General features: G+C 38.2%; 2 protein-coding genes across 2 annotated transcripts; one reads left to right on the forward strand and one right to left on the reverse strand.

Annotated features, from left to right (window-relative positions):
* Positions 1 to 3,855: 3,855 nt before the first annotated feature.
* Positions 3,856 to 27,126, reverse strand: HOATZ (HOATZ cilia and flagella associated protein; the record flags this gene model as incomplete). The annotated part of the gene is made up of 6 exons (XM_082844415.1): positions 3,856 to 3,913; positions 6,099 to 6,151; positions 6,763 to 6,822; positions 25,825 to 25,891; positions 26,374 to 26,416; positions 26,901 to 27,126. 6 exons carry the CDS (start codon positions 27,124 to 27,126, stop codon positions 3,856 to 3,858), a joined length of 507 nt encoding a protein of 168 aa, XP_082700541.1.
* A 16,122-nt stretch (positions 27,127 to 43,248) lies between these two features.
* BTG4 (BTG anti-proliferation factor 4) lies at positions 43,249 to 60,102 on the forward strand (the record flags this gene model as incomplete). Its single annotated transcript, XM_082845402.1, has 4 exons — positions 43,249 to 43,421; positions 43,882 to 44,019; positions 58,326 to 58,524; positions 59,920 to 60,102. The coding sequence occupies 4 exons, from the start codon at positions 43,249 to 43,251 to the stop codon at positions 60,100 to 60,102; spliced, it is 693 nt and encodes a 230-aa protein (XP_082701528.1).
* Between the last annotated feature and the right edge of the window lie 11,987 nt (positions 60,103 to 72,089).

The following is a 72,089-nucleotide window of genomic DNA, read 5'->3' on the forward strand; positions in this document are numbered from 1 at the left end:
GGCTGGGGGATCTGTTTCAGTATCAGCTGGTAATACTGGGAAGCTCTGCTACTGCAGAAAGCAGCAGCATTGGCAGGAAGAGGGCTGATGTTTATGGCAAGTTCATTTACAGCCCGTCTTTATGTCTGAATTAGAACATTTCACATCCAAAATACATTCTTTTTAGAAATTCCTGATAATCAAAACAACCAAAGAGGGAGCTGATATGGTGAATAGAAGCACCTGAGTTGGCATCAGATATTCTGTTTCCAGTCCTGCTTTTCTTCACTTAATGTCTGTGTGGATTTCAGCAAGTTTCTTTGCCTAAATCAATTAACTCTTGGCAACAATAAAAGTTACCTTAACTTGTGAAGGTTTGATAAGGCAACTAGATATGTAAGTGTGCAGATAGCTGAGCACTTAATGTAAATTGCAAAGGATTTATTTCCAATATTATAACATCTGCTATAACTTAGAGAAGCTGTTACCTTGGCCCAAATAATTAAATTGTGCCCTGAGTTCTCCCTCTGATACCCTGGCCCTTGGTCCAGATAGACTTGGTTAAGGTATGCAGTTAACCTAATGCAGATTACAAGAGTGACCCCAATTCTTCACCCCACCCTGTAACCACACCCTTTACTGTGTGACTTTGAAGTTCTTCTTACTAAAGGGGCAGAGTATATTTCCCCATCCTTTGTCCTTGTGTTTGACTGTGTGACTTGTTTGGCCAACAGAATGAGCCAGAAATTTCTGAGCCTAGACTGGTAATGGCCTCACGTGTTTTTGTTGTTCTCTTGCTTCTCTGCCACTCTCTGAGAGGAACATAGCTCAGATATGCCACTGGTCCAGGTATATCCTGAAGAAGATATGTGGGGCAGAGCTGCCTCTGTCAATCAACAGACATGTAGCAAGAAGCAGACCTGCCCCTGCAGCCTGAAGCGGAGCTATCTGGCCAAACTTAGATCAGGCAAATCCTCCGTTGACCTACAGATATGTGAGCAATAATAAATGTTTTAGATCACTTTGTTATTCAGTACTGTTGCAGCAATACCTGACCATTACACTTGGTAATGCAGAGAGGTGTCACTGGGGGAACACTGGCTGCTGAGAAGGCTCGTAATGTAGAATTTTTCTTGGTAAAATTGTCTTGGTCCAGGGTCCAACCCTTAGTTTGACAAGCTCAAACCCAGTCTAAGTGACTAATATATTTACCTGTTGAGAAATAGAATCATCAGGTAAACCGATGTTTGCCTTGGCCTGTTGAGCACATACTCTCCCTCTGGGCGAAAGAAGATTTCTCAGTGAGCATGGAATCAGAGCAAAGGGAATTAGCTATATGGATTGAAAGTTTAGGCTTTGATAGCCTGCTATGTCCGTCTTCACAAGAGAGAGCTATCTGTCTGGCAGTGAAAAACATCACCCTGACAGGGTAAATTTTATTCTTGATAATGCTGAGATGAGATTACTAATTTTGTAACTTTCTAAATTTCCCTTCTCTAAGCCTGATTACCTTCCTTCTGTTCAAAACATTTTTTCTCCAAATAGTGTTGTGGCAGAAACATTTCTTTTAGTGATAGAGTCCTTGAATTCAAACTAAGCAGGTGTCCCTGCATCCACCCCCATTAAAGACTATTTCCCAGCCTCCCTTGCAGTTTGGTGTGTCCCTAATGATTAAGTTCTGACCAGTGGATCACTGGCTCCGCTGCTGGCACTGTGAATGGGAGATGCATCGTACGGAGGTTACGTCCAGGACTTGCAGGTGGAGGCCAGGAGTGAAGTGCACGGTGGTCCTAAATAGAGCTGGAGCCCTGGAGCTGCGTGTACATCCCTGAGTAGGTCTGCCAGTTGGACAATGCAGAAGGGACAAAGTCTTAACCTTCTCTTTTCCAATATATACCAAAGGGAATGATCTTTGAAAGTGAGGGAGATTGGCACTGGGATTATGTCCATGTGTCTAAGACAAAGGAATGTTGAACCTCAAGATCTTTTTTGATCCACCTCCTAGAGTAATGGAAATAAAAACAAAAATAAACAAATGGGACCTAATGAAACTTCAAAGCTTTTGCACAGCAAAGGAAACCATAAACAAGACGAAAAGACAGCCCTCAGAATGGGAGAAAATATTTGCAAACGAATCAACGGACAAAGGATTAACCTCCAAAATATATAAACAGCTCATGCAGCTTGATATTAAAAAAAAACCAACCCAATCAAAAAATGGGCAGAAGACCTAAATAGACATTTCTCCAAAGAAGACATACAGATGGCCAAGAAGCACATGAAAAGCTGCTCAACATCACTAATTATTAGAGAACCGCAAATCAAAACTACAATGAGGGGCTTCCCTGGTGGCGCAGTGCTTGAGAATCTGCCTGCCAATGCAGGGGACACGGGTTCGAGCCCTGGTCTGGGGGGATCCCACATGCCGCAGAGCAACTAGGCCTGTGAGCCACAACTACTGAGCCTGTGCATCTGGAGCTTGTGCTCCGCAACAAGAGAGGCCCACGCACTGCGATGAAGAATGGCCCCCGCTCACTGCAACTAGAGAAAGCCCTCGCACAGAAACGAAGACCCAACACAGCCAAAAATAAATAAATAAATATTAAAAACAAACAAACAAAATAAAACTACAATGAGGTATCACCTCACACCAGTTAGAATGGGAATCATCAGAAAATCTACAAACAACAAATGCTGGAGAGGGTGTGGAGAAAAGGGAACCCTCTTGCACTGTTGGTGGGAATGTAAATTGATACAGCCACTATGGAGAACAGTATGGAGGTTCCTTAAAAAACTAAAAATAGAATTACCATATGACCCAGCAATCCCACTACTGGGCATATACCCAGAGAAAACCATAATTCAAAAAGACACATGCACCCCAATGTTCATGGCAGCACTATTTACAGTAGCCAGGACATGGAAGCAACCTAAATGCCCATTGACAGACGAATGGATAAAGAAGATGTGGTACATACATACAATGGAATATTACTCGGCCAGAAAAAGGAATGAAATTGGGTCATTTGTTGAGACGTGGATGGATCTAGAGACTGTCATACAGAGTGAAGTAAGTTAGAAAGAGAAAAACAAATATCGTATATTAACGCATATATGTGGAACCTAGAAAAATGGTACAGATGAACTGGTTTGCAGGGCAGAAACTGAGACACACATGTAGAGAACAAATGTATGGACACCAAGCGGGGAAAGTGGAGGGGTGGTGGTGGTGGTGGTGGTGTGATGAATTGGGCGATTGGGATTGACATGTATACACTGATGTGTATAAAATTGATGACTAATAAGAACCTGCTGTATAAAAAAAAGTATAAATAAATAAGACAAAGGAATGTTGAGCCAGCTAGTCACAGAACTAGAAGCAATTCACTTCTGACTTTAGACATGTTCCAGAAACTGAGTAAACCAAATTTTGGGAAATGGATTTTTTTTTTTTTACTGCAAGAAGACTTTAAAGTTTTCAGGACTGACCTTTCATCTCTATTTCCTTATTAACTGTTTTTACTGGTGGTCTGCAAGTTGAAGCACATAAAGCCCCTGTTTCTTGTTTATCTGATATTCATAACATAGACCAAATATAGCAATTTTGGAAATACCCTTCAAATGAAAACAAGATAAAGAGGAGTTTGTGAATGTATAAAATGAGAGAGACGATTACTGTGTGGTACCAAATACAGTGATATTCACTAAGTAAAATAGACACAAGTATTCAATAACTGGTAAAATTCCTAGAAGTGCTACATATTTAACTTTTATTTCTTTGTCTAATTTAACTGATTCCAATGATCCTGATGTAAGAGCAGGTTGTTTCAAAAGTGAAGATCTAAGTGAGCTATCCTCTCCCATGTGTCAATCAAATTAGTCCAAGGCTTTGACTTCTTCCTGGTCTTCTTTATCTGACTCTGAAATCACTTTCCTGTTGGCAGTAACATGAATCAGTTCCAATACACAGAACTCTGTAGTTGTGAACACAACGTGGCATGAAAAAAACTTTTGAAAGTTTCTCCAATAAAGATTTACTGTCTTGCATTCTGACTATGCCTTAGATTTTGCAATCAAGTGTAAACATCTGTGTGGGAGGAGTGGTCATTCCACTGTCAAGTGTGACCTGAAGGGCACAGGAGCAGACTTCCTAAACTTAAATATATTGTGCTCACCTGAGTCAAATCTCTGAGATTTCATCATTGGTGATTGATTTCTTTGGATGACCCATTGTTCCTTCTTGTCAGCCCTCTTTTACGATGCAAATATTGGATAAAAAAACATAGTGCCACTGAAACTTTACTATGTACACACTTTCTAGTTCTTTCTTTCTGACAGAAGGGGACCTGGAGTATCCTAAGATCTGATGAAGGAGTGATGGTAAGGGCATATCTGTATATGTGGGGAAAGTTTGGGTAGATAGGAAAGGATGGAGGGAGGAAAAAGAGGGCAAAATTAAAATTGTGTTTAAGATATTTCACAAATTTAAAAATGTTTACAAATTACTGTACAGTATAGAAACACCACTTTCTAAGTTAGGTAATGCTGAACTACATGACATTTTTTAGCTAAAATTTTTTGTTACAGGGAATTCCCTGGAATTCCCAGTGGTTAGGACTTGGCGCCTTCGCCGTCGGGCCCAGGTTCAATCCCTGTTGGGGAGCTAAGATCCTGGAAGCCACTTGGCATGGCCAAAAAAAAAATTTGGGGGGGTAACAAATATTTTCTGAATTCCTACATGGAGGCAGTGTGCTAGGCACTTTGGGTGACCCAGTTTCTCACGGAACTTACAATATAGTCATAGACGAGTAAAAAATATATGAAAAGTTAAATAACAACTTAAGAGATAATAAGAGTTGAATAATTATAAAATATGGGCACAAAGTAGTGCATGACTAACTGCCAAAAGAATGGTGCAGACAGTGACTGTGTAAGAAGCTCATGGGAAGAAGATGTCACAGTGAAATGGAATAGAATTCAAGGCTTCAGGACACAGGAGGGAGGCCAATCTGGTACACAAAAGGAATTAGGTAAGCACTTAAATCATTAAGAGAATTATCTGTTCAAGTTGTGAAATACTGTTTTACTCTTAGGTGAATCTACATGGATAGTAACAGGACTGTTCTGATCACTCCTATAAAAATATGCACAGAAATCTAAGGTACCCAGACAGATCTGTTGATACAATTCAAGTAGCAATCTTCATTATCTGAATCAGATAAATGAACTTTTGACTGGACTAGTTTTGCTTCACCCTTAGAAGCTAAGTCAAATCATCTAGCTGAAAAGCAAGAAATTAAGTTGTTGAACATTGTATAGACAATATAGCCAGGTGATTAAGTGATCCTTCCATTTTTTCAGAAGTTTTAAAAATCAGCATAGACATATTAATTTTTCACTAATAACTTCTGATAACATTCAAGGAAGTCGGCCTCAATACCAATTAGATAAGAATAAAAATTCTATTACTTTTTGTTTTTCCCTGAATGTAGTATGCAAATAAATATTTGTCAAATTAATGTCGAGTTAGCCACATTGGGTTTCAATCAGAATACAATAATGAAGACATTTACATTTTTCATTAGGGATTCTTTCGTGATTAACCAGTGATAGCTGGTTTCCTTTAAACTCTTCTGGACCAGGTTCCTGGTGCTGCTCTAACATTCTGGTGATAAGGCTATTAACCCATCACTGTGAAGCTAGAGCCCTTGCTACATGAACTTAGATTTAGCAAGCTTAGGTATGCCTTTGGTGGTATCAGAGTCGATAATCTAGAAGACCTGCTGATCTGCCAAAGATGGCAGGGCTAGGTGTGGTTAGGGGATAGGGGTACTGAAGGGGAGTGATGGCAGGTGAATACAATTACCCAGGATGAGAAAGGAGGGGAAGAGAATGTGTACAGACTTGAGGTTGATCTACTCTCCTGTTTGCACCAGTTTATACTTGCATGTTGCACAGACATGTAAGTGGGCACAGGCTTTAATGTAGATGAGCAGAAGAAAGTTTTCTCAAGGCAAGAAATCTCTAAAACAGTGGGTGGGTTTTTAGAAGATTTGAAGGTAGGGAGCAAACTGATTAAAAAAAAAAAAGAAGCACTTCTTTGACAGAAGTAAACTTACTTTGCTTTGTGTACTTTGGCTTTTGGTTTATAAGGAAGGGAAACCAGTTCTTTCTAAAACAAAACAAAATAAAAATAAAAAAGGAAAATTTTTAGTTCTTGCACTGACTGAAATTTACTTACTTGAAAAAAATCTGAGGTAAAATTATCACAGAGTTTATAATGACCAACTTCTTAAACCTGGAGACTGTGGGGTTAGAAATGGTCCAGATTAGGGCATTTGGGGTTCATTCAGGAGAGTGTGTTTGTACATCCGGAAGTGTATGCGGTGCTATTGCTTTTATTGTTTTTTCCTCTTCATTTAGCATTTGTTTTTGTAGGATCTAAGCAAGATCAATCATTGTAAAACAAATACTAGCAATGAAGTAGCCCATGTTAATATCCTATGGCTTTACAACATGTGACAATAAGCCCAGAGACAAGAGCACCATTTCTGTGCCAGCAGAGTTGCACACTGTGAGATATCTTTGGTTTATCAAGGACTGTCAGATTATCTGATGTCTAGGCCCTGCCCCCTCCAGCATATAAAAGGCTCTGGACCATGGACACCTAGATTTAAGGAGTAAAGCTATAAAACCTCTCAGAATTTGCCATAGTTCATATCACCACCACCCCCACCCCGCCCTGCCCCGAGGTTTATCTGAATGTCTCACTATCAGTCTCACCGAGATCCTTTCTTCTCTTTGTTTTTTTAAGAGTTGGATAATCTCATCTCTCTTTTTAGCCTGTTTAAAGGAAAAAAAAAAAAAGAGCGGATGAGTCTTTTGACTCAGTAATAAAGCTATGTGTCCATGGTGGGGGTAGGATTTTTTCCATTTTCCTTCTTGTATTTTGGGGCAGAATTAAAAATTTTTTCCATGATAGTTTTATACTTTTCATTTATAACACAATTCAGTTTTTATTCCAGAGGATGCTGCTTTACAAAATAATTTGGATTTGATTCTAAATGGATAGAATTTTTCTTGCCCATATAATAACTTTTATTGACTTTACTACATGAACCATACTAAGAACTTGATATGTTTTATCATTATTTTCTTATAGTAACTCAGAATTTTGACATCACTATCATCCCATTTTATATATGAGGAATGTGAAGAATACTAAGGTTAAATACCTTACTCAAGGTTTTAAGTGGCAGAACTGGATTTGATACCAGCTCTACTTGAAAACAAAGCCCAAGCTATTGGCCACCACACTAAATTGCCACTAAATGGTAGCAAGACACAAAATCAGCCAGCTCAAACAGCATGCCACCACGGACATCCATGGCAAGAGGGCTCTTCTAAGTAGCTTACATACAGAACAGAATCTCACACTCCATTGCTCCTCTGTCTTAAGATATTGAGACATGCGCATCCTCAGGTTAGTTTTCTTAAGAGTAAAAAACAAAACAAAACAAAAAACCCCACTATTTTAGTGCAGGCACAAAGATTTATCAAGATATAGACAGTATACAAAGAGGCAAATATGGGTACAAATTTTTTTCATAGAATACAGTTATGTTCAGTATTGGAGATGGCGAGGCAGAAAATCGCATCTGGAGTGTTTGTGAACAAGAGGAGAAAGAAATCTGAGAATCTGACAAATCAAACTTGTAGGTTCAAATGGCCAAATAAAATGAAAGAAGCTCTGCTTAGATCAAGGCTAGAAGGAAGATATAACTGAGAATGGACATAGATTTGTCATATCTCGGTAAAAATTCTGTCATCTATCTATCCATTCAAATTTATTAAGCATTGCATTATTTTCCTAGGGCTGCAGTAACGAAGTATCAAAATCTAGGTGGCTTAAAACAACAGATATTTATTGTCACATGGTTCTGGAGGCTAGAAGTCCAAAACAAGGTGTCAGCAGGGCCATGCTCCCTCTGAAACCTGTAGGGGCATCCTTCCTTGCCTCTTCCTAGCTTCTGGTCATTTGCTGGCAACCTGGGGCTTTCTTTGGCTGGCAGCTGTGTAGCTCTAATCTCTGCTTTTGGTGGCATGTTGCTTTCTCCCTGTCTTCACATGGTTGTCCCATGAGGACACCAGTCATATTGAATTAGGGGCCCACCCTACTCTAGTATTAACTTCTTAACTAATTTTAAACACAATGATTCTATTTCCAAATGAGGTCACTTTTCATGGTACTGGGGTTAGGACTTCAACATGTCTCCTTTTTTGGTGGGACACGTTTCAATCTGTAATGAGCACCTATGATGCAACATTACTGTGCTAGGGGCTGAACAAAATACCATTCTTGCCTGCCAGGTGATGGCAGACTTGTGGAGAAAAAGACAATAGTCTCACCTCACATATACTACAACGGGATTAGAATAGGATGAAATAAGAGAACCGAGGAGGCACTCTCAGTTCAGATGAAGGTGTGTATGTATCTGTGGGGGAAACTCAGAGAAGATATCCCAGTGGAGGTGATGTCCAATATTAGGCCTGAAAATGTAGTCACCAGATAACAGTACAGATGGGATGGGGAAGAAAGCTTTCGAGGCAGAGGAAACAGGGTGTGTAAAGCCCTGGAGGCTGCATATTACTAAGTAATTCCTCAGGATGAGTCTTTAGTCCTCATGGCTGCAAGAGAAGCTGCAAAGCTCAGGCACGCTCCACTGAGACGTGGGAGGAGGAGCTGTGCTGCTGCACGAGTAATCGGCAGAGTACACTGCTGCTTTGGCTTTGCTTCATTCTGCTCAAGTCATATTAATCTTGCCTTTTAAGAGCCTACAGAGTTTTAATTTTATTTATTTTGGGACAAGATTTCTTCTTTTTACTTGAATTTAAGGCATCATGTATCACAGAGATTGAAAGGAAAAACAATTCAGGGTCTTTTAAAAACTAAGCTGATTATTTTTCCAGTTATACATATACAGGTATCTGTTCTTTTTCAAATTCTTTTCCCATTTAGGTTATTACAGAATATTGAGCAGAGTTCCCTGTGCTATAAAATACATTCTTGTTGGTTATCTATTTTAAAAGTATAGTAGTGTGTATATGTCATTCCCAAACTCCCAGTTTATCCCTCCCCTGCACCTTTCCCCTTTGGTAACCATAAGTTGGTTTTCTGTGAGTCTGTTTCTGAAAAACTAAGCTAATTTAAAAATACCTGTCAATTTGCTATGGATTGAATAAAATAATGTCTATAGAAAAAGACCTAGGATATTTTCAGTGTAGATATTCAATGTTAGTTTCTTTTCCCCCATTACACATGTACTCAGTGGGAATTAAATGCTCCCATACTGTGATTACACAGCACTTTATACCCTTATTACAGTATTGATCTTACTTTCCCTGCTTTATCTCATAGTTGCTACCATGTCTCTTTCAGAGTGTTACTCATCCTTTTATCCTTCCTTAGAGCTTAACAGTGCCTTGTAAATGATACTCAATGAATTTTTGTTGAATTGATTTGTCATTATATATGAATGAACCCATTACACTGTCTAATGCACAATCATTAGTCTAAGCAAAAAAAAAAAGTTTTAGAAAATGAAATTAAACAGTGGGTAAGTTTAGTTCTTAAAATCCCCTATGAACAAAACTATATGATTATTTTCTGTGTAACTATTGGGTAGTCACAGGCAAGTTATATTGTAATAATGCTTCTAATATAAATGAACAAATATTTAGTTATAAGACTCTAAATAATAGTAGGGTAAAAAAGTCATTCATTTAAATTTTGATTTCAGGTACTTTTTTATTATAATGGATTATATTATATTACAAAATTTAATCCATTTTTTAATATAATATAATGCACCAGAAACAAAGTTTTCAAATATGATTTGATTTCTGCTTCCTGGACATGTTTCCTGGGAATGCATAACAAAACTACTGTAGGCAACTGTGTCATCAGAACAAAAACAGTGCCTACTATTCTAAGAAATCTCTGCCAGGATAACTAAATACATTCAGTGGTAAGAGAAAATTCTTACAATTTACCTTATTAGTAGGGATAAATAATTTACTTGTTAATTTCATAATGACAAAAGAATTCTCATTTCTAACCATGGTGTTTCGGTTGTGTTCATTAATGGAATTTATAAGACATTTAAATCATTTATTAATTCTTAAAATAATAGCATAAGGGGGTCAGAATTTATAATTTTTTTTTTCAGTTTTTGTTGTGATATAACTGACATACAACACTGTGTAAGTTCAAGGTGTACAGCGTAATGACTTGACATGTATATATATTGTGAAATGATTAGTACTTGAGTTTAGTTACCATCCATCATCTCATATAACTACAAAATTTTTTTTACTTTTTTTTTTTTTTTGCGGTACGCGGGCCTCTCACTGCTGTGGCCTCTCCCGTTGCGGAGCACAGGCTTCAGACACACAGGCTCAGCGCCCATGGCTCACGGGCCCAGCCGCTCCGCGGCATGTGGGATCCTCCCGGACTGGGGCACGAACCCGTGTCCCCTGCATCAGCAGGCGGACTCTCAACCACTGCGCCACCAGGGAAGCCCTTTTTTAACTTTTGATGAAAACTTTTAGGATCTATTCTCTTAGCAACTTTCAAATATACCAGTACAGTATTTTTTATTATAGTCATAATGTTGTATATTATATCCCCAAGACTTATGTATCATAATATATTTATAATATTTTAATGCTGGATATTTTCTTATATTATACATTTTAGTCATATTACTTATAGTTATATCCTACTCCCGAAAAAATAAATTACAGAATAAAAAGTGATTTTAGTAAGTTAGGATATGATCATTTATACATTTAATATCTCATAGAAGGTTAATGAATTTTAGTTCCACTTCAAGGATTAAGCTGCTGAGTTCTCTATTTTTGGCTTTTCAGAGCCAAACAATTTGGGTGGCAACATAGATTAGTGGAGTCAAATACATTTGGGTCTGAACCCCAATTCTGCTGTGTGATTAATGGCAAGTAATATCTTAACTATTCCTCCTGGTTCCTCCTTTCCTCCTTCCAGTGTAATCACTATCCCATTGGTTAGAGGTTTGTGACCTTGGGTAAATCAAAGAACCACTTCTCTGAGTATTGATTTCTCATCTATAAGGAAGGTTGTGAAAATTGGAGATAATACAAACATTGCTTAACAATGCATGGCATACAGTGGATATTCAATAAATGGTAGCTATTATTATTATATAAAAATTTTTTTCAATGCTTTCAAAATGTGAAAGAGTGGGAAAAAGGAGGAAAGGATGGATTACCCACCTTCTGTGTACAGGCATGGAGGATTTTTGATGATTCAACCTCTTACCTACAGGTGAGTTAGTGACTAGAGTTGGAAGGAAGAAAGGAGAAACAAGGAGGGATATCTAAGATATTACTTGCCCTTTATGCAGTAGAAATTCCTCTACAAATTCTCCAGTGTATTATAACCATTTTCCTCAGTTAAATTTCAGTTATAAAAAAGCTCTTAATAAGCACTAGACTCTAAAAGAAAGGTCCTTTCTTCTCAAGACCTGGTTCTCATATGAAAAATGCGTTTCTTCCTTGTATTATGATTAAAAATTTTTGACTGAAACATTCATCAAAGATAGCATATGGTAGTGTTTATTTCTCTGATTACCTATCTAGATTACCAAAAGAAAATTTCTCTTGACCACCACAGTATAGGAGACTAATTACTGAATTTAATCTTAAGAATATCTTAGAAGAGTATTGAACTGGTTCCAATTCAATAAGCTCTTTGCTTAGTTACCTGGCAACCATCCCGATACCTAGAGAATCTAGAAACTCTTGAAACCAGTGAGGTATAGTAGTTAAGCACATTGGCTCCACTGTCAGATGGACCCAGGTTCAAACTGTCTTTACTATATTTTAGCGGTGTGACCTTGAAAAAGTCACTTACATATTTCTGCTTCAGCTTCCTCGTCGGTAATTATAAAGCTTCTCAGACAAAGCTGTTCTGATGATTAAATAAGGATATGAGTAAAGGACTTAGAGTATATATGCTGTGTAGTTAGTTCTCAAAAATATTACTATTCTCTGGTGAGAGGAGCAGATGGTTGGAAAAGGAAAAACACTTGAAGAAAATAGACTAGGAAGCACTGGGGGAAATATATTAACTCAAGTAGAAATTAAAAAGTATTTATTCTTTCCATTGGCTATCAATGCAATACATGCTCATGACACAACCATTAAAACATGTGAAAAAAAGCACATAAAGGAAAATAATATTTACACAAATTCATTGCTGAATCTAAAATCTTAATATAAGTTTAAGATTTTAAAACATGTAAAAATTTTAGAAGAACCCTAAAGGACCTCTAAAATAAATAATCTAAGGATTTAAAGATAATACATCAAAGGGAGAAAGGCAGCTAGGGGAGCAGCTTAATGATCATGATACAAAAAGCATGCTCAGTGATGAAAAGCAGATAGCAGTTCATCCAATTAAAAATAAATGGAGATGTAGAGGCAGGAACAAACTTAGAGTTGCTGAAAGATGGCGATAAGCCTCGCTTGACTGGGACAAGATGTTTGTTTTGGGGAATAGAGGTATATAGGATAGGATAGTTGAATGGCATCATGCTGAGGACATTGACATAAAGATAGCTCTGTTTATACTTGATTTAGTAGAAGATAGGAACTATATTTCTGACCTCAATATTAATAAGTTAGAAATAAAAAAGAGATAAGAAGACTTCACAGATTTGGAAATTAAAAAGCATACTTCTAAATACTTCATGGGACAAACTATAAATCAAAATAAAAATTTAAAAATACTTAAAGTGCAATAATAATGAAAACATTAGATAGCTTGTGAGTTGCAGCTAAAATAGTACTTTGAGGGCTAGTTATAACTATAAATACTTATATTAGAAAAGAGATAAAGTGGAAAATTAAGAAACAAAGTGAGAAGGGAAGGAAGTTAGAATGAAAATAAGAACTAACCCAAAATTGAAGGGAGAAGTAATAAAAATCAAGAACTGATAACATAGGAAACAAAAATAATGACAGAGGATAATAAAAACAAATGTTGGTTTTTTGAAAAGACTATTAAAATAGATAATCCTTTGATATAATTACTTAAGAAAAAAGGATGCAAATGATTAGAAATGAAAAGGGGTAATAACTAGAGCTCAGCAGAGAGTACAAAGATGATTAAAAACACCATGAATCCTTCATACAAATAAATTTGAAAATGTAGATGAAATGGACGATTTCCTAGTAACTTACCAAACTATTGCAAGGGAAAAAAAGACCTATTTACTCAAACACGAACACAAAATAAACAAACCAAACCTATAGTACTTATGCAGATTAGCGCCATATTTTTCATTTCAACTAATTTTAGTCAATATTTAGCTCATTGGTTGGGCTTGCCTTGGATTGAGTTGGGTCTACTTGCTGTACTATCCACTACTTCTAGTAACCTTGGCTTCTAAGTTAGCTTCTATACCAGAGTCTTTTTCTAGGTTTCCAAGAACTGTTGCAAAGGGTGTGTATATAGTGGAATATAGTAATATTCTTTTCTCCCTTGATTTTTGACAGGGTTCTAATTGAGAACCCTGACCTGCACTGATCTAGAGCTGCAGAATTATCATGACATTTACCTCTTAATCTATATTTGTAGAGAGAGGCATTATGATAAAATTTAATGATATTTTATTTATGTGCAATGGTTAAATTAACTTTGCCCACACATTTTGCTCCATAGTTGAAATTTCAAAATATACCTTCAGTGGTAATTTTTCTTTTTGCAGATGATGAAGATAGGGTTAAGAAAAATATGTGAGAGTCTCTTTACAGTATGAGCAAGCCAGTCTTGATTGTGTCGTTTAATCAGGATGTGGATACCTGGGTGACCATGTCTTTCATAATCTACTCATCAACCTTTGAGATTTACCACTTTGGTCAAACCATTTCATTTAATGCTAAAGCTTATTTTGTACTTCCTAAAATTTTATTTTTCAATTATGGGTTAAAAAAAGAGGGAAAGCAGAGAAGATAAAAACAAACTTTCATTGGGTACGTGCTGGATGTCAGGCTTTGTGTAATTCCTTTAATCCTGAGGTAGATGATATTATTGTCTCCTTACAAATAGAAGGAACTCAACCAACATAAAAATTAACTTTTCTCAGGGTCACTTAACATTAATTAGGTACCTAGTAACTGCCAGAGCCAAGGATTCAAACTCATTCTCAGTTCTGTTTGACTCCATGCTTCTTTTGCTATACTACTTAAAACACATAGTAGAGATTGTGGCACACTTACACACACATACACACACAGTAACAGAATGGTTTCTTTTTTCAATCTTGATTCTGGAAATGAAGAATTAATTAGGATTAACCATGGTGAAGAAGACAGTCTCTGCTCTCACAGAAAAATCTGTATTCTAGTGGAAAATGTGTGCTATGGGAATACACAGCAGGGGGAGCTAATCCAGAGTGAAGTCTGCTTGATCAAAGTTAATTTACTTATTTTATGGGATCATGTAGCACTTTGCAAAAAGTGGTTAAAGGGTAAAGAATAGTTAAACTATAGTGGTACCTATAAACTGATGAACTTTCTAAGATCTTATTTAATGTATGCTAAATATTTATGATGACTTTTGATTATAAGTATAAAATGAGAATTACAGTACATTCCAATTTTAGAATATTACCTAAGCAGAACCAAGTTCTGTGGTTTTACAGAGATTAGAGAACATTATCTGATGTTTTTCTTGAGGCTCCAGAATTTAATTTTTATCTCTATGCCAGTAATTGCAAGTTAAATGCCCGATGGAATCACAAGGGCGTCTTAGTTCTTATTCTACACAGTCAATCTTCAGTAGCTTCTATTCCTGTTCTGTTACAAAATGCAGTTGAGGAAGGTTAGCATTACTATTGGCTTAAGGTAAAACTATGTCTCACATTTGGGCTTGATTCCAAAAGGCAGTATGTGCCTCTTGGCCTGTTGATTTTGATAGCAGAATGCTTCAACTGTGAATTTACTCTATGAATTTACTACCATTCCCTGTGTCTATTAATTGAAATCTGCTATGTAGATTCTACAACTTCCATAGAGTAAATTTATATCTACTATAATAATAAGATACAGAACTGTTGGCCCGCAAATGATCTACCATGTACTTTATTTTTTATTTATTTATTTATTTTTTTGCGTTACGCTGGCCTCTCACTGTTGTGGCCTCCCCCATTGCGGAGCACAGGCTCCGGACGCGCAGGCTCAGCGGCCATGGCTCACGAGCCCAGCCGCTCTGCGGCATGTGGGATCTTCCCGGACCGGGGCACGAACCCGTGTCCCCTGCATCGGCAGGCGGACTCTCAACCACTGCGCCACCAGGGAAGCCCTCCTACCATGTACTTTAAAAGATAGCCTGACTAATCAGAGAAAAGGCTTTCTCCAGCTCTAATCTGATATTTAGAAGGTAGATCTAAAGGCAGTCATCTATGGGAGTGGATGTTAGAGGATTATTAATCGGAGGGAGGAAGAATGCTGACTTGCAGAAAAAAATGCACATCTAAGCACATTTTCATACCTCCTGAAAATTGCCTGATCCTGGCTCAATTCCCAGCTTGGGCATATATAATTTTCATTTGAAAAATAGTGGCTTACTAAAATGAGAGAAACATATCAGTCATTACATAAAAGGGAGTCAACAATTTTTCTTAAATGTAGGTTTTGATAAAATATGAATTTATCTGTTTTGAAAAAGAAAAAAATGTGTATTTTCTTGGTTCTGTTACATATTTTTTCTTAATTCTGTTACATATATTTTAATGGAAAACCAATAGTAATTACCTGAAGAGCATAGCTCTTATTTTATTTTTTAAAATACTTTTCCTTTTTTAAATATTTATTTATTTATTTATGTTCAGCTGCGTCGGGTCTTCACTGCGGCACGCCGGCTTGTCGCCAGTCGTGGTGCACGGGCTCCAGAGCGTGCAGGCTCAGTAGTTGCGGTGCATGAGCTCTGTAGTTGTGGCGTATGGGCTCCACAGCGCGTGGACTCTGTAGTTGTGGCACACAGGCTTAGTTGCCCCGTGGCATGTGGAATCTTAGTTCCCTGACCAGGGATGGAACCCACGTCCCCTGCATTGGAAGGTGGATTCTTAACCACTGGACCACCAGGGAAGTCCTGCATAGCTCTTTTTAAAAACTGCTTTACTTATTTATTTTTTAAATTTCCCCAGCTTGTTTTTAATTTTTTAAAATTTTTATTGGAGTATAGTTGATTTACGATGTTGTGTTAGTTTCAGGTGTACAGCAAAGTGAAAAACTACTTTAATGTTGCTTTAAAAGGCACTTATTTTTTAAAAAAAGCAATAAGTGAGATTTGAACTTTCATGTTGAGAACAGTATGAGCATAAAATGAATTATTACACCTTTAAATTCAATAAAGTATAGATGTATTAAAGATACTTCTATATGTGATTGAATTATATACTATTGATGATTCAGTCTACGATAATTACCAAGACTTGTCCTTAGCAAACAAGTAACTGCTTAATGTTTTCATCATGTTGATGGTTACACAGATATGATGAATGGGTGAATGGGACTGACCTCATCTTTCAGGTATGTCTCTCCTGTCCTGCCCATTAGGTTGTACGAAGGAGAGGGTGGGGGATTCTCCTTCCAGATGACTCTATCTCATCTCTGGCCCATACTTCTCTAGCCCATATATTTAGCCCACAGGCCTATTTGACAGCTCAAATAGGCTTATCATTGCTTATCTCAAAGGCACACTCCATGAGTCTAAAACTGAACTTCTAACCCCTTCCGCCTTCCCCCAAAGCCCCTAACACCTGACCTTTATTTAACGTTCCTTGTTTCAGAGAATGGCACCATCCATCCTGTTGTGCAAGCCAGAAAACTATGTTACCTTTGATACCTTGCTATGCCTCACCATCCATATCCAATACACAACTGAAGTCCTACTTATTTTACTTCCTGAATATCTCTTAAATCTATCTGCTTTTTCCTAATCCAAGCTACCATCACCTCCCAACTGGATGATTGCAATGGCCTTCACTCTGGTTTCCCCACTTCTGCTCCAGCCACTTTTAATTCATTCTCTTGAATTTTTTCAAACAAATCTGATATTATCATCCCCCAACTTAAAACCTTTCAATGGTTTCTTATTGTTTATGTACTATGGCCTAACCTTCCCATCACCACACTGGCCATTCAGCTTTGGACATGTGCTATGCTGTTTCTACGGTCCGGAATGCTCCCGTAGTGCTCCCTCCACCGCTCCTTCTGGCCTAATTAATGCCCACTCTTCCTTCGAATCTCAGCTTAACCTTCACAGAAATTCTCCCTGACTCTTTTGGTTGGATCAATACTGCCCTATTAAATGTTCCTCTAATATCATGTAAAATTCTTCATAAGTATCTCTCTCCTTAATTAAATTGCAAGTTTCAGATAAGGACAGAGTTTGTATCTTGTTTTTTGTTGCTGTTCATCATTGTTCTCCAGTGCCCAGCACAATGCTAGGTGTACAGCAAAGTGAAAAACTGCTTTAATGCTTGCTTTAAAAGGCACTTATTCTTTAAAAAAGCAATAAGTGAGATTTGAATTTTAATGTTCACTCAATAAATATTTGTTGAGTGAATCTTGCACAATTTTTCCAAATCAGATTCTCCTAACTTTTGGCTTGGGGTCTTATCCTACTGTTGATGTCTTTGCTTGGCTCTTCTTGCCTGAGCTTGACATTGTCTCTTCAGCTTTGGCCCTTTCCTTGCTTATGTCTCTTCTTTTTTTAAGGCTACAAACTTTTCAACTGCTTTGGGCAAACATTCTGTAAAGTTCAGTTTGGCCTTCTGACCCTACACTTCAGTGCAGGGCCCTCACCTGTATGCATTGAGACCCATACAATGTCCAATTCAACTTCACACATAGAGACTAATGTCTATACCTACTCCAACATCTACATTATATCTATTGGGAACATTTATGGTCATAAACCCCAGAGAATACAAAGGTAATATATAAAACTTTATAACCACAATTAAGAACTATCTTTTTTCTTTCTGTTTTTACTTATTCAGTGCTCTAAAAATTTATTCTTTAAAATAAAAGTTTCAAAGTTTAGATAAAATATCTTAAATAACTTCTAAGTTTTTTCAAATAAATCACCAAATTAGTGTTACAATGAAAATATGCCTTTTTCTTCCTTAAATAGTTAACAGAGTTTATCTCAACAATAGAATCAATTATTGGTAAATTGATTTTTGATCAGTATCTTTTGGCTTGGCCAAGAAAAAATTACTATAGTTAGGTGAATTGTCTCATATATTGATGGCTCTAAAGTAGTTTTCTGGGTATGGCAGTAGGGAATGACACAAAAGTTTAGGGATGTGATTGGAGTTTGGGGGAAAGGTACATGCTTCTAGGAATTTGCTTTTTTTTTTTTAATTTTAAAACGAAGCCTATCTCTGTACCAAATTTCTACTATATAGAATATTGTCTTGTCCCATGTGTTCAAGTCCTTGTCTTGTTTCTTTGTCTAGTATCCCCGACACTCTGGGACAGTGGCCTTGACTTATTTTCTACTCCTGATGCTGAATTCTAATTCCCACGTCAAGATTTCTTTTACATGCTGTTGAACCTTGGCACCATGATCTTAAATTTCCATTTATTGCCTTTTCCTGGTATCGCTTCCTTCAGAGAACTGTTAATGCTCATTGACTGTGACTTTCTTCTGTGGCCTACAGACTATTTCCACTCTTGTCTGTTGCTTGCACAAGCTTTTCACAAGTGACTACATGTCTGTTCATTACCTCTGAGTCTGTGAGGCCTCTGAGTCTTGGTGAATCCTATTTTGGACCGTTCTCCTATTAATGAGTACCTCATATGCCAGCCAGCTCAAGGAACTGGACTATCATGCAGGATTCTGGTCCAGACAAGTTAACTCATCTATTTATTCACTCATAAGCATTTATTTGGTAGGTTAGGAGATCATCTGATATTTGTCAGGTCCTGTGATTATAAAGTCGAAGAAGTCATGATCCTTTTCCTTAAGAAACTTAGAGCCTGCAGGAGAAATACCTCAACTACACCACAGTACATACCTCAAGTACACCACAGTACTATATGTCAGTGATTATGACTGGGGAATGCACAGGGTACTAGGGAAGCACAAAAGAAGGGGCATTTGTTATCAGCCTGGGGAATATATAAGGATGAGGAAAGACTTGAATGTGACTATTTTTGAATTGTTTTTAAATACAAGTAGGCATTAGCTAAAGGGAGAAATGGGAGAAAAGCATTTCCAAGCGGAAGAAACTGTAGACTCATTGTCACCAAGCTGATCATGTCTCCTAGGTTCCTGCCTGTCTTTGATCACAACATTTCACCAATGGATCAATGTATAGCCTTGTTTTATGTGTATTTCTCTTTATAGACATGTTATTTAAAATACCTTGTTGATTCATCAACATTGAACTCATAGCCAGCAGCACTTATAACTCATGTCTGAATAAAGCTTATCTAATGCATGTATTTTCTCCATAAGGCATATCACAACCTGCTTGTACTTAAGAACACTAGACAGTACTTCAGCACTTGGAGGCTATTTAAAACAGTGAAATCATCAAAAATAAAAAAGCAAAAAACGTGGCATTTAATAAACTGCAAAAAGGATACTGTCCACAGTATGAGCTGAAACAAGAAGGCAGAACATTGCCTTGTTCAACCTCAGCTAGGAACATATGTGTTGGGCAACTCAAATTTTCTCTGCTCTGTGAATGTCCTCCAATGACCATGAAAGTGCTACAGGTATTGATTTTGGGGTTACAAATAAACTGTTGCTAGTGAGCTAGTAAGTGAATTTGCAAATATGGAATTGTGAATAATGAGGATTGACTATATTACCAACACAGTGGCTTGGGGAACTGCACAATCTCAGGAGCCAAATAGACAAACGGCTGTATCACCTCAGGCTCCGAGGGTATGCTTGACCACACCTATGGTGACTAAAATACCTTAGCATAGAAAGTGATTAAATGGTGAAGTAAATATAGATACATAAAATTTTAAATTTTCTTATATGGCTCCAATATAACTTACCTACATATCTTTTCATCTTGATAGAGGCAAAGGGAAAAGGCAGATTATGGATTTGATTTCAGGTATGTTGTATTTTCTGAGTTACCTGATCCACAGAATTACCCAGTTCTTCAATAAATTCTATTTGATTCACCCTACTGCTTATAAGGTGTTTACAAATTTGAACAATAAGGCTTCCTGTAGCTGGAATCAAATTGATAGTTCTGCCTTTATTTTAAAAAATACACCATCCTTTTTTGCTTCATTCTGTGTTCAGTAGTTTAATTTAATCATGTTTTACCAGGAGATAGATAGTATGGGTCATTGCCTAATTGTACTGCAGGGCTTAAAATGCTTTTATTTTGTTTTTAGGGTGAATGTATACAGAAGAGAAAGTATACAGATCTTTGGAAAAAAGAGGATGCAATGCATTTGGGGCATGACCCTAACCAACTCTGGGGCTGGGTCTGCCTGGGGCAATGAATTTGATCTATTTGATCTCAAATCTCATTTCTTACCCTGAGTATCTTTTCATAGATGTTGCTAAAGAAGGTTAAGAGGGGAACCTCACCTGTCAACTGAAAATGTTTCCCAAGATTGAATAATGTTTGAAAACAAAGTGGTACAATAGAGGATTTAAAAGAGTGATTCATATTTATGCAATCTTTTAATTATCATTTACTACCACAATATTTGCTCATTACTGTGAATGCACAGTCTGTTTTTATGATTCTTCCTCTTGAATTCTTTGACAAATTAGGAACAACAAGAATTTAAATAAGTATCTTTTGTTGGTGAAGGAGAAATCCACCACTTCCTAATGGTATTTATTTTATGGAGGAAAAGGAACTTTGTTATTATTACATGAGGGCAGGAAAGCAAAATTAAAACAAAGCCAGATAACACTGTGACTGAGAAAAATTTGGTTTGTCTGGGAAGCCATTCCTGGGCAATTTGACAACAAAGAGGATTTTCTTTTATCTGAGCATCCTGGGCAATGACACTGAGGAAGTTTATTGTATCTTTGGTTTGGCTCTACAAAACTGACTTATAATGATTCTGAGCATCCCTTTGAAAGTGTAAGATAATGGAGGATAATGTTAAAGTTTTCCACTTTCATGATTCGGTGTCTAAAAATACACCTTTGTGAAACTTCTTAGATTCTTTTTCTAAGAATGTTCTCATCATAGCATGATTTGCTTCTGGTTCACTGAAGCACCATATAGCAAATTGACTTTTGAGGAAGACTTACACTATGGTCAGTATTGGTTGTACAGGTTGTGTGACTGAACAGATTAAAACCCCATTCCCAATAAAGAGTATATATTTATTGTTGTTCTGCAGATTGCATATTTTCCTTGTGAAAATCTTTAGTTTATATTCACTCACGTTAAAACTCTGATTCCAGATGGACATTTCTAAATACGTCATCTATATACATGCCTTAAAGTACTGCTCTGATCTTTTCTTCCTCCTCCCAGCAAATGAATCATTTATAATTCTTTTCATAAAGAGATAATCAGCTAAAGAGCTTTCTGAAAGGTGGCAAAACTAAAAAGCAAATTAGTTTTATGATTTCAAAGAATTAGCTGACTATTCATTTCTTATAATGTTTTCAGACTACTTTAGAACTCTCAAAGGAAGAATAATGGTCCAGTAGAGTGCTATAAGGTTTCCTTTATGGACATGGTAAGCCATTTAATCTTGACAGACTCAAATTGTTCTTGATTTTCTGCCATGGATATCCATCGCAGAAATAGTACTTGTGATTAATAGCATTTTGTCCACTAACCAAAAGCATTTATAAGGTATACCTGGAAAATATTCCAAAATGGAGGATAACATTAAAGTTTTAAAAGTTTAGTAACTGAAAAATCAGTATCAGTTGGGGAGAAAAAGCTATAAAAGTACTTTTAGGAGAGACAGAGATAAATTTTTAGATTTTCATTAATTTTAAGGAGAAAGTGGAAGAAAAAACCTTTAAGAGACTTGATGGGAAATATTTTTTCGCTTTTTATAATGAAAATTATACCAGGCATTTTACTTATACAAATGTATATGTTCAAAATATGTAGAAGATTCTCAAATTGAATAGATCATTGTAAATGTTTTATTAGTTACCTAGAACCTCCCACCTCCCCATTTATGTTCTGCCATTAAGGTAAGAATTCTAGGATGGTGGTGGCAGCAATGCAGAGAGAGTACTACGGACTTAGAAAAACAGCAGTATCCAAAAATAGATTCTATGTCTTAGTGATTACAGGGAGTCACATTTCCTCCCATCATATATAGACCCACGAGGTAAAAGCAAAACCGAGATGCGAGGGGATATGCTAAATTGGTCCTAAAGCAGACTTGCAAACAGACTAGCTTTGGGGAACATTCTTGCAAAAATTGCCAGCCTAGAAAAATTTGCCAGATGTGTATATGTACAAAAGGCTAACCCAAATGGTGTTATCACTGTGTACAGCATATGTTCACTGATTAATTCAGTTATGCATTTATTTATTCAATCAACAAATATCGATATTTACTGAGTTTCAATAGCCGGAAAAGCACGAGAGTTAAGTAAATAAGAAATGACCTCTGCCCTCATGGAGGAAAAGAGAGTTAACATTTGTTGAGAGAAAACAACAGCCCGGCGCTTTACATATCTTATACCAACTCGATGAGGGGGATATTTTTATCATTCCTCCTTCTCTACCTGAGGAAAGCTGAGCCTCACAGGGGTTAATTAAATAGGCTGCTCAAGGTCACTCATATAGTAAGTGGCCAAGTCAGACTTCCAAACCCTATGGTGCCTGGAATTTAGCAGGAAGGACAGAAACATACCTATAACACAATACCTATAACACAATTACCTATAACACAGATCGTGACTTGCTCTGAGAGCACAGAGAAGGGAGCTATTCATTCTGTTGTCTCTAAGTCCCCTCTGGGAAAGCTTCACAGAGAAGTTGCATTTGAGCTGGGCCTTGAAGGTAAATGGGGGACAGCATTTTAGGTAGAGACACGAAAGTGCATTGTAGGTTGAAGAAAGAGCGTATAGTCACCGTTTCTTATACTTGTATTCATACCACAGTTTTGAATTTTAGAATATTTGGCAGCACAGCTGAACAACGCCGTGGCCAGCAATCATTACAACACAATGAGTCTCACAGGCTTTGGAGTTAGGAGACAGGCTTTGAATCTAGGCTCGGTCACTTACCAGTTGTGGGAACTTTGGAAAATCATTTAAACCTTGTTTGATTAAATGGGAATAATCATCATGAGGCTATTTTAAGGAGAATATGAGTTGATGCATATACAGTGCTTACTTTAATATATATAGCACATGGTATACACTCACTAAATTGGGTGTTATGAGTACCACATCACAACAGTATCTGAGGATATCTGTAAGAGCCTTCAGTTATTACACAATTCTCTTGCTTTTTTCACCATGGCATTGTTTGACTAGAACTGTATCGTACCAAACTGATTCAGCTCTCCTATATACTCGCAAGGGACAGTTTCAATAATATTCTCTTTCTATCCTGCTGGCTTGCTGCTTGGTTAGGTCTCTTATCTTGTACTCTCAACATAATAGAATCTTCTTTATACTGCATTGCAGGACCTACTTGACTTAATGTACAATTTGGCAGATATCACAGTATAATGTGCATATTTAGGTTTAGAAAAAATATATTTTACCCATTTACCACTTCGGTAGCACATGTGGGGAGGGGTACATAATATGCCCAAGCCTAGTGGTGAGAACCAACTGTACCGAGTAGGCTGCATTGGGGGTAGGGGGGGGGGTATAGGGGAAGGAGGAAGGAGAGTGGTAGAAGCCAGTCAGGTTCTAGTCAGACTGGAAAAGAACTTGAATACCATGCTGGAGAGTCTGGTCTCCATCCTGCAGAAATGGAGAGCCAGGGGAAAAAGAACAAAAGGAGGTGTATGGACTGAATTGTGTCATTTCCACCCCCACTCCTGCAATTCCTATGTTGAAGCCCTAACCCTCAGTGTAACTCTATTTGGAAACAGATCCTTTAGGGAGGTAAAGTTAAATGAGGTCATTAGGGCCCTAATACAATAGAACTGGTGTCCTTACAAGATGGGGAAGAGACACTAAAGCTTTCTCCCTCTGAGGATGCAGTGAGAAGGTGGCCATCTAGAAGCCCAGAAGGGAGGCTTCATCAGAAACCAACTCTGGAGGCACCTTGATCTCAGACTTCCAGCCTCCAGAACTGTGAGAGAATAAAATTCTGTTATTTAAGCCACCTGGTGTGTGGTATTTTGTTATGGCAGTCCTAGCAGACTAATACAGCAATACAGCACAATAGGATTTGGGTTTTAGGAAGGTAACTAGTGCAGCATGGAGGGTATTCTTTGTTTGCTCAACTCTATACATTCTTTGAGACTCAGTTCCTTTGGGAAGATTTCTTGACTCCTTAAGCTTGACTTTGATGTCCTTCAATGTGTTCCCATAGTATTAACTGCATACATCTATCATAAAAATGTATCATAATTCCTGCCTTTAATTGGCATTCTCCCCCACCAGATTATAAACTCCTTGAGATCAGGGAACACATCTTGTCTTTGTATTCCCAGCATCTAGTATGGTACTTGGCACATGGCAGGATCTCAATAGATATCTGGGAATTAATTAAGTAATTAATAATAGAAGAACCTGAGGCAAGGAAATCAGTTCTAAGACTACCATTAGCAGAACATCTACTTGTAACTCATCATATTGTCTTAATTGTTTGACAAAAGATGAAAGAAGTTGATAATAGTTCGTCTTTAATCTTTTATTTCTAATCCCTTCCAAAAATGAAATTAAAATGCGTTGAAGAAGTCAACTTTTAATGATTTTTGCTTCACTGAGAATTAGGTTCCCTTCCCATTATTAAGTGCTGGTGTAAATATACATTATCTAATATCCTCAAGAGAGAATAAAATGCTGACTATTTCTAATCACTTAATTTTTTTGGAGGAATCACCAAGAGTCCACAAAGGAAACTAATGTGATCAGCAAACTCAAATGCATTGTTCTGTAATTTATGTAGAATTCCCAATAAGTCTTTTGGACTTTGCCAATACATCTGTTGATTAAAGACATTAGGCCAGACGAATCCTCTATCTGCTTTTATAGTACAGGAACAGTTAGAGGAATGGAATTTATCCATTAACCAAACAAAATGTTTCTATAAATCACTGTACTAATTGTTGAGTTAGAGACTGTGCCTGCAAAATAAAAGCAAACAAGGGATGTTGCCAAGAAGAGACACGTTCAGTTGATTTGACAACACCAATGTGTTTAATTGCAGCCTTTAGGCAAACTGGCTCTAGATGATGGACTCATTCCTCTGATCATTTAATTTTGACCTATTAAGTCAATTCTATTCAGTTTTTCCTGTTCTTACAATATTTCTGTTCTTACAACACTGTATATGGTTTGGGGCCTTATTGGGTGGAAAGTGTGTGAATCCATCTTTCCCCACTTCCCTCTGATTTCATTGTTCTTACACATCCTTGGGCTTTTGCAGAGACTGAGAATAGCCAAAGTTTAATAGAATTTCTTAAACTTTAATTAAAATTCTAATAAAGGTTTTCCTATTGCTCAAGCTGACATACTAGAAGCAGAAAATTTTTATATACATACGTTAAAAAAAGAATAATTGGGATGATTTGGAAAATAATAATGAAATTTTAATGAAAATCAGATGACTTTCTGCAATATTGGCCTACCTTTTGGAGATACTTTTTTTTCTCCTCAGATTCCTGAATCTTTAGGGTTTCAGCAGTGACATCTCTTCTCTCTAAAGAAAACAGAATCAAATACAATCTAAAATAATTTTATCATGATTTTACAATAATGTTGATAAAAAATTAAAGTTTAAAAGGCAATACATAAAGTTGGAAGGTAAACACAAATACGTACTGTCTTGAAACTTTATGAACCAGATTCATAAATAACTGGAGATTGAATTAATTAGCTCTGGCTGCAGGGAACCTCTAATCTCTTTAGAAGAGGAGTAGCCTGAGTCCAGAGACAAGAAAAGGTCTCTAAACAGAACTTACTTGAAGTATTGTAGATTACAATTTCTACATTCCTACTCAATATGTTATAGGAATTTATGCATTTTCCTCTGGATAAATGGGGTGGTCTCTGAGGCAGGGTCTTGTTATGCAATTCAGAAAGTTATGCCAAAGGAAGAAGTTGTATCTTTACACTTATTACCTATTTTTTTTTAAGAGTCTAGGAATTAGGATATTGAAAGGTATAAAACTTGGTACTTAACTCTTTTCTCAAGGAAAAAAGGCTGGAAGTAAATTTTCTCTAAAAAAATACAAAAGGGAAGTAGTCATTGGAAAAACCACAGCATTAAAGGTATCTAATTTTTCTATACCTGTAAAAATTGCATAACAGTTTCCCATCTTAGGCCTTACAGGTTAGGGAACTTGGTTCCTAATGTTGACTCTGCCTTCAACCTTCTCTAGGGCTTTCACTTTGGAACTCTATTATGTAAAAAACCATCCTTCATATCCTTTCAGCCAACATATAACATTTGCCCAGATTATTCTATACTGTTTAGACAAATAGATGTCATAACCAAGGGATATTTTCAGATGGACTTTTAGATGTAACAAAGATACCACGGATCATTTTGGGGTGGAAGGATTGCTGGGAAGATTTTAGAACTGTTTGTACAGGGTTTTAGACATTTAGAATTAGGTTCTGCAGTTTCTCCTGGGAGGGGCTCTGGTGTCTGCCCTGTGGTTAGGGAGGAGGCAGAAATCGCTGACAGGAGGCAGCTACTCACCAAGCACACTGCCCCTCGAGAGCCGCGCCACCCGCAGACGCTGACTGCTACCTCTGGACAGCACCAGCTGAGATTCGTTAGGGGGATACATTGATGCCCCGATCCAGAACTGCTTGGCCAAGTTGGCATCGCGATCCGAAGAGCCGGTGAACACCAGTAATCTCTGCGGGTGAGTTTCACACGACTCCTTTCGGCTGCTAAGACCATTGCTGGGCCTCGTTTCCATGGCAATTCAGGATGCTTCTCCAAGCTCCCTCGCCCTTCTCCCAGCCCCACCCCGCCCACCCCACCCTCAAGCCTCCGCCGGAAACTCGTTAAGTTGGCCACAACCACGGCCGGAAGCCCTTAGTTTCCTCGATAGAAGCTGGCGTCTAGCGTGCGCGCTTGTGCGCCACCTGAATCCCACTTCTGCAGTGATCGCAGACTTCGGGACCAGTCCAAGCCTTGGAGTCGAGATAGGAGAGTCAAAACATCAACTCTGAGGCGTCTTGTCCTGTTGGAGTCAGTGGGGGAGCACTTCAGCTCTCTTTTACTCTGAGTTAGCCTCCTACACCCCACCCCCCCGCCCTGAGACCAGCTTCCTTTCCCCCCCAACTATGTCTAAATAAAGCTTCCCTTAGCTCCACCGTCCCAATCCCCTTTCCACACCAGATTGCTGTAGCTCAGCACCCTCTATGGGGAAGTTCTGGGCCTGCAGTGTTTGGTGAATTCAATAAGGCAGCTAACAACCTAGCCTATGGAAGCTAGAGGTGTGAACTGGGCTGATAGGCATCTCTGTATATAATGTTTTATACACTTTCCCCCCTGCATCCTTTAAGACCAATCTTACGGAAAGACGGTCGATTTAGATTGTAACATCAGCCCCACTAAAAGCTGCTTAGACTGCAACAGTTGTAAATATATCGGATGAGTGGACCCAGCCCCTTCATGAAAAACACTATAAAAATTTTGGTTAATGAATTCTTATAAAAATATTAATAAGTGTATGTGCATAGCTTTCCCGGGAGATCTGGTTAATCTAGGAACAATTTAAGCATTTCAGCGATAGGAAAGTTGTAATTACTGTGACGGGAATTGAAATGGACATCATAAAACCAATTTAGGAAAGGAAATGGACACATTGGTAATAACCACAATTTAGTTTCCTTATGGCCTTATGGTTTCCATAGTGACCTTATGGCACTTTATGCTTTCAAGATATTAATACAGTCTCACAGAAAGATAGCTCAAAAATTGATAATTACAAATCTATACAATGACAGCTAAGGAGAAAAATCCTATTCCCCAACATATCCGAAAATTTTTTGGTTCAGAGCCTGAAGCAATATTGAAAAATTGTATATAAAGATATACATATATTACATATGTTGTATATTTAGCAGCCAAAATGTGGATATCTCTCTTGGCTGACCTATTGAAAAACAGGCAATGGGTAATGTTAGCAAATTCCAATCCCCCCGGTCCCCCCCACCCCCAGAACATTGATATGCACAGGCAGCTCATTTAGATGAATTCCCAAGTCTTTTTACCTGGCCGTGTGGTTAGTGATTGGTACTATTAGCAATCAGCTAACTACACTGCCTAGTAACTAGACTCACAGAAAAAAAAAAAAAGGCTTTCATCATAAACTGCGTCTCAGGTTGGTGCCCCATACGTTGTGACAGGCAAATCATTGTTTCAGTTGTAGCTCACTTTACTTGGTGGGTTGATGAATACCCTACTAAATAATGAAAAATAGGCACAATGAATCACAACAAACAGCATTAAGCATTACATAGGGGGCTCCACCCAGCAGTTTAAATGTCTTAAAGCCATTCAATACCACGGATTTCGCTTTGCTTACATGGTATTGTACAATCTTACTTTTACTCCTAGAGGTTGCTAACAGTTTAACCATATCTAGAAGCAGCAGCTCGCAGGAGTCTGCAGGGGTTACTAGCATGTTGGCAACGTGCTCCGTCAGCAGCGCTAAACGCTGACGCATCAAATCTCGAAGCTCAGTGGGCTCTTCTCAAACGCTTGGGGTCGGCGGTTTGCCGCCGAGGGTGGCGTCTTCCTCCTGGCGGGGCGGCGGGTGATGCTGTGTCTTGTTTTGATGGCAGTGGAATTAGTGATTGTAAGCATCAGAGTACAATCAGCTAATTACACTGCCTACAAACCGAGCACCGGGCGCCCGCGGGCTGCAGCTCGCGGACGGTTCGCAGCGCCGACGCGGTATCCCCGAGCAGGCGGGCCGCGGGATCGGGCCCGCCGCGACCCCACATTTCACCGGGGGCGACGCCCGATAGTGCCTAGGCGCGAGGGCCAGGACGCTGGTCCTCGGTGGACGCCTCCGAACCCTCCCGGGCACTCTCGCCCAGCCCGCTGGCTGCGCTGGCCCCCGCCGGACTCGCCGCGCACCCTTGGCACTGCCAGCGGGCGGCGCTCCAGCGGGGACCTGCACCCCCAGGTTCGGGCCCCCCAGGCCCAGGTGACTCCCGGGAGCGCCCAGCCAGCTGGCTTCACCGGGGCCACCGAATCCCTGCGCCCCGCCTTCCCTGCCGCTGTCTCCCGCACCACCCAGGGCCCTCCCGCTCAGGTTCCCTTCCCTTCACCTCCCCTTCGTTTTCTCGGGCCGGCTCCCACCTCCCTCACCCGGGTCCGGCCAGCCCCAGAAAACTTCTCTTCAGTTCTGGGCCCAACTCTAGAGCCGGCTCTCAACCCCGTGCGCCCCGCCGCTCCGAGTGGCCGAATAACCGTGGCCGTGGCGGGCTAACCGCCCTTGGAACCCCGCGGGTGGAAGGGGCGGGGCGGGCGCGAGATGGGGTAGGATGGGGGAGGGGCTGCATGGGGGAGGGGAGGAAGCAGCGAGAAGGGGCGGGGGGCGGGCCCCTGTGTGGAAGAGGCCCCGGAGACAGACACTGGTCTTGAGAAGTTCCCTGAGCTCCTCCCCTCCCCCCTCTCCAAGAAGTCCCACAGGCCCTCCCAGTTTTCAAACCCATCCGTATCAGGGAAAACACCTTGCTGAGTACCAAATTGTCGGCTAGAATTTTCTAATGGGCGGTTGGCCTGGGTAGCCTGTAATGTGCAGGAGGACAGCCTTTGAGGTCCCATCTGTACCCTTGTGTTCCCTGTGGGTTCTCCCTTACACTCTCGGAGGGTCATGCAATAGGGTGGGATCTGGATCTTCTAGTGAAAGAGTGAGACAGCCAGCTCATTAGTTAGATCAGAGTTTGGACCTCTTGAGATCAAGACCACAGTTTTGTACTCTGTAGGTCAGCTTTAGGCAAAAATGAGTCTTACTTCCAGCACATAATTATTTAAATACCTGCTGTATGTTAGGACCTCAGGTCATTCATTCCACCCTCCCTATGTACAATCTGGATGGTAACACAAGCTGAATGTACATTATTTGCCATTCAACACAGTATATAGTAAATTACTAAGGTGGGTAGAAATAAAGGGGGCAGGGTGGGGCATGTAGGAGGACTGTAATTGGTCAGGGAAGTTCATGGAGGAGGTGGCACTAGAGTAGGTCCTTGAAGCAAGACTAAATTTGGACATTCAGGGTGAGGGCTGTGGAGGACAGAGAAACAATGTCTTGTGACCGGTTACATTTTCTTATTGTCACAATTCCACATTTGATGATGTAGATGTGTTTATGTGTGCATTTGCAGTAGATTGGGTGAAGAGGATAGTTAGGATTTCTGGGAGACGTCTACTAATAATTCCTTTAGTTCCTTCCCCTTGTTTCCTTCAGTGCATGAATCAGGAGAGAATAAAGAATATTCTTTGTAGAACTTTGTAGAACTCAATTGGAAGTAGCCCCCAACTGCCCTTTGGTCTTCATGCACCCAGGATGGGGTACTTGTTGTTGACCCCAAAAGCTTAGTTCTAAATTATTGCCCACAAAGTAAAACTCCCCAGTTATAGATTGATTCCCTAAACTGAGCAGATGGTCTCATAGATGCCACTCAACGTGGATAGGCCCAGGTGATCTAGATCATTCAACACACATTCTAAGCTCACACTGTTAAAACACCAGAAGAACTTCTCAAGGATGAATTTGAGTGAGTTATAGCATTATCTTTGAATATGAAAGACAGCCCATTGTTTGTTAAATGAATCATTTCTTCTGTGTACACCAAAGAGAAGAGTAAGAAACCAAAGTGAAGTATAAAATGTACAGTACAGAAAACGTTAATTGTAAAAATTGACTTGTAAAGTTAAATTGCAAAAGGCAGGTCATTTACAACTAACTGTAATTTGTATTCATTGTATCTTTGGGAGAGGCACAATGTTGTTGAATACATTATGTAAATCCCTCACACGCCTTTAACATGTATAATATACCAAGCCATATCAGGCAACATGCTGTAATCAGAGCTAATTAACCTCTGAGCTCTCTAGAGATAACTGAGAGCCAATTTTGTATTTTCTAGTTAAATATACATATAGAAATAAAACCAGGAGCAAAATAGCCTCCATTCCATTAACAATATGCAGACTTAACAAGTCTTGGTTAGGACATAGTTACAAAAGCAATTCTGTTCTTTCAAATTGTTAAGTCATTTTTACCCAATACAGTATTTACTACCTCTTTTTGATTGATGTTTTATGATTATTAGTTGCGTCTTACATGTCTTACCTGAGCTGAATTGCTGCCATCCAAGGCAATGGTTGCAGTAGATGCCTTGAAATTTAGATTTTTAAAACTTATCTTCAAAGGTGATAAAAAATAAAGAAAACTTATATAAAAGTCATCAATATGCGAGGCCTACTGAAATAAGATTTTTAAAATGCAGTTTATTTTGTAGGTAGCACAACTAAAAAATTAAAATAACGAGACGAAATGTGTGTGGCCTAGTTCTGTTTAGAAAAAAAAAAAAAAGAGTGCTTGTTCTTACGGTTGCTGTTGATTTGGCCTGCAGTTACTAGAGAAACTCCAAGGATCTCATTGCCTTTATGGTTCATGTCTAGACATGCCTGGAGACCAGGGAGACCCATGATTTAATCTAAGTAAGAATGCTTGTGGTGTTTTAAATGCCCAAACAGAAGATTGCATTTGTTTTAGACAGCACCAGGAAGGTACCTTTCAGGGGACTTGTTTACTGTTGTATTTAATTTCTGGGCATTTGGTGATTAGGAAGATGGGGAAGGTGCACTAAGGGAAGGAGGTGAGATGGGTTGTTAGGAGGAAACCAAGAAGAATGTAGAAAACAAATATGTTCTGCTTTAGCTTTGGCAAATTTAATTGGCTAAATTTATCACTCCTAAAAAAAACTAGAGTGATGCGAGTTGGGAATTACAAAAGATGGAGACAACTTATTCTCTGCTTACAACACACACAAACATACCCCCTGAACATTTTCTAACTTCTACAGCTTTTGTCAGGGAGGAAGAAGTGAAGAATCAGACTGAGGAGAAATTATTGGAGTTTAGAAGCTTCTTTTTAAACCTGTTTTTTAAGTGTATACTTTTTCTTAGGAACTATAAAACCATGATTTGATTTTTATGTAGATCAATAAATGTCAGATTACCTTATTAACATTCATGAAACTATAAATAGGAACTAATTTATGTGTTGAAGCAAGACTAGATTGAGGTCAACTTGGTGGCTTTGAAGAACTAAAAATCAACGAATCTGTTTAATTCAAGCTAAAATGAACTGCCAGCAATTTTTCTAATTTTATACTTCTGATTCCATTTCATTGTACTCTCATTAGTAAGAGTGTACCAGATTCTTAATTAGCTTCGTTTCTACTTATTGATTAATTAATACTGTTGCTTTCCATATGAAAATGTTAAATTAATTTATCTTTTTGTAAATCAGAAACAATCTGAAAAATAAGCTTTATAATTAGAGTTGCTTGAGCACTTAGTTATGACCTAGCAGCAGGAGCAAAGTTATTGCATATTTGTCATCTTTAGAGAACATAGTCTAGGGATCTATGGTCTAGTTAAAGAGACAGACAATTTATATACATGGATAATTAAGATAGTTATAGTATATTAATTTTATTACTATATACAATATAATAAGTTGTATATTATTTATAGACTTATATAATATATAACTGTTTTAAGTACCAAGATGGTTAGATTAATAGGTGCTTCAAGACTCCTGAATACTAACATGAGCTTCATTATTGCCAACATTTAGGAAAAAGAAAAAAGAAAAACACCAAGGATTGGGACACAGAGAAGGTTATGTGGAAACTATGGGCTTGATCCAGGTCTGGAAGGAAAAGTAGGACATAGATAAAGGGAAAAGATAGAGAGGATGCTCTTGGTAGCAGGAGCAACTTATGAAGAAAAAACGCAAGCAAATTCATGGAGATTGTAATACACATGGCTAATAGGAGAGCAATGAATATGTCCCCACTGGGGAAATAAGATTAGAGAGTCAGGTAAGTAGGAGATAGATCCTGGAGCACTTCAGGTGTTAGGCCAGGGAATTTTAATCTCATTCTTCTGTCTGAGGGGCTGTGACTCATGTGACGTGTTGTTTTATGGAGATTAATAGAGTGGCATAGGTTAGAAGAGGGAGAGACAGAGGAGGCTTAGAGTCCATTTAGGAGATTATTTTAATAGCCCAGGTATGGAGTCACGCAGAAAATATGGTCTGAATGAAAGAGACTTTGTGAAGGGAACTTCACAGGACCTGGTGACTGGTTAGAGTGAAGAAGAGAACAAGATTAACCTCCAAGTTTCAGTGACAAGTAGAGATGTTGGCAGGCAAATATAGTCAGAGGAGAATTTTGATGTATTTAGGTTTAGGTATGTTTAGGTAATGGAAGGACATTGTGGTGGAGTTAGATATTTGGAGCTGGAACTCTGGAAAGAGACCAGAACTGAAAGGAGAGTTTTAATAGTTTTCTGAAGCTGTAATAGTTGTAATAGTTGAAGTTACAAAGATAAATGAGATCTCCAAGAGAGGTACATTTTCTTATTTTTCATTGAGCCTCTAGCACATGCTGTGATTCACTCAGGACAGCGTAGGTGATTATCAGCAATGTATTTTTCTTGAATGGAGATAGAACAAGGAAAGCAGAACGCTCAGGACCAAACTTTGAGAGCATCCATTTCCTATTTAGGGGCTGGCAGATGGAAGTAAACCTTGAGAAGCGTTAGTCCACAAGGAGAGGCAGAAGAGAGGACTCACAGAATCCAAGCTGTTTTAAACAGGGTCATAGACACATATGAATTCAAGGGAAACTGCTGCCTCCGCACCACCACATCATAAGGTTTGGTCAGTGGAATTAGCCAGAGGGCAGAGGATGACCGCACTGGCTCCTCCGAAGGTTTGCTTCAGGGCTTGATTCAGTGAGACAGTCGAGGGGCAATGAACTTCTCTAGGCTATTACTAAACAGATTAATTTTCCTGGCTGCTTCCCACCACTGATTAACCTCTGTCGCCTCTCTGAAAAACCTCAGGTAGATTTTCAAGGTTTATAGAGATAATTTGACAACTCTAGGGATTCAGTATGGCCAACAAGTAGACTTGAGTACACAGTTGAAGAAAGTCTACTCTCCTTAAAAACTCTATGAAACCAAAAGGAGGAAATTGGCTATCTTGTTAATTCGTTTACAGGAATGAAAACTTTAAAGTGTGATTCTCTTAAGCATCACTCTATGACTACTTATTCTTGGTTTTGTTTCTAATCTCCCCATTTGGTACTTAAGTCTTTTTTCTAGGCAGAATTTATATTCTTTAGTTTTTAATAATTACATAACTCTCATTTGTTACCTTTATTTCCTCTACAAACATAGAATATATCTCAAGGATTTCATCATGCTTACATTTAGTAAGGTTCATATTGTCCTTCCCCTCTTAGCTCATCTACTGCTTGTTTAAAATCCTACTTCCTGGGTAAAATCTTCCTTGGTGACCTTAGTTCATTTTTTTTGTTTGTTTGTTTTATTTTTGTTTTTTGCGGTACGCGGGACTTTCACTGTTGTGGCCTCTCCCGTTGCGGAGCACAGGCTCCGGACGCGCAGGCTCAGCGGCCATGGCTCACGGGCCCAGCCGCTCCGCAGCATGTGGGATCTTCCCGGACCGGGGCACGAACCCATGTCCCCTGCATCGGCAGGCAGACTCTCAACCACTGCGCCACCAGGGAACCCCCCTTAGTTCATTTTGATATTTCTCTTTTCTCTTTGCACTTAATATATTCACTCTACAATTTATGTCTTCCATTAGTAAGATAATTTTATTATTTAATACCCAAATTGCATTTTGAAATCAACATTTTATGATAATATTAGAGAATGCTGGTATATATAACACACATTTATTATATTAGCCCAGAATGTTGTATATCCATTTTCTTACACCCTGAATTATTTTTAGTGGGCTAACTTGGTTTCCAACTTGATGCATGATACATACATTTTTGTGCCTTCTAGGACAATACCACTTAACCATTGTGTGTGCTCAATAATGCACATGGAAAATACAAATAAAGTAGGAAAAAGGCTTGTGGTAAATAAAACACTTGTAGGTAATCTTATCAAAAAGAAGCATCATATAGTTTGATTCATTTAGTTTATCAGTAAATCAGTTTCACTTAGTACTTTAGGCAGCTCTAAACTTAATTTCTTTTGGGTTCAAATTAATATTACATGACTGCAGAATTTTATTAGGTAACATTTTGCAATTTTGTTTCAACAATTAATGTGACTTCCTTTGTATATGTTTTGAATATAATGGGAGTGAGTTCATGTGTGGGTTTTAGACTAGTTCATTGCTTTATAAAATGGTGCTGCTTAGTTGCTGTTATCAAAAAATATATACTTTCTGTCAGAAGTGGGATTTTTGCTAAAACAGCTATCTTTTTCCCCTCACTAGCAAAGATGTGCATTTGCAAACGGGTGGATGTAATTTGCAATTTAAGGAAGGGAAGCTAATGAAATCAAATGGGTCTGATTTTAAGGCTGGCTACGACATCAAAAGTCCAATCAATTTAATGTTCAATTTAGATGATATTTTAAACTTATCTTGCCTATTTGAAAACTTCTATCATAAATAGTTTCATTTTATAGCTGAAGGTTAGCTAAAACTAAGAAGACAAATGTGTCAAATTTTCGAGGTAAATCTTTATTGGAGAACCTTGAGGCTTGAGGATACCTTAGTGATCAAGTTGAATTCCCTCATGTTAAAATGAAGAAGTGTGATTCTGGAAACTGCTACTTCTACAAGGTCATTTTGGTTACTTTCATGTTTTGAACCATTTGAATCTCTGTTCCAGGCTTAATGAGAAGGTAAAGTATGTCTGTGATGCTCTCTTTCCTTCTATTCTTCATCCTCATTCTGAGTGACCAGAAATCTCATGCATCCCCCATTTTCTGTGGTGCCTCCACCAGGCTTTCTCTGCTCTTCCAAACCTCTCCAGCCAGAACACAATTCTTTTGTTTTACTATGGATAACCCATCTGACATTTTCCAAAAGGAAATCCTGGGGAGACAATGTCTTAATCAGGGAATAAATGTCTGATAGTGGGAATTCTGGACATTACTTAAAAACAGTGGGAGAGCTGATTTTTTTGTCTTCTAAACTCAACACCCATTTTCTGTTCTACTTAAATATGAAGTTGGATTAGGCTCACCCAGGCTGAACCATCTGCTAAATTCTAGTTTCCTTTCAGTGGACATTACTCTATGGGTATTAAATTGCCATAAAAAACTCAGTAGACCTCAATCTGAACCAACCGTTGTTCTTTTTATACAGGTTCTTCTACTGAACTCAGTTATTTCAATGATAACATTATTGTCTTGGTTACTAATGCTTGAAACTTGAAGTAATTTTGGAGTATCCCATTTCTCAAGCTCTGTATCCAAATGGTCTTGTGTACATATCTGAGCTCTTTCTCTAGATCATAAACTTCTTGAAAGGAAAGTTGAAATTTTTTTAAGCCCACAGCATATAGCAGTGTCTAATATGTAGTAGATAAGTCACTGAATACACAGAGTAAATGTTAATTATAACAGAAGGTGTAATTGTCATTAATGTGTAGGAGGTGATTTTAATAAGGTGTTTAAGATCATCATAAACAAGTAACTGAAGGAAGTCTTGCATGACATATAGTTTCTGTTTGATTGTTCTTTCCTGAAGTCTAAGTACACTGTTATTCTACTGTTCTATTCACAATTTCCAAGGCCTGCCTGGACCTGTTGCAGAAAACAATGCTAGTAAAGGGTTCAAAGCCTCATCAGCTAATGTGTTTCACCAACTCAGAGGGCAATAGAATGGCATGTCATCAGGAAGGTGAAATAGTGAAAGAATTATTAAACACCATTTTAATGTTGTAAATGCAAACACAAACCATTTGAAAAGGAAAAATTTGAGTATATGCTAATAACATATGTTGCCTTTGGTTCTGAAGCAGATTTTGTTTCAGCAATATATGAGTAGTTGTCCTGATTTTCAATTTTGTCACCGCTAACATAAGTTAAAAAAAAATCTTTGGAAAAGTTATCTCAGCAAAGGCTAGAAAAGATGAGAATAAATAATGTGAATTTGTCATAACAATTTTTGTTAAGCTTAAGGTATTACTAAGCAATCAAAAGTGTAAAATAAAATTAAAATCTCCTTGATAGCTAGGAGATATCTATCTTAACAATATTCCACCCTTGCTGCTCATTAGAATCACTTGGAGATCTTTTTTTTTTTTCCATACGTGGGCCTCTCACTGTTGTGGCCTCTCCCGTTGCGGAGCACAGGCTCCAGACGCGCAGGCTCAGCGGCCATGGCTCACAGGCCCCCCCACCCCGCTCCGTGGCATGTGGGATCTTCCCGGACCGGGACATGCATCGGCAGGCGGACTCTCAACCACTGCACCACCAGGGAAGCCCTCACTTGGAGACCTTTAAAAAATCCTGATGCCCAGGTTGCACTCCATCCCAATTAAATCAGAATGTCCAGGGGGTAGGAGCCAGGCATTTAAAAAAGATATTTAGGTGATTCCAAGTACAGCAGTTTGGGAACTCCTGCCACTGAGTGAGGGGAATGAGAAATATATCAGGAGAAGCTGAAATAAATAACATACTGTGGAAGTAAAAGGACATTAAGGTCCTAGTCTCACCTTTATCTTATGTGTTCTGTGCTTATAGTAGACACTTAAATACTTACTGAATTGAATTGAACTAGCCTTATTAAATTGTGCCATTACTAGACATCAAGGTGCTCACCCATCTGTTTCTATGGTCCTTATATTACCATTTCTCATACATCTTAACATCAAAGATATTACACTAGCCAGTGCACCTCCTAATATGTGTTCCATCTCAGTTCATCACTGATGAAGTTTGTAACAATCCCAGCACTCCAGCATGCCAGGAGCCATATACATCCATATTCTAGTACCACCAGCCATGAGGTTTTTATTCCAGCCAGCAGGTGAGTAATCCACTTCCCAAATCCCATTTTAGACTCTGCTTCCTTACACATTCCTGTTACAAACTGTCTTAGACTAAGCTCCTTAGGAACAGCCTCTGAGATGGGGAGTTGCATGCAGAAAGTTTATTGGGAAGTTTTCTTGAGAAATACACACATAAGGGAGTGAGAAAGATAGGATCGGGTAGAGGGAGAGGTGGACCAGTGATTTGCTTGTAGTAGAGGCCTCTGCCTATCTTATGGGGAGCTCTGGAGATGGGATATCCCTTCAGAGTTGTTACAAATTGAACATGGGGGCCAGGCTTTTGTACCCCTACACTAGCCAGTCAATGGTTGCAGGCCACCCCTTGGGCAAGGGATAACTATACCATGAGGTAGTTTCTGAGAGTAATTCCCAATGAGAGATAGAGGCTTGAGCCATCATCATCTGATAGTTCCAGTAGTTGGGGGATGATTGTATTGACGCTGAAGAGGGGAATGACTTATTGTTGGCCAACGGGAGCTCTTCATGTAGGTTTTTGTATCTTTTGACCTGACCCATTGGTTTTTTATAGCTTTCTTGCTTTCTGGTATAATACATTGCAGGCTAAGCTAACATATTACCTGAATGAGAACTGGAATCGACCATTTCTCCAAGGATTTTTTTTTAAAGTGGGAAATTGTAATTAGAGACCACAAAATGAGTGTTGGCATTATTTATTGATTCTAGGCCTTTTTAGTGGACAGAACTAAAATACATATTTTAGTATGTTAAAAAAATTACAAGTTCAGATTAATAGTGCCATTTCCAATTTAACATTATAGGATTTTTACTTAATTTCTTTGAGTTTGTACTTTTATTCTTTTTTCCTTACATTGAAAATCTTAGTACATGACAACATGGCAATAAATATGTATATTACCCTATTCTATTCTCTCTCTCTATGTATATATTATATATATATAGCTTCAAATTGTAATACTAATATTACTATAAACATGGTACAGAATGACATTTTAAAAACATATCTTCATAATTTTCTCTAGAATATATTCCAATGTGTTCTAGAATCACTTGAAATATTTCTTTTCTTTGTGTAGTTGTCACTAGATATAATTTTTGTCTTGCTAGTAAAATATAAGCATAGTAGATCCTAAAATTAATTTGACTTTCCATTCATTTTGAAGTTTTGAGTGAAATTCATTTTACAATAGAATTAACTGGTTGAAGTGAAAATGACTAGTGAAGGAACACCATTTTGAAGTGGGATCTCCTAGGATTCTGTCAAATCACTCTTCTTGATCTTAATACTATTCAGCTTGTTTATTTATTACTTGTAGGAGGACATATTCTTGTCAAATTTACAGATAACATGTAGCCAAAAAGATAAGAGAATTTAGTGGATGACAAAATCAGGGTCACAAATAATCTTGATTCCCTAATGGTCTAAATTTAACACAATGACATATGACAGGTACAGCTGAATATGTAGTTATCTTTTACTCTATTTAATCCACAAAAGCATTAGAAAAGACATAATAAAATGATAAATGTAAACTTACATTTATTAATAAGAAGGGCACTTTTGAGTACTTAGTATATTCAGTAAATTCAGTTAGGATCCAAATCTGGCAGTCTGATTCCAAGACCTTAAGTACATGTCTTACCCACCTTTTTACAGATGATATTTTGAAGATTAAAGCAGTTGAGAAACCTCCCCAAGTTTCTAGTAAGCTAGAGGACTGGGAGTCAATCCCATGACGCTTGATCTTATAGCTGATTTGTTAACTACTCTGCTGTACTGCCTTCCTGTAACAACTGCTACATACCCGCCACCAGGTACTTTAATACAAAACATTATTGACTGTAGCTTGCTAACAACCCTATAAGGTCACTATCATCCCTCCCAATTTCACAGACAGGCAAATGAAAGTTCAAGAAGTTAAGCAAGGGTCTTCCCTGGTGGCGCAGTGGTTGAGGGTCCACCTGCCAATGCGGGGAATGCAGGTTCGTACCCCGGTCCGGGAAGATCCCACATGCCGCGGAGCGGCTGGGTCCTTGGGCCATGACCGCTGAGCCTGCGCGTCCGGAGCCTGTGCTCTGCGACGCGAGAGGCCACAGCGGTGGGAGGCCCGCATACCGCAAAAAAAAAAAAAAAAAAAACCCAAAAACAAACAAACAAACAAAAAGTTAAGCAAGTTGCCCAAGGTTACATGGATAGTGAGTTGTAACGTTGCCATTTATACCTAGTCCTGTCTGACTCCAAAGCCCATATATTTAAAAAATTTTAAATTTATTTTTAAAAAATTAAAAAATATTTTAATACATTTTAAAGGTTACTTTCCATTTACACTTGTTACAAAATATTGTCTGTATTTTACACCCAATAGTTTGTGCCCCCCACTCCCCCACCCTTATATTGCCCCTTCCCCCCACCTCACTGATAATCACTAGTTTGTTCTCTATAGCCGTGTCTGCTTTTTTTGTTATATTCACTAGTTTTTGTATTTTTTTAGATTCCACATATAAGTGATATCAGACAGTATTTGGCTTTCTCTGATTTGTTTCACTTAGCATAATGCCCTACAAGTCTATCCATGTTGCTGCAAATGGCAAAATTTTGTTCTTTTTTATGGCTGAGTAGTATTCCATTGTGTGTGCGTGTGTGCGTGTGTGTGTGTGTGTGTGTGTATGCCACATCTTCTTTATCCATTCATCTGTTGATGGACATGTAGGTTGCTTCCATATCTTGGCAATTGTAAATAATGCTGCTATGAACACTGGGGTGCATGTTTTCTTTTCAAATTAATGTTTTTGGTATTTTTTGGTGTATACCCAGAAGGAGTGGAATTGATGAGTCATATGGTAGTTCTATTTTTAGTTTTTTGAGGAACGTCCATACAGTTTTCCACAGTGGCTGCACCAACTTACATTCCCACCAACAGTGTACAAGGATCCCCTTTTCTCTACATCCTCACTAACATTTGTGACCTGTGTTCTTTTTGATGATAGCCATTCTAACAGGTGTGAGATGATATCTCATTGTGGTTTTGGTTTGCATTTCCCTGATGATTAGTGATGCTGAGTATCTTTTCATGTGCCTGCTGGCCATCTGCATTCCCTCTTTGGAAAAATGTCTATTCAGGTCTTCTCAAAGCCCATATTCTTAAGCATTATGTTGTGCAGGAAGGAAAGATGTGACAAAAACAATAACATTAGCAGAAAAGGCTAAGTGCTAGTTCAGCGTGAAGCAGAGGTATGATGTCACTACCACCAAGGCGAATGCCACCTGAGGCTGTGTTCTAGAAATAAGTTTTCAGAGCAAGGGAGGTTAACAGTCCCATTCTATTCTGTCATAGCAGAGCACACATTGGGAACATTGGGCTTCTGGGCTTTACACTTTGAAAGAGGATTACTGATGCACCTGAAACTCATCCAGATGTGAGTGCTGAGCATGGAGAAATATCTGAGTAACATGTTTATGGGAAGAACTGTGGAAAAGCTAAGAATAGTTAGCCACTGCCCCCAAAGAGGAGTCTCAAGGGATGCTGAATAGCTAGTATTTGAAGCGTCTTCATGTGGTGGAGGATTAGATACAATCTGTATGGTTCCAGAGGAAAAAAATTAAGCTGCAAATATAGGGAATCAAAGAGTTGGATGTAGTTTCTCAAGGAGAGGAAGGACCTCCTGGCATTTGGAACTTTTTAGAAAAGAAATGGGCTTCCTTGTAAGAGAATGAATTCTTTTTCAGTGACAGAGAACCTGAATGACCACTTATGATGGGTGTTAAAGACATATGCCAGGTGTTGTGGTTCTTAAATTTAGTGAGTATAAGAATCACCAGAGGGAACTTGTTAAATACTGACTCCCAGGTATGCCTTCAGAAGTATTGATTCAGTGGATCTGGGATAAGGTCCTGGAATCTGCATTTTTAACAAGCAGCTCAATGGGTCCAAATCAGGTGATCAGCGACCTACGCTTTGAGAGCTAGTGAGACTAGATAAACTTTGAGGTCTTGTCTACTTATTTTACAAATAAGCATTTTAGTGAAAAATGTGTGTAGTCGATATGACTATTAAAAGAGAGCTGTCTTTAGTTTCAGAATAGATCCAAGACAAACTTCTTTAATATGTTGACGGTTATGAGAGACAAAAATATTGGAATGTAGGCTCTTAGGATATGGAAGGAGAAGGCTTGATTCTTAATCAATGTCATAAAAGATAAGACTTTAAGAGCAAAATAGAAGATAGAAATCCAGTTTGAAGATCTTTAAACACTGTAAGTAAGGAACCCACTCTGCATATGCCAAGGAGCAATCTGATGGGGACCTGGAAAAAGCTGTCAATTATCCTAAAGGACAGCACCTGTGTAAGGCTAACACCTATCAGGTTTGGGGGCCCAGGTTTATATAAACTGCAGCCTAAAACTGACAAAACAAGTGTGGTGAGAGTGTCTTCTAACTCTGGCCCACTTTCTGTTGGGCTAAAGAGCTTTTGCTGGCAAGTTTAATATATATTTGATTAATCTTGACTTTTACTTAAAGTGTGCAACCTGAGAGCTGCATTTTAGGAACTACTGTATCCTGAAATGTTTTTGCTCTCTGTAAATAGGTTTTCAACACTGGTACTTGGAGTAATTTACTGTCCCATGTCCAGACTTTTAAAAGCATTTAATTTGCATAGTGATTCATTTGTTTAAGTGTATTACAGTATTTAAACGATGTTTTTTTCTTTGAAAATCATTCAAATGATTTGAAAATCATTAAAGGTTAGTTGAGGAATTGGTGTTCCTGGCTGTTTTGTTGATTGATAGTATTGATGTGCTTTTTTTTAGTTCATTAAAGACTAACAAGTGACCTCTGTTTTAAATTTAAGGTATATAAAGTTTCCAAATGGCAGTTACATGTTGATAATAAGTTAGACCCTTGTTTTTGTTTAATTTCTTCTTGCCTCCTTTTAATGGCTGCAGACCTACTTGTCGACTCTTCTTGAATCATGAGAGATGAAATAGCAACAACAGTCTTCTTTGTCACAAGATTAGCAAAAAAACATGATAAATTGAGTAAACAACAGATAGAAGACTTTGCAGAAAAGTTGATGACGATCTTGTTTAAAACATACAGAAGTCACTGGCACTCTGATCACCCTTCTAAAGGTCAAGGCTTCAGGTGAGAGTTGATATGCATGGCAAAGGGAAGTAAGAAGTTAGCAGTAAACACCTGCAATGATTTTGTTGGCAGCCTTTAAGTAATGAAAATTTTATGGGCTCAAATTTATTTGTTTGAACTTGGACTTGAAAAAAGGAGGTGTGGTAGATAATAGTACAAGTCAAAAACTATAGAGCAAACCTCTTTATGTGAGGTGGATTAAACAATTTCTAACTTGTGTTTACCCTGAAGGTTATACAGTGAACCTTTGGTGTGACTTAGTAACGGAATCCATGTTCTGAGTTGCTGTGTAAAAAGTCGGTATTTTACTCTTGCTGTAAAACTGGAGGGTGGCCAAGGAGTTGAGGAAAGATGGGAGTGAGGTGGGAGCTGTGTGTATTGGAGTTTCTTGCCTACAACATGATTCTCCAGCTAAAGTACCTGTCACCACGTCTTTGTTTCCCTTTCCTTGTTTTTAAAGGTGTATCAGGATAAACAATAATCAGAGTAAAGATCCTATTCTAGAAAGGGCTTGTGCTGAAAGTAATGTGGATTTTTCTCACCTGGGACTTCCGAAGGAGATGACCATATGGGTAGATCCCTTTGAAGTGTGCTGTAGGTGAGTAATCTCATTGGAGTTAGTTTGTGTGCTCTGTGACCCTTGGAAATCTTAGGGTATTTAGTCAGCTCTATGCACCTTTGTGAAAGGTGATGCTCCAAAGCCCTGGATTAGCAGGGAGGGCACAGGGTGGCTAAGACTAGAGGCAAACTATATCAGACAACACAGCCTTCCCAATTAGGGTGGATGGAGTGGGAAGCACAAAGATTTTTGCATAGTATTTGAAATTTGACTTTAATCACTGCATCATATTGCCAACTGTAGATTATAATGTCCAAGTATTATAGGCAGTATCAAGGGGGAAGAGGAGTTATTTACCAACAGCAATTCAGTCCATCAGTTGAATCGAAAGAAAGTAGTCTGACTTTATCTTAGTTAATTCCTAGAAAGCTTTTATAGAATCCTTGACCCCTGCCAATTACGACAGTATTAGTAGCTGAAGGTCATAATGTCTCTCAATGTGCTTTGCTGTCAAGCCATTTCAATTTGTTTTTTTTTAAATTGCAGTATAGTTGATTTACAAAATTATATTAGTTTCAGGTATACAACATAGTAATTCAAAGTTTTTACAGATTATACCCCATTTAAATTTATTATAAAACATTAGCTATATTCCCTGTGCTGTACTATATCCTTGTAGCTTATTTATTTTATACATAGTAGTTTGTACCTACCCCTATCTTTCCCCTCGCCACTTCCCTTTGCCCTGCTGGTAACCACTAGTTTGTTTTCTATGTTTGCTGAGTCTGTTTCTGTTTTGATATATACATATGTTTTATTTTTTAGATCCCACATATAAATGATATAGTACAGTATTTGACTTTCTCTGTCTGACTTACTTCACTAAGCATAATACTCTCTAGGTCCATCCATGTTGCTGCAAATGGCAGAATTTCATTCTTTTTTATGGCTGAGTAGTACTCAGTTGTATATATACATGCCACATCTTCTTTATCCATTCATCTGTTGATGGACACTTGGGTTGCTTCTGTCTTAGCTATTGTAAATAGTGCTGCCCTGAACATTGGGGTGCATGCATCTTTTCAAATTTCCTGGATATGTACCCAGGAGTGTTTTTTTTTTCTGGATATATACCTAGGATATATATTGCTGGATCATATGGTAATCCTACTTTTAATTTGAGGAAGCTCCATACTGTTTTCCATAGTGGCTGCACCAATTTACATTCCCACTGATAGTGTACAAGGGTTTCATTTTCTCCATGTTCTCGCCAACATTTGGTATTTGTAGACATTTTGATGATAGCCATACTGACAGGTGTGAGGTGATGTCTCATTGTTTTGATTTGCATTTCTCTAATAATGTAAGATGTTGAGCATCTCGTTATGTGCCTGTTAGCCATTTGTATGTCCATTTCTTTGGAAAAATGTCTATTCAGGCCTTCTGAACATTTTTTTTGAATTTTATTTTATTTATTTTTTTATACAGCAGGTTCTTATTAGTTATCCATTTTATACTTATTAGTGTATATATGTCAATCCCAATCTCCCAATTCATCACACCCACCCCCCACCACTGTACCCCCTTGGTGTCCATATGTTTGTTCTCTACATCTGTGTCTCAGTTTCTGCCCTGCAAACTGGTTCATCTGTACCATTTTTCTAGGTTCCACATATATGCGTTAATATACGATATTTGTTTTTCTCTTTCTGACTTACTTCACTCTGTATGACAGACGGTATGACAGTCTCTAGATCCATCCACGTCTCTGCAAATGACTCAATTTCATTCCTATTTATGGCTGAGTAATATTCCATTGTATATATGTACCACATCTTCTTTATTCATTCATGTGTTGATGGGCATTTAGGTTGCTTCCATGTCCTGGCTGTTGTAAATGGTGCTGCAATGAACATTGGGGTGCATGTGTCTTTTTGAATTATGGTTTTCTCCGGGTATATGTCCAGGAGTGGTATTGCTGGGTCATATGGTAATTCTATTTTTAGTTTTTTAAGGAACCTCCATATTGTTCTCCATAGTGGCTGTATCAATTTACATTCCCACGCACAGTGCAACAGGGTTCCCTTTTCTCTACACCCTATCTAGCATTTATTGTTTGTAGATTTTTTGATGATGGCCATTCTGACTGGTGTGAGGTGACACCTCATTGTAGTTTTGATTTGCATTTTTCTAATAATTAGTGATGTTGAGCAGCTTTTCATGTTCTTCTTGGCCATTTGTATGTCTTCTTTGGAGAAATGTCTATTTAGGTCTTCTGCTCATTTTTAGATTGGGTTGTTTGTTCTTTTAATATTGAGCTGCATGAACTGTTTATATATGTTGGAGATTAATCCTTTGTCTGTTGATTCGTTTGCAAATATTTTCTCCCATTCTGAGGGTTGTCTTTTTGTCTTGTTTGTAGTTTCCTTTGCTGTGCAAAAGCTTTGAAGTTTCATTAGGTCCCATCTGTTTATTTTTGTTTTTATTTCCATTACTCTAGGAGGTGGATCAAAAAAGATCTTGCTGTGATTTATGTCAAAGAGTGTTTTTATGTTTTCCTCTAAGAGTTTTATAGTATCCCATCTTACATTTAGGTCTCTAAACCAATTTGAGTTTATTTTTGTATATGGTGTTAGGGACTGTTCTAATTTCATTCTTTTACATGTAGCTGTCCAGTTTTCCCAGCACCACTTATTGAAGAGACTGTCTTTTCTGCATTGTATATCCTTGCCTCCTTTGTCATAGATTAGTTGACCATAAGTGCATGGGTTTATCTCTGGGTTTTCTATCTTGTTCCATTGATCTATATTTCTGTTTTTGTGCCAGTACCATATTGTCTTGATTACTGTAACTTCATAGTATAGTCTGAAGTCAGGGAGTCTGATTCCTCCAGCTCCACTATTTTCCCTCAAGACTGCTTTGGTTATTCGGGGTCTTTTGTGTCTCCATACAAATTGTAAGGTTTTTTGTTCTACTTCTATAAAAAATGCCATTGGTGGGCTTCCCTGGTGGCGCAGTGGTTGAGAGTCCGCCTGCCCATGCAGGGGACACGGGTTCGTGCCCCGGTCCGGGAAAATCCCACATGCCGTGGAGCAGCTGGGCCCGTGAGCCATGGCCACTGACCCTGCACGTCCGGAGCCTGTGCTCTGCAACGGGAGAGGCCACAACAGTGAGAGGCCCGTGTACCACAAAAATAAATAAATAAATAAATAAATGCCATTGGTAATTTGATAGGGATTGCATTGAATCTGTAGATTGCTTTGGGTAGTATAGTCATTTTCACAATATTGAGTCTTCCAATCCAAGAACATGGTATATCTCTCCATCTGTTGGTATCATCTTTAATTTCTTTCATCAGTGTCATAGTTTTCTGCATACAGGTCTTTTATCTCCCTAGGTAGGTTTATTCCTAGGTATTTTATTCTTTTTGTTGCAATAGTAAATGGGAATGTTTCCTTAATTTCTCTTTCATATTTTTCATCATTAGTGTATAGGAATGCAAGAGATTTCTGTGCATTAATTTTGTATCCTTCAACTTCACCAAATTCATTGATTAGCTCTAATAGTTTTCTGGTGGCATCTTTAGGATCCTCTATGTATAGTATCATGTCATCTGCAAACAGTGACACTTTTATTTCTTTTGCAATTTGTATTCTCTGATTGCCGTGGCTAGGACTTTATGTTGAATAATAGTGGTGAGAGTGGACCTCCTTGTCTTGTTCCTGATTTTAGAGGAAATGCTTTCAGTTTTCCACCATTGAGAATGATGTTTGCTGTGGGTTTGTCATATATATGGCTATTATTATGTTGAGGTAGGTTCCCTCTGCCCACTTTCTGGAGAGATTTTATGATAAATGGGTGTTGAATTTTGTCAAAAGTTTTTCTGCATCTATTGAGATGATCATATGGTTTTTCTTCTTCAGTTTGTTAATATGGTGTATCACATTGATTGATTTGCATATATTGAAGAATCCTTGCATCCCTGGGATAAATCCCACTTGATCGTGGTGTATGATCCTTTAAATGTTTTGTTGGATTCTGTTTGCTAGTATTTTGTTGAGGATTTTTGCATCTATATTCATCAGTGATATTGGTCTGTAATTTTCTTTTTTTGTAGTATCTTTGTCTGGTTTTGGTATCAGGGTGATGGTGGCGTCACAGAATGAGTTTGGGAATGTTCCTTCCTCTGTAATTTTTGGAAGAGTTTGAGAAGGATAGGTGTTAGCTCCTCTCTAATTGTTTGATAGATTCACCTGTAAAGCCATCTGGTCGTGTACTTTTGTTTGTTGGGAGATTTTTAATCACAGTTTCAATTTCATTACTTGTGATTGGTCTGTTAATATTTTCTATTTCTTCCTCGCTCAGTCTTGGAAGGTTATACATTTCTAAGAATTTGTCCATTTCTTCCAGGTTGTCCATTTTATTGGCATAGAGTTGCTTGTAGTAGTCTCTTAGGATGCTTTGTATTTCTGCGGTGTCTGTTGTAACTTATTTTCCATTTCTAATTTTATTGATTTGAGTGCTCTCCCTCTTTTTCTTGTTGAGTCTGGCTAATGGTTTATCAATCTTGTTTATCTTCTCAAAGAACCAGCTTTTAATATTATTGACCTTTGCTATTGCTTTCCTTGTCTCCTTTTCATTTTTTTCTGCTCTGATATTTATGATTTCTTTCCTTCTACTAACATTAGGTTTTTGCTTTTTTTTTTTTTTTTTTTTGCGGTATGCGGGCCTGCCTCTCACTGTTGTGGCCTCTCCTGTTGCAGAGCACAGGCTCCGGACGTGCAGGCTCAGCGGCCATGGCTCACGGGTCCCGCCGCTTCACGGCATGTGGGATCTTCCCGGACCGGGGCACAAACCCATGTCCCCTGCATCAGCAGGCAGACCCTCAACCACTGCGCCACCTGGGAAGCCCGTAACATTAGGTTTTTTGTTCTACTTTCTCTAGTTCCTTTAGGTGTAATGTTAGATTGTATATTTGCGATGTTTGTTGTTTCTTGAGGTAGAATTGTATTGCTATAAACTTCCCTCTTAGAATTCCTTTTGCTTCATCCCATAGGTTTTGGATCATCATGTTTTCACTGTCATTTGTTTCTAGGTATTTTTTAATTTCCTCTTTGATTTCTTCAGTGACCTCTTGGCTATTTAGTAATGTAGTGTTTAGCCTCCATGTGTCAGTGTGTTTTATTTTTTGTTCCCTGTAATTGATTTCTAATCTCATAGTGTTGTGATCAGAAAAGATGCTTGATATGATTTCAATTTTCTTAAATTTACTGAGGCTTGATTTGTGACCCAAGATGTGATCTATCCTGGAGAATGTTCCGTGCGCACTTTATAAGAAAGTGTAATCTGCAGTTTTTGGATGGAATGTCCTATAAATATCAATTAAATCTATCTGGTCTATTGTGTCATTTAAAGGTTGTGTTTCCTTATTAATTTTCTCTTTGGATGATCTGTCCATTGGTGTAAGTGAGTTGTTAAAGTCTCCCACTGTTATTGTGTTACTGTTGATTTCCTCTTTTAGAGATGATAGCAGTTGCCTTATGTATTGAGGTGCTCCTATGTTGGGTGCATATATATTTATAATTGTTATATCTTCTTCTTGGGTTGATCCCTTGATCATTATGTAGTGTCCTTCCTTGTCTCTTGTAACAGTCTTTATTTTAAAATCTATTTTATCTGATATGAGTATTGCTACTCCAGCTTTCTTTTGATTTCCATTTGCATGGAATATCTTTTCCATTCCCTCACTTTCAGTCTGTATGTGTCCCTAGGTCTGAGGTGGGTCTCTTGTAGACAGCATATATATGGGTCTTGTTTTTGTATCCTTTCAGCAAGCCTGTGTCTTTTGGTTGGAGCATTTAATCCATTCACGTTTAAAGTAATTATCGATATGTATGTTCTTATAACCATTTTCTTAATTGTTTTGGGTTTGTTTTTGTAGGTCCTTTTCTTGTCTTTTGTTTCCCACTTAGAGAAGTTCCTTTAGCATTTGTTGTAGAGGTGGTTTGGTGGTGCTGAATTCTCTTAGCTTTTGCTTGCCTGTAAAGCTTTTGATTTCTCCATTGAATCTGAATGAGATCCTTGCTGGGTAGAGTAATCTTGGTTGTAGGTTCTTCCCTTTCATCACTTTAAATATGTCATGCCACTCCCTTCTGGCTTGTAGAGTTTCTGCTGAGAAATCAGCTGTTAACCTTATGGGAGTTCCCTTTTGTGTTATTTGTCCTTTTTCCTTTGCTGCTTTTGATAATTTTTCTTTGTCTTCAGTTTTTTGCCAATTTGATTACTATGTGCCTCAGAATGTTTCTCCTTGGGTTTATCCTGTATGGCACTCTCTGCGCTTCCTGGACTTGGGTGACTATTTCCCTTCCCATGTTCGGGAAGTTTTCGACTATAATCTCTTCAAATATTTTATAGGGTTCTTTCTCTCTATCTTCTTCTGGGATCCCTATAATGCCAGTGTTTTTGCGTTTAATGTTGTCCAGAGGTCTCTTAGGCTGTCTTCATTTCTTTTCATTCTTTTTTCTTTATTTTGTTCCACAGCAGTGAATTTCACCATTCTGTCTTCCAGGTCACTTATCCGTTCTTCTGCCTCAGTTATTCTGCTATTGATTCTTTCTAGTGTATTTTTCTTTTCAGTTATTGTATTGGTCCTCTCTGCTTGTGTGTTCTTTAATTCTTCTAGGTCTTTGTTAAACGTTTCTTGCATCTTCTCGATCTTTGCCTCCATTCTTTTTCTGAGGTCCTGGATCATCTTCACTATCAGTATTCTGAATTCTTTTTCTGGAATGTTGCCTATCTCCACTTCATTTAGTTATTTTTGTGGGGTTTTATCTTGTTCCTTTATCTGGTACATAACCCTCTGCCTTTTCATCTTGTCTTTCTGTGATTGTGGTTTTTGTTCCACAGGCTGCAGGATTGTAGTTCTTCTTGCTTCTGCTGTCTGCCCTCTGGTGGATGAGGCTATCTAAGAGGCTTGTGCAAGTTTCCTGATGGGAGGGACTAGTGGTGGGTAGAGCTGGGTGTTTCTCTGGTGGGCAGAGCTCAGTAAAACTTTAATCTGCTTGTCTGCTGATGGGTGGGGCTGGGTTCCCTTCCTGTTGAGTGTTTGGCCTGAGATGCCCCAGCACTGGAGCCTACCTGGGCTCTTTGGTGAGGCTAATGACAGACTCTGGAGGGCTCACGCCAAGGAGTACTTCCTAGAACTTCTGCTGCCAGTGTCCTTGTCCTCATGGTGAAACATAGACACCCTCTGCCTCTGCAGGAGACCCTCCAACACTAGCAGGTAGGTCTTGTTCAGTCTCCTATGGGGTCACTGCTCCTTCTCCTGGGTTCCGATGTGCACACTACTTTCTGTGTTCCCTCCAAGGGTGGAGTCTCTGTTTCCCCCAGTCCTGTCGAAGTCCTGCAATCAAATCCCTCTAGCCTTCAAAATCTGATTCTCTAGGAATTCCTCCTCCTGTTACCAGATGCCCAGGTTGGGAAACCTGACGTGGGGCTCACAACCTTCACTCCAGTGGGTGGACTTCTGTGGTATAAGTGTTCTTCAGTTTGTGAGTCACCCACCCAGCAGTTATGGGATTTAATTTTATTGTGATTGCGCCCCTCCTACCATGTCACTGTGGCTTCTCCTTTGTCTTTGAATGTGGGGTATCTTTTTTGGTGAGTTCCAGGGTCTTCCTGTCGATGATTGTTCAGCACTTAGTTGTGATTCTGGTGCTCTCACAAAAGGGAGTGAGAGCATGTCCTCCTACTCTGCCATCTTGAACCAATCCTATCTGTCCATTTTTTGACTGGGTTGTTTGTTTGTTGTTGTTGTTTTCATATTGAGTTGTATATTGTGGATATTAATTCCTTGTCAGTTATGTTATTTGCAAATATTTTCTTCCATTCAGTAGGTTATCTTTTTGCTTTCTTGATGGTTTCCTTTGCTGTGCAAAAGCTTTTAAGTTTAATTGGGTCCTATTTGTTTATTTTTGTTTTCTTTGCCTTAGGAGACAGATCCAAAAAAAATATTACTACAATTTATATTAGGTTTCTGCCTATGTTTTCATCTAGGGGTTTATGTGGTTTGCAGTCTTACATATAGGTCTTTAATCCATTTTGAGTTTATTGTTTATATGTGTGAGAAACTGTTATAATTTCATTGTCTACTTGTAGCTGCCCTGTTGTCCCAGCACCACTTATTGAAGAGACTGTCTTTTCCCCATTGTATATTCTTACCTCTCTGTCATAGATTAATTAACCATAGGTGCATGGGTTTATTTCTGGGCTGTCTGTTCTCTTCCACTGATCTATATGTCTATTTTTGTACTAGTATCATACTGTTTTGATTACCAGAGTTTTGTAATATAGGCTGAAGTGCAGGAGCTTGATACCTCCAGCTCTGTTCTTTCTCAAGATTGCTTTGGCTATTTGGGGTCTTTTTTGTTTTCATACAAATCTTAGAATTATTTGCTATAGTTCTGTGAAAAATGCCATTAGTATTTTGATAGGGATGGCATTGAATCTGTAGATCGCCTTGGGTATTATGGTTATTTTAACAATATTAATTCTTCCAATCCATGAACATGGTATGTCTTTCCATCTGTTTTTGTCTTCAGTTTCTTTCATCAGAGTTTTATAAATTTCTGAGTACAGGTCTTTTTACCTTCTTAGTTAGATTTATTCTTAGGTATTTTATTCTTTTTGATGTGATGGTAAATGAGATTGTTTTCTTAATTTCTTTCTGATAGTTCATAGTTAGTGTGTAGAAATGTAACAGATTTCTGCAACAAATTTCTGTATACTAGTTTTGTATTCTGCAATTTTACCAAATTGTTCTCTGGTGGTATCTTTAGGATTTTCTATGTATACTATCATGTCATCTGCAAACAGTGACAGTTTTACTTCTTCCTTTCCAATTTGGATTCCTTTTCTTTTTCTTGTCAGATTGCTGTGTCTAGAGTTTTGAATACTATGTTGAATAAAAGAGGTGCGAGTCGGTATCTTTGTCTTGTTCTGATCTTAGAGAAAATGCTGTCAACTTTTTATGATGAGTATGATGTTAGCTGTGGACTTACCATATATGACCTTTGTTATGTTGAGAGATGTTCCCTCTATACCCACTTTGTGGAGAGTTTTTATTATAAATGAATGTTGAATAGTGTTGAAAGGTTTTTGTACATCTATTGAGATGATAATAGGATCTTTTATTCAACTTGTTAATGTGATGTATTGCATTGATTTGTGGTTATTGAACCATCCTTGCATTCCTGGGATAAATCCCACTTGACATGGTGTATGATCCTTTTAATGTATTGTTGGATTTGATTTGCTAATATTTTGTTGAGGATTTTTGCATCTATGTTCATCAGTGATACTGACCTGTAATTTTTTTCTGTGATATCTTTGTCTGGTTTTGGTATCAGGGTGATGTGGCCTCATAGAATGAGTTTGGAAGTGTTCCTTCCTCTGCAATTTTTTGGAAGAGTTTGAGAAGGATAGGTGTCACTCTTCTCTAAATGTTTGCTAGAACTCACCTGTAAAGCTGTCTGGTTCTGGAATTTTGTTTGTTGGGAGTTTCTTTTTTTTTTTTCATTATTAATTCAATTTCATTACTGGTAATTTGTCTGTTCATGTTTTCTGTTTCAGCCTGGTTCAGTCTTGGGAGATTGTACAGTTCTAGGAATTTGTCCATTTCTTCTAGGTTGTCCATTTTATTTGCATATGGTTATTCATAGTAATCTCTTGTGATCTTTTTATTGTTTGTAACTTCTTTTTTATTTCTGATTTTATTGATTTGGGCCCTCTCTTTTTCTCTTGATGAGTCTGGCTAAAGGTTTATCAATTTTGTTTATCTTTTCAAAGAACCACCTCTTAGTTTCATTGATCTATCTTTTTGTTTGTTTTTTGTCTCTATTTCATTTCTGCTCTGATATTTATAATTTCTTTCCTTCTAACAACTTTGGACTTTATTTGTCTTCTTCTAGTTTCTTTTGATGTAAGGTTAGGCTGTTTGAGACTTTTGTTTCCCAAGGTAGGCTTGTATCACTATAAACTTCCCTCTTAGAACTACTTTTGCTGCATCCCATAGATTTTTGGATCATTGTGTTTTTGTTTTCATTTGTCTCCAGGTATTTTTTGATTTCCTCTTTGATTTCTTCAATGATCCATTGGTCGTTTAGTTTATATTGTTTAGCCTTTACATGTTTGTGGGTTTTTTTTTTCAGTTTTCTTATAGTGATTTCTACTTTTGTAGCATTGTGGTCAGAAAAGATGCTCAATATGATTTCAGTCTTCTTAAATGTACTGAGAATTGATTTGTGGCCTAGCATGTGATTTGTCCTGGAGAATGTTCCATGTACACTTGAAAAGAATGTGTATTCTGCTGCTTTTGGATGGAATGCCCTGTAGATATCTGTTAGGTCCATTTGGTCTACTGTGTCATTTAAGGCTAGTGTTTCCCTCTTGATTTTCTGTCTGGATGATCTGTCCATTGATATAAGTGGGGAGTTAAAGTCCCCTACTATTATTGTGTTACTGTCAAGTTGTCCCTGTATCTCTGTTAATATTAACTTTACATATTTAGGTGCTCCTATGTTGGGTGCATATATATTTACAATTGTTATACCTTCTTCTTGGATTGATCCCTTGATCATTATGTAATGTCCTTCTTTGTCTCTTGTTACAGTTTTTGTTTTAAAATTCTACTTTGTCTTAGAGTCTACTTTGTCTGGTGTAAGTATTGCTACCCTGGCTTTCTTTTCACTTCTATTTACATGGTATACCTTTTCCTGTCCTCTCACTTTCAGTGTATGTGTGTCTTTAGATATGAAGTGAGTTTCTTGTAGACAGCATATATATGAGTATTGTTTTTGTATCTTCAGTCACTCTATATCTTTTGATTAGAACGTTTATTCCAGTTACATTTAACGTAATTATTGATTGGTATGTACTTACAGCCAGTTTATTAATTGTTTTGGTGTTGTTTTTGTAGTTATTTTGTTCCTTTCTTCTTTTCTCTCTTCCCTCGTTATTTGATGACTATCTTTAGTGTTATGTTCAAATTTCTTTCTGTTTTTTGTGTATCTATTATGGATTTTAATTTTTGGTTACCATGAGGTTTATATATAGCAATCTATATATGTGATTATTTAAATTGCTCATCTCTTAATTTCAAATGCATTTTAACAACCCTGCATTTTTACTCCTCTCCCCTCATGATTACTGTTTTTTCACATCATATTTTCCATCTAATTCTTTTGTGTATCCCTTAACTACTTATTGCAGATCTAGGCAATTTTACTACTTTTGTCTTTTAACCTTCCTATTAGCTTTGTATGTGGTTGATCTTACTGCCTTTATTGTATTTTGCCTTTACCAATGAGCTTTTTCCTTTCGTAATTTTCATGTTTCTAGTTGTGGTTTTTCTTTTTTGCTTAGCGAAGCCCCTTTTAACATTTCTTGTAAAGCTGCTTTGGTGATGCTGGACTCTTTTAGCTTTTGCTTATCTGTAAAACTTTTGATCTCTCTTTCAAATCTGAGAGTAAGCCTTGCCAAGTAGAATATTCTTGGCCATAGGTTTTTCATTTCATCACTTTAAATATACTGCAACACACCCTTCTGACCTGCAGAGTTTCTGCTGAAAAGTCAGCTGATAGCTTTATGAGGAGTCCCCTTACATGCAACCTGTTGCTTTTTTCTTGCTTTTAATATCCTCTCTTTATCTTTAATTTTTGCCATTTTAATTACAACGTATCTTGGTGCGGTCCTCCTTGGGTTGATCCTGTTTGAGGCTCTCTGTGTTTCCTGGACCTGGATATCTGTTTCCTCTGCCAGGTAGGGAAGTTTTCAGCTATATGTCTTCAAATATATTCTCTGACCCTTTTTCTTTTCTCCTTCTAGGATCCCTATAATGTGAATGTTAGCATTCTTGGTGTTTTTCCAGAGATCTCTTAAAGTATTCTAATTTCTTTTTATTCTTTTTTTCTGTTTCAGCTTCACTGATTTCTATTACTCTGTCTTCCAGCTCACTGATCTGTTCCTCTGTATCATCTAGTCTACTGTTGATTCCTTCTAGTGTATTTTCACTTCAGTGAAATTCTCCAGTTCTGCTTTGTTCTTCTCTGTATCTTCTAACTCTTTGTTTAACTTCTCACTATTTCCCTACATTCTTCTCCCAAGTTCTTTGTTCTTCTTTATGATCATTACCTTCAACTCTTTATTGGGTAGATTACCTTTCTCCACTTAATTCTTCTTCTGGGGTTTTATCCCATTCCTTCATTTGGAACATGTTCCTCTGTTTCCTCATTTTGCCTAATTTGTTTTTATTTCTATGTATCTGGTTGGTTGATAACATTTCCTGGCTTTGGAGAAGTAGCCTTTTGTAGGAGACATCCTGTGCATCCCAGCAGTGCACTCCCCTCTGGTCACCAGAACTATATGCTCTAGGGGTGCCCCCTATGTGGGATGTGTGGGTCCTTATGTTGTGGTGGACTGACTACTGTGGGTGGTCTAGTAGGTGGGGCTGGTCCCTGATCTGGTTGGTTGCCGGGCCCTGCCATGTATGGAGGCTGCCAGCTGCTGGTTGTGAGGTTAGGTCATTAGGAAACTGGCTGTGGAACCATGGGGAAGGGGGTCCTGGGGCTAGTGCTGGCTCACTGATGGGCAGAGCTGGGTTCTGGCCTTGGTGGTTGTGGGGCTGAGCTTTCCAGTTCTAGTATCAGCCTGCTGGTGGGTAGGGTCAGTTCCTGATACAACTGGTTGTGCATTCTGGAGTGTCTCAGAGTTGGTGCTGGCCCATTGGTGAATGGGGCTGGATCCCAAGGTGGCTGGCCGAGGAGTTCACGGTGTCCTAGAGCTGGTGTTGGCCTGCCAGTGGGTTGGGCTGTGGTTGAGAGGGTGCAGGGGCTAGTGTTTGCTCACTGGCTCACTAGAGCTGAGTCCTGAAATTTCTGGCTGCAGGGCCTGTGGGTCCTAGAGTTAGCTGGTATAGGCCTGCTGGGGGGGTGGGGCAGCTCCCTGACATAGCTGGCTACAGGGTCTGAGGTGTCCCAAAGCTTGTTTTTGCTTGCTGGTAGGTGGGGCTGGATCCCCGAATGGCTGGCTGAGGGACCCAAGGTGTCTCAGAGCTAGTGTTGGCCTGTTGGTAGATGGGGTCTGGGCTCAGGTGATCTTGGAGCTGATGTTAGCCTGCTGGTGGGTGGGCTGGGAAACCAGGGCCCAGGGGTCTTGAGGATGTCCACTCGTGGGTGAGGTTCCTCCCTGGGCTGGCCCTGGCTCCTTGGTGGTGGTGGGGTCAGGGTCCAGGGTATCCTGGGGCCGATTCCTTCCCACTGGTAGGCAGAGCTGGGTCCTGGGATCTCTGCCTGCAGGGCCCTGTGGGTCCTGGGGCTAGTGCTGGTGCACTGGTGTGTGGGGCCAGGCCCTGGGCCCTCTGTTGGACAGCGCTGCATCCTGGGGCAGCTGTGGGCTCAGGGGGTCTTAAGGCCGTGTACCTGCTAGTAGGTGGAGCTGTTTTCCCACCTAGCTAGTTGCTTGGCCTGAGGCATCTCAGCACTGGTGCTGAAGGGCTGATGGGCGGGTCTGGGTCCTGGTGCTAATAAGCTAGAGGAAGGATTTCAAAATGGCGCTTGCCAGCACGAATGTCCACGTGGTAGAACAAGCTCCCCAAAATGGTTGCTGCCAGTGTCTGTGTCCCCAGCATGAGCTCAAGTTGCCCCCTGCCTCTCCAGGAAGCTCTCCAAGATCAGCTGGTGGGTCTGACCCAGGCTCCTTTCAAATTACTGCTTCTGCCCTGGGTCCTGGAGATTTTGTGTGGGCCCTTTACGAGTGGCATCTCTATTTCCCACAGCCCTCTGACTTTCCCAAAGTAAGCCCCACTGGCATTCAAAGCCAAGCATTCTGGGGGCTCATCTTCCTGGTACAGGATCCCTGGTCTGGGAAGCTCCATGTGGGGCTCAGACCCATTGTTTCTTCGGGAGAACCTCTATAACTGTAATTAGCCCCCCACTTGTGTGTTGCCCACCCAGGGGTATGGGTCTGACCTATACCATGACTCTGCCCCTCTTACTGGTCTCATTGTGGTTCCTTCTCTATAACTTTAGTTGTAGAAATCTTTTCTGCTAGATTCCAGTCTCTCATCAATAGTTGCTCTCTAGATAGTTGTAATCTTGGTGTGCCCATGAGAGGAGGTAGGCCCAGGATCTTCCTACTCCACTATCTTGGCCAAGCTTTGAGAATTTGTTTTCTTTTTTTTTAAAGTAACTTTTCTTGTAAATTACTGAGTTGTTTCCAGAAAAGATTAGAGATAAAACCTGTGAGAATTTGAATCCCTAATGAATGCTTTATTTTCCTTTCCTACTTAGGTATGGTGAGAAAAATCATCCATTTACAATTGCTTCTTTCAAAGACAGATGGGAGGAATGGGAATTATCCCAACAAATCAGTGATGCTGTTAATAGAGCCACGTTAGACTACTCCTCTGGCACTTCCTCTGATGAAGAAAGTTGTAACAAAGAACCTCAGATAATTCCTAAAGTCAGAAATCCAAAGAGTATTTATCAGGTAAATTGTTCTCCATTTCTTCTCTGTATATTTTTTTTCTACTCTAATTCTAAAAAGAGTATGCTCACTGTAAAAGCAAAGAAACAAATAATTGGAAAATATGGAAAGCTTATAAAGATTAAAATCACAGTAATAATATTCTGGCAAAACCTTTTCTGTCTTTTTTTCTTCCTTCTCTCTCTTTATACCCTCTACTTGGCTGAGTGCACACTGATTTAGGGAGAATCTCTGACCCTTTGTATGTATGTAAATTTGTTTTCTTAATCACTTATGTATTGACACGTTAAAGCAATTTAAATATTTTACATTTTAAATCATTTGCTTCCCTTATAATTTATTTAGCTAATGTATTATTGGAAGACATCTAGGTTGTTTTCACATTGTTGTTATATTAAAAAAGCTAATTTTTACAGAGATGTCAGAATTCTAAGTTATTTCTAGAGATGTGATTCTCAGACATGTAATTACTGGGTCATTGTGTATGAATATTTTATGAGTTCTTAACACAGGACAAAGTACCTTCTAGAAAGATGTCTTTGTTTGTAGTCTTACCAGCTCTATGTGAAAGTGTTTATCATTTTCCCTAAAATTGGGTATTCTCATTGAAAAATATCATTTTTATTAATTAGATTAAACATTAAAACAAAAACTCCATGTACCTAAGTGTTGTAGTTAATTACTGTCTTATGAATTTTTTCTCCTTCACCCATTTATCATTTGAGGTCCTAATGTGTTATTAAAGGCTTTTCAAAGGTTAGAAATATTTTAACCCCTTGTCACATTACTGGAAAACTTTTTTCCCCTAGCTTGTTTAGTTTTCTAAACCATATATGTAGTTTATATTTAGTTCTATATGTAAAGTTTAAAATTATGTAGTAAAATGTTTGCCCTTAATTCTATTTTTATGCTTAGAGAGATCTTCTTAATCTAAGGATCAGATCTGTAGTCAGCTATATTCTTTTAGAACAATGTCCTTTGAAAGTGTGGTCTGCAAAACATTTATATTGGTCATCTGAGATGTTTAAGATGGATGTTTCTAGACCTCAGCCCCAGAGATTGTGATTAGATAGTTTTGGGTTGAGCGAGATGGGGATCAGGTAGGAGAAAACACAGGAATATATACTAATTTGAGTAAATTTTTAAATTTTTTGTTTTTAAAATTCTTGGTTGGACCAAAGAATTTTGTTAAAAGATATGAAGTGACTTACTTCATACCCTAAAATGCAACTCAATTTTCCAAAGATAAGGATCTACTTTGATTTCTATTCATTTGTATTTCCTATGCTTTTGAAAAGTTGAACCTGTGAGTTACGGGTTTATATTTAATCCTTAGAAGTGGCTTATCAGTTTACAGAAAATCATCATGCTCCTTTTTTCTTCTTTTTTTCTCCCCAGGTTGAAAACTTGAAACAGCCCTTTCAATCTTGGTTCCATATCCCCCACAAAAACAATATGGGGGATGGCCGAATGGGCCTCCTAGGAAATGCTTATCATGCATTGCATAAGATCCCTAAGGGTCACAGGCCTGCTGCTGGGCACCGGGTGGACAGGTACCACTGGGTCAACACACACCGATAGTGCAGCGGCTGGGCCCTCGCGGGGTAGAGCTCAGCAGAGCTACTTTACTTTCTCTGAAATGAAAACAAGTCTAAGCTCGAGAGGCCCAGGAAACAGAAAAAATAACCACATTAGGGACTAGGGTGCATGATGGTGAATCCTCTCATGCAGATCATGACTGTGTTCTTAGCTGTACTTTTAATTCTTTAATTTTAAATGAAGGGTTATATAACACAAATGAATGTACCCAATAAGGTAATAGAATGAAGATATTGACCTGTAATAAGATTCAATGCATTATGAAGAGTAACAGTTTAAATAAACGTGCTGTGTTTTTAATACCTTCTTAGTTGAGTTTGTTGCAAGAAAGTTTTAAAAGTTCTTGTTTTTCATTAGCCATTAAAAAAAAAAGTAGACCTTCATTTAGGGAAGAGTGATCCTCACAGTATTCAGGTTCTACTTTATTACCTGCCATTACTGTTCTATTTTATAAGGTCAGTAAGAGCTTGTCTGAAAACTACTTTTTAAGACATCATTCCCTTAAAAAATTTGGCATATTTCTAAACCTCATAATAGCCTTAATTATGACACTTTGTGGATGATATATCTCACTATGAAGAACTCAAGTGAAGCAGAAAAAAGCATAGTACCAAGGAAATAAAAATCCCTCCCATCCAACCAGAAATTACCATTATTAACATTAAATGGTGACCATCTTTCCAGTGATCCTTTATATACATACAAATGTAAGAATTGACATATAGAAAATTTAATAAGAAAACCATACTACGGGAGCTACTTGATAGATATTTAGATTTAATTTTACTTGACCTCAGAAAAAAAGAAACCTAAAGTGAAACTGAAAGTTGTTGAAATAGTCATAAGATTTTCTATCACAGAGTATTTTAGTTTTCGAAATATTTCTTTTATGGTTAAAAAAAGGAACACCAGGAGGCCAGACAGTCTTTAAAACTTAAAAAAAAAATACAGTATTGCTTATTTCTTACTATGAAAGCTGCAGAAATTAACATTCTTCATTTTTTTCTTTGCTCCTTATCTTCCATGTCACTTTACAAATTGAGGTATAATTGACATATAACATTAGTTTCAGGTGCACAACATGATCTGATATTTGTATACATTGTGAAATGATTACCACAATAAGTCTAGTTAACGTCTGTCAGCATAAATAGTTACTTTTTTTGGGGGGGGATGAGAACTGTTTTTACTCTCTTGGTAACTTTCAAATATGCAACATTTTTAATGTCAAGGTTTAACATTTAAGTTCTCTCCTGAAATAATTATTCTTAATAGTTGATTTTTCTTAGTTCTGTATTTCAACTTATTCAATGAATGCTCATCAATATTTTCTATATGTGAAATCTATTTTGATTCACCTTTCTTTTTTATAAATTTTATTTTATTCATTTTTTTATACAGCAGGTTCTTATTAGTCTACACTTTTATACACATCAGTGTATACATGTCAATCCCAATTGCCCAGTTCAGCACACCACCATCCCCACCCTCCCGAGGCTTTCCCCCCTTGGTGTCCATATGTTTATTCTCTACATCTGTGTCTCAACTTCTGCCCTGAAAACCGGTTCATCTGTACCATTTTTCTAGGTTCCACATACATACATTAATATACGATATTTGTTTTTCTCTTTCTGACTTACTTCACTCTGTATGACAGTCTCTAGATCCATCCATGTCTCAACAAATGACCCAGTTTCGTTCCTTTTTATGGCTGGGTAATATTCCATTGTATATATGTACCACATCTTCTTTATCCATTTGTCTTTCGTTGGGCATTTAGGTTGCTTCCATGACCTGGCTATTGTAAATAGTGCTGTAATGAACATTGGGGTGCATGTGTCTTTTTGAATTATGGTTTTCTCTGGGTATATGCCCAGTAGTGGTATTGCTGGGTCATATGGTAATTCTATTTTTAGTTTTTTAAGGAACCTCCATATTGTTCTCCATAGTGGCTGTATCATTTACATTCCCACCAACAGTGCAACAGGGTTCCCTATTCTCCACACCCTCTCCAACATTTGTTGTTTATAGATTTTCTGATGATGCCCATTCTAACTGGTGTGAGGTGATACCTCATTGTAGTTTTGATTGGCATTTCTCTAATAATTAGTGATGTTGAACAGCTTTTCATGTGCTTCTTGGCCATCTGTATATCTTCTTTGGAGAAATGTCTGTTTAGGTCTTCTGCCCATTTTTGGATTGGGTTGTTTGTTTCGTTAATATTGAGCTGCATGAGCTGTTTATATATTTTGGAGATTAATCCTTTGTCCATTGATTCATTTGAAAATATATTCTCCCATTCTGAGGGTTGTCTTTTTGTCTTGTTTGTAGTTTCCTTTGCTGTGCAAAAGCTTTGAAGTTTCATTAGGTCCCATTTGTTTATTTTTGTTTTTATTTCCATTACTCTAGGAGGTGGATCAAAAATGATCTTGCTGTGATTTATGTCAAAGAGTGTTCTTCCTATGTTTTCCTCTAAGAGTTTTATAGTGTCTGGTCTTATACTTATGTTTCAAATCCATTTTGAGTTTATTTTTGTATGTGGTGTTAGGGATTGTTCTAATTTCATTCTTTTACATGTAGCTGTCCAGTTTTCCCAGCACCATTTATTGAAGAGACTGTCTTGTCTCCATTGTATACTGTTGCCTCCTGTGTCATAGATTAGTTGATCATAGGTGCGTGGGTTTATCTCTGGGCTTTCTATCTTGTTCCGTTGATTTATATTTCTGTTTTTGGCCAGTACCATATTGTCTTGATTACTGTAGCTTTGTAGTATAGTCTGAAGTCAGGGAGTGTGGTTCCTCCAGCTCCGTTTTTTCCCCTCAAGACTGCTTTGGCTATTCGGGTTGTTTGTATCTCCATACAAATTTTAAGATTATTTGTTCTACTTCTGTAAAAAATGCCATTGGTAATTTGATAGGAATTGCATTGAATCTGTAGATTGCTTTGGGTAGTATAGTCATTTTCACATTATTGATTCTTCCAATCCAAGAACATGGTATATCTCTCCATCTGTTGGTATCATCTTTAATTTCTTTCATCAGTGTCATAGTTTTCTGCATACAGATCTTTTGTCTCTCTAGGTAGGTTTATTCCTAGGTATTTTATTCTTTGCGTTGCAATGGTAAATGGGAGTGTTTCCTTAATTTCTCTTTCAGATTTTTCATCATTTGTGTATAGGAATGCAAGAGATTTCTGTGCATTAATTTCATATCATTCAGCTTAACCAAATTCATTGATTAGCTCTAGTAGTTTTCTGGTGGCATCTTTAGGATTCTCTATGTATAGTATCATGTCATCTGCAAACAGTGACAGTTCAACTTCTTTTCCAATTTGTATTTCTTTTATTTCTTTTTCTTCTCTGATTGCCGTCACTAGGATTTCCAAAACTATGTTGAATAATAACGGGGAGAGTGGACATCCTTGTCTTGTTCCTGATTTTAGAGGAAATGCTTTCAGTTTTTCACCATTGAGAATGATGTTTGCTGTGGGTTTGTTGTATATGGCCTTTATCATGTTGAGGTAGGTTCCCTCTATGCCCACTTTCTGGAGAGTTTTTATCATAAATGGGCATTGAATTTTGTCAAAAGCTGTTTCTGCATTTATTGAGATGATCATATGGTTTTTTTTTTTTTTTTTTTTTTTTTTGCGGTATGCAGGCCTCTCACTGTTGTGGCCTCTCCCGTTGCGGAGCACAGGCTCCGGACGCGCAGGCTCAGCGGCCATGGCTCACGGGCCCAGCCTCTCCGCGGCATGTGGGATCTTCCCGGACCGGGGCACGAACTCGTGTCCCCTGCATCGGCAGGCAGACTCTCAACCACTACACCACCAGGGAAGCCCGATCATATGGTTTTTATCCTTAAATTTGTTAATATGGTGTATCACACTGATTGATTTGTGTATATTGAAGAATCCTTGCATCCCTGGGATAAATCCCACTTGATCGTGGTGTATGATCCTTTTAATTTGTTGTTGGATTCTGTTTGCTAGTAGTTTGTTGAGGATTTTTGCATCTATATTCATCAGTGATATTGGTGTGTAATTTTCTTTTTTTGTAGTATTTTTGTCTGGTTTTGGTATCAGGGTGATGGTGGCCTCACAGAATGAGTTTGGGAGTGTTCCTTCCTCTGCAAGTTTTTGGAAGAGTTTGAGAAGGATAGGTGTTAGCTCTTCTCTAAATGTTTGATACAATTCACCTGTGAAGCCATTTGGTCCTGGACTTTTGTTTGTTGGAAGTTTTTTAATCACAGTTTCAATTTCATTACTTGTGATTGGTCTGTTCATATTTTCTATTTCTTCCTCGCTCAGTCTTGGAAGGTTATACCTTTCTAAGAATTTGTCCATTTCTTCCAGTTTGTCCATTTTATTGGCATAGAGTTGCTTGTAATAGTCTCTTAGGATGCTTTGTATTTCTGCAGTGTCTGTTGTAACTTCTCCTTTTTCATTTCTAATTTTATTGATTTGAGTCCTCTCCCTCTTTTTCTTGATGAGTCTGGCTAATGGTTTATCAACTTTGTTTATGTTCCCAAAGAACCAGCTTTTAGTTTTATTGACCTTTGCTATTGTTTTCTTTGTGTCTATTTCATTTATTTCTGCTCTGATCTTGACAATTTCTTTCCTTCTGCTAACTTTGCGTTTTGTTTGTTCTTCTTTCTCTAGTTCCTTTAGGGGTAAGGTTAGATTGTTTATTTGAGATTTTTCTCGTTTCTTGAGGTAGGCTTGTATATAAGCTTCCCTCTTCCTTCTTTTTGATTTCCTCTTTGATTTCTTCAGTGATCTCTTGGTTATTCAGTAACGTATTGTTTAGCCTCCATGTGTTTCTGTTTTTCACGTTTTTTTCCCCTGTAATTCATTTCTCATCTCATAGCATTGTGGTCAGAAAAGATGCTTGATATGATTTCAATTTTCTTAAATTTACTGAGGCTTGATTTGTGACCCAAGATATGATCTATCTTGGGAATGTTCCATGCGCACTTGAGAAGGAAGTGTAACCTGCTGTTTTTGGATGGAATGTCCTATAAATATCAATTAAATCTATCTGGTCTATTATGTCATTTAAAGCTTCTGTTTCCTTATTTATTTTCATTTTGGATGATCTGTCCATTGGTGTAAGTGAGGTGCTAAAGTCCCCCACTATTATTGTGTTACTGTTGATTTCCTCTTTTATAGCTGTTAGCAGTTCCCTTGTGTATTGAGGTGCTCCTATGTTGGGTGCATATATATTTATAATTGTTATATTACCTTCTTGGATTGATCTCTTGATCATTATGTAGTGTCCTTCCTTGTCTCTTGTAAGAGTCTTTATTTTAAAATCTATTTTATCTGATATGAGTATTGCTATCCAGCTTTCTTTTGATTTCCATTTGCATGGAATACCTTTTTCCATCCCCTCACTTTCAGTCTGTATGTGTCCCTAGGTCTGAGGTGGGTCTCTTGTAGACAGCATATATATGGGTCTTGTTTTTGTATCCTTTCAGCAAGCCTGTGTCTTTTGGTTGGAGCATTTAATCCATTCACGTTTAAGGTAATTATCGATATGTATGTTCTTATGACCATTTTCTTAATTGTTTTGGGTTTGTTTTTGTAGGTCCTTTTCTTGTCTTTTGTTTCCCACTTAGAGAAGTTCCTTTAGCATTTGTTGTAGAGCTGGTTTGGTGGTGCTGAATTCTCTTAGCTTTTGCTTGTCTGTAAAGCTTTTGATTTCTCCATTGAATCTGAATGAGATCCTTGCTGGGTAGAGTAATCTTGGTTGTAGGTTCTTCCCTTTCATCACTTTAAGTATATCATGCCACTCCCTTCTGGCTTGTAGAGTTTCTGCTGAGAAATCAGCTGTTAACCTTATGGGAGTTCCCTTGTATGGTATTTGTTGTTTTTCCCTTGCTGCTTTCAATAATTTTTCTTTGTCTTTAATTTTTGCCAATTTGATTACTATGTATCTTGCCTGTTTCTCCTTGGGTTTATCCTGTATGGGACTCTCTGTGCTTCCTGGACCTGGGTGGCTCTTTCCTTTCCCATGTTCAGGAAGTTTTTGACTATAATCTCTTCAAATATTTTCTCTGGTGTTTCTCTCTCTCTTCTCCTTCTGGGAACCCTATAATGCGAATGTTGTTTTGTTTAATGTTGTCCCAGAGGTCTCTTAGGCTGTGTTCATTTCTTTTCATTCTTTTTTCTTTATTCTCTTCCGCAGCAGTGAATTCCACCATTCTGTCTTCCTGGTCACTTATCCGTTCTCCTGCTTCAGTTATTCTGCTATTGATTCCTCCTAGTGTGGTTTTCATTTCAGTTATTGTATTATTTATATTGTTCATGTCTGTTTGTTCTTTAATTCTTCTAGATCTTTTTAAAACATTTCTTGCGTCTTCTCCATCTTTGCCTCCATTCTTTTTCTGAGGTCCTGGATCATCTGCGCAATCATTATTCTGAATTCTTTTTCTGGAAGGTTGCCTATCTCCACTTCATTTAGTTGTTTTTCTGGGGTTTTACCTTGTTCCTTCTTCTTGTACATAGTCCTCTGCCTTTTCATCTTGTCTATCTTTCTGTGAATGTGGTGTTTGTTCCACAGGTTGCAGGATTGTAGTTCTTCTTGCTTTTGCTGTCTGCTCTGTCTCACCAAGCCATAGCTGGAAGAAACTCTGGATACAGGTCAGAGGCAGAGGGTGCTCAGTCGAAGCGCCCAGTCCACCTCATGGAGGCGGTCGGCACTGAAGTCCAGCAGGCCCTCTCACAGCGAAGTGTGCACGGTAGGTGGAGGCACCAAGTACTGCAGCCCGCAGTGGTCCTCACAGCATGAGAAGAAGTTGGCTGAGCTGTCGCGGCACAGCTTCACTGAGTGATCGTGGCCTGAGCAGGGCCTCATGAACACTCTCTGCGGACACAATGCCCACACCTGCCTGGGGGCCACGGCTCACCTCCCGGCCACTCGGGCGCACAGAGCCCAGTGGCTGCAGCCCTGCAGCCTTTGCAGGACCGACATCGCAGTCAGAAGATGCAGGGCCATGGGCCCCAGCTAGGTCAACCCCTCGATGCTGTGCTCCCACACCTTGATTCACCTTTGATTAGCTGGATTTTATTGTTAAGCAGCCTTTTCACAAATAGCTCATAGGTGTTCTATCTTGTGGGTTCATTTGTGCTTGAGGCTCTTTATTCTTTTATTCTTGAAGAACAACTTGTCTGAGGATTAAAATGTTAGGTCATGTTTTCTTTCACTTATAGCTTCATAGCCATCACTCTAATCTAATGTTTCTGGCATTGTACTTGCTGTAGAGAAACCTGAGACCAGTTTGATTTCCCCCACTTTCCGACACTGACACAAACATGTATGTTTACTTTTTTAGGTGAATCCCTTTGCCTGACAGTCTGAAAAATTCTTTCTTTATACTTGAAGTCTATGTCTCAGTCATTCTGTGTCATTCTTTTCCTGAAACATTGTGGCTGTTTCTGATCTGCAAATTTAATTTTTCTAAAGCTATCTTCTATAATATTATATTTGAATGTGTTCTTTGTCCAGTTAGGGGATACCAAGTCTCTTTATGCTGGAAAATTTTCTTTGTCATAACTATTATTTGATTGCTTTCATATCTTTCTTTCTTCTTTTATAAACCATAATTGTTTTAAGCTTTCCTACTGCCAGTTTGATTCTCAGTCCTGTTTAGTCTTTCTTGTTTTTACCTTATATATTCCATAATGATGTTACGTTGAATTTCAATTAATGATTTTCTCTGTAGGTTTTATTCATATCTCAAATTTGTTGGACTAAAAAATGAAACAGAAGTGTATAAAAGTTACTATATCTAAAATATAATGTAATACTTGACTGTGACAGAAGAATGGGTTTGTAAGAACTTTTGCAGAGATGGTTTTATTAACAAAGTGCTTCATGAAATTTGTGAGGTTGGCTTGAAAGAACTTCCAGAAAACAGATGGTAAATCTGTGGCACATGTATTACTACTCCTGTACCCCTTGATGGATGTGCTAATAAATCACAGTGTTCTTATTTGGGTGCAGAGATTGTCTCACAACTCTATGCAACATAGTACAAGAGACAGCCATTAAAATGAATTGTTCCAAGTTGTACTCAAGAATAAATCAATTCCATCACTGTTCTAGAACTTGGCACAGATGGAGCCATCCATGAGCTTTATAGCCCTGCAAATTCTTTAGAGCTTCTCATGTTTCCCTGAAGCAAATGTATAGGGGAAAATATAAGGAACTATGTATTTTTTGCTGTGATTAAAAGTAATCAATATACAAGTCCAGGAAGTGAAGAGAGTCCCAGACAGGATAAACCCAAGGAGGAAAACACTGAGACACATAGTAATCAAATTGACAAAAATTAAAACAAAGAAAAAGTATTAAAAGCAACAAGGGAAAAATGACAACATACAAGGGAACTCCCATAAGATTATCACCTGATCTCTCAGCAGAAACCCTGCAAGACAGAAGGGAGTGGCACAATATATTTAAAGTGATGAAAGGGAAGAACCTACAACCAAGAATACTCTACCCAGCAAGGCTCTCATTCAGATTTGACAGAGAAATCAGAAGTTTTACAGACAAGCAAAAGCTAAGAGAATTCAGCACCACCAGACCAGCTTTGCAACAAATGTTAAAGGAACACCTCTAGGTGGGAAGGAGACTAACAACTTAAAAAAAACCCCCAAAAAACCCTTGCACATATATAGACTGCTATATCAAAACCGCATGGGAACAGGAAACCCCCAAAGTACAAGAGATACACACACAAAAAAGAAAAAGCAATCCAAACACAACACTAAAGATGGTCATCAAACCACAAGAGAAGAGAGCAAAAGAAGAAGGGAAGAAAAAAAGCCCTACAAAAACAAACCCCAAACAATTAAGAAAATGGCAATAGGCATACACTTATCAATAATTACCTTAAATGTAAATGGATTAAATGTGCCAGACAAAAGACATAGACTGACTGAGTGGATTCAAAAACAAGACCCGTATATATGCTGTCTACAAGAGACCCACCTCAGACCTAGGGACACATAGAGACTGAAAGTGAAGGGATGGAAAAAGATATTCCATGCAAATGGAAATCAAAAGAAAGCTGGAGTAGAAATACTCATATCAGACAAAATAGACTTTAAATTAAAGACTGTTACAGGAAATGAAGGAAGACACTACATAATGATTAAGGGGTCAATCCAAGAAGAAGATATAACAATTATAAATATATGTGCATCTAACAGAGGAGCAACTCAATATATAATGCAAACGCTAAGAGCTATAAAAGGGGAAATCGACAGTAACACAATAAGAGTGGGGAACTTTAAAACCTCACTTACACCAATAGACAGATCATCCAGACAGAAATTAATAAGGAAACACAGCTTTAAATGACACAATAGACCAGATAGATTTAATTGATATTTATAGGACATTCCACCTTAAAGTGGCAGAATACGCTTTCTTCCTAAGTATACATGAACATTCTCCAGGATAGATCACATCTTGGGTCACAAGTCAAGCCTTACTAAATGGAAGAAAATTGAAATCGTATCAAACTTCTTCTCTGACCACTACGTATGAGACTAAAAATCAATTACAAGAAAAAACTATAAAAAACACAGTGCACTACTAAGTAACCAAGAGAACTCTGAAGAAACCAAAGAGGAAATCAAAAAATACCTAGAGACAAATGACAACGAAAACACAATGACCCAAAACCCATGGGATGCAGCAAAAGCAGAGGGAAGTTTATAGCAATACAATCCTACCTCAAGAAACAAGAAAAATCTCAAATAAACAATCTAACCTTTCCCCTAAAAGAACTAGAGAAAGAAGAACAAACAAAACCCAACATTAGTAGAAGGAAAGAAATCATAAAGATCAGAGCAGAAATAAATGAAATAGAAACAAAGAAAACAATAGCAAAGATCAATGAAACTAAAAGCTGGTTCTTTGAAAAGCTAAATAAAATTGATAAACCTTTAGTCAGACTTATCAAGAAAAAGAGGGAGAGTATGGAAATCAATAAAATTAGAAATGAAAAGGAAAAATCACAAGTGACATTGCAGAAACACAAAGGATCATAAGAGACTACTATAAGCAACTGTATGCCAATAAAATGGATAACCTGGAAGAAATGGACAAATTCTTAGAAAAGTACAGTCTCCTGAGACTGAATCAGGAAGAAATAGAAAATATGAACAGACCAATCACAAGCACTGAAATTGAAACTGTGATTAAAAATCTTCCAACAAAGAAAAGCCCAGGACCAGATGGCTTCACAGGCGAATTCTATCAAACATTTAGAGAAGAGCTAACACCTATCCTTCTGAAACCGTTCCAAAAATTTGCAGAGGAAGGAACACTCCCAAACTCATTCTGTGAGGCCACGATCACCCTGATACCAAAACCAGACAAAGATACTACACACACACAAAAAATACAGGCCAATATCACTGATGAACATAGACACAAAAATCCTCAACAAAATAGTAGCAATCTGAATCCAACCATACATTAAAAGGATCATACACCATGATTGAGTGGGATATATCCTAGGATGCAAGGATTCTTTAATATCTGCAAATCAGTCAGTGTGATATACCACATCAACAAATGAAGACTAAAAATCATATGGTCATCTCAATAGATGCTGTAAAAGCTTTTGACAAAATTCAGCACCCATTTATGATAAAAACTCTCCACAAAGTGGTCATAGAGGGAACCTACCTTAACACAATAAAGGCCTTATCGACAAACCTATAGCTAAAATACTCAATGGTGAAAAGCTGAAAGCATTTCTTCTGAGATCAGGGACAAGACAAGGATGTCCACTCTCGCCACTTTTATTCAACATAGTTTTGGAAGTCCTAGCTACAGCAATCAGAGAAGAAAGAGATAAAAGGAATCCAAGTTGGAAAAGAAGTTGAACTGTCACTGTTTGCAGATGACATGATACTATACATAGAAAATCCTAAAGACACTATCAGAAAACTACTAGAGGTCATCAATGAATTTGGTAAAGTTGCAGAATACAAAATTAATGCACAGAAATCTCTTGCATTCCTATACAATAACAATGAAAGATCAGAAAAAGAAACTCAAGAAACAACCCCATTTACCATCGCATCAAAAAGTAAATAAATAGGACTTCCCTGGTGGCACAGTGGTTGAGAGTCCGCCTGCCGATGCAGGGGACACAGGTTCGTGCCCCGGTCCGGGAAGATCCCACATGCCGCGGAGTGGCTGAGCCTGTGAGCCATGGCTGCTGAGCCTGCGCGTCTGGAGCCTGTTGCTCCGCAACGGGAGAGGCCACGGCGGTGAGAGGCCCGCGTACTGCAAAAAAAAAAAAAAAAAGTAAATAAATAAAATACCTAGGAATAAACATATCTGAGACAAAAATCTGTACTCCAGAAACTATGAGATACTGATGAAAGAAATCGAAGAAGACACAAACAGATGGAAAGATATACCATGTTCGTGGATTGGAAGAATCAATATTGTGAAAATGACTATACTACCCAAAGCAATTTACAGATTCAGTGCAATCCCTATCAAATTACCAATGGCATTTTTCAAAGAACTAGAACAAAAGAATCTTAAAATTTGTATGGAGACACAAAAGGCTCTGAATAGCCAAAGCAATCTTGAGAAAAAATAACAAAGCTGGAAGAATCAGGCTTCCTGACTTCAGACTATACTACAAAGCTATAGTCATCAAATCATTATGGTACTGGCACAAAAATAGAAATATAGATCAATGGAACAAGAAAGCTCAGAAATAAACCCACGCACCTATGGTCAATTAATCTATGACAAAGGAGGCAAGACTACACAATGTTGGGAAAACAGTCTCTTCAACAAATTGTGCTGGGAAAACTGGACAGCTACATGTAAAAAATGAAATTAGATCATTCTTTAACACCATATACAAAAATAATCTCAAAATGGATTAAAGACCTAAATGTGAGGCTGGACACTATAAAACTCTTTGAGA

The sequence above is a fragment of the Leucopleurus acutus genome (assembly GCF_964270905.1).
Source record: "Leucopleurus acutus genome assembly, chromosome: 8".
NCBI lineage: Eukaryota > Metazoa > Chordata > Mammalia > Artiodactyla > Delphinidae > Leucopleurus > Leucopleurus acutus.